This window comes from Silurus aristotelis (assembly GCF_946808225.1).
Source record: "Silurus aristotelis genome assembly, chromosome: 20".
Lineage (NCBI taxonomy): Eukaryota > Metazoa > Chordata > Actinopteri > Siluriformes > Siluridae > Silurus > Silurus aristotelis.
In genome coordinates this window covers 2,279,458-2,351,546 of record NC_139593.1, presented here as the reverse complement: position 1 = coordinate 2,351,546, position 72,089 = coordinate 2,279,458, and the positions used below count along the sequence as shown (strand labels likewise).

Here is a 72,089-nt window from a genome sequence, read left to right as displayed (position 1 = left end):
CTCCAGTACCCTGGCATAGACTTTCCCAGGTAGGCTGAGAAGTGTGATCCCCCTATAGTTGGAACACACCCTCCGGTCCCCCTTCTTAAAAAGAGGGACCACCACCCCGGTCTGCCATTCCAGAGGCACTGTCCCCGACCGCCACGCGATGCTGCAGAGGCGTGTCAGCCAAGACAGCCCCACAACATCCAGAGACTTGAGGTACTCAGGGCGGATCTCATCCACCCCCGGTGCCCTGCCACCGAGGAGTTTCTTTACTACCTCGGTGACTTCAGCTTGGGTGATGGACGAGTCCGCCTCTGAGCCCTCAGCCTCTGCTTCCTCAATGGAAGACGTGACGGCGGGATTGAGGAGATCCTCGAAGTATTCCTTCCACCGTCCAACGACATCCCCAGTTGAGGTCAACAGCTCCCCACCTCTACTGTAAACAGCATTGGTGGGGCACTGCTTTCCCCTCCTGAGGCGCCGGACGGTTTGCCAGAATCTCTTCGAGGCCAGCCGATAGTCCTTCTCCATGGCCTCACCGAGCTCCTCCCAGGCCCGAGTTTTTGCCTCGATAACCACCCGGGCTGCAGTTCGCTTGGCCTGCCGGTACCCGTCAGCTGCCTCAGGAGTCCCACAAGCCAACCAGGCCAGGTAGGACTCCTTCTTCAGCTTGACGGCATCCCTTACTTCCGGTTTCCACCACCGGGTTCGGGGATTGCCGCCTCGACAGGCACCGGAGACCTTACTGCCACAGCTCCGAGCGGCCGCTTCGACAATGGAGGTGGAGAACATGGTCCACTCGGACTCAATATCTCCGGCCTCCCTCGGGATCTGGTCAAAGCTCTGCCGGAGGTGGGAGTTGAAGATCTCTCTGACAGGAGGCTCGGCCAAACGTTCCCAGCAGACCCTCACAGTACGCTTGGGTCTGCCGAGTCTGTCCAGCTTCCTCCCCCGCCATCGGATCCAACTCACCACCAGGTGGTGATCAGTTGACAGCTCCGCCCCTCTCTTTACCCGAGTGTCCAAGACATACGGCCGCAGGTCAGATGAAACGACCACAAAGTCGATCATCGACCTGCGGCCTAGGGTGTCCTGGTGCCACGTGTACTGATGGACACCCTTATGCTTGAACATGGTGTTCGTTATGGACAAACTGTAACTAGCACAGAAGTCCAATAACTGAACACCGCTCGGGTTCAGATCAGGGGGCCGTTCCTCCCAATCACGCCCCTCCAGGTGTCACTGTCGCTGCCCACGTGTGCATTGAAGTCTCCTAGTAGAACGACGGAGTCCCCAGTCGGAGCACTGTCCAGCACCCCTCCCAGAGACCCCAAGAAGGCCGGGTACTCTATACTGCCGTTTGGCCCGTAGGCACACACGACAGTGAGAGACCTATCCCCGACCCGTAGGCGCAGGGAAACGACCCTCTCGTTCACCGGGGTAAACTCCAACACATGGCGGCTGAGCTGGGGGGCTATAAGCAAACCCACACCAGCCCGACGCCTTTCACCATGGGCAGCTCCAGAGTTGTAAAGAGTCCATCCTCTCTCGAGGAGTGTGGTTCCAGAGCCCAGGCCGTGCGTAGAGGTGATCCCGACTATCTCTAGTCGGAACCTCTCAACCTCACGCACAATCTCAGGCTCCTTCCCCGCCAGCGAGGTGACATTCCACGTCCCTAGAGCTAGCTTCCGTGTCCAGGGATCGGGTTGTCGAGGCCTCCACCTTCGACTGCTGCCCTCTCCTTGAACTGCCACCTTAACGTGGTGGAGGGGTTTGAGTACTCGAATGACCCTAGGAGCTATGTTGTCCGGGGCTATATGCCCCTGGTAGGGTCTCCCAAGGCAAACAGGTCCTGGGCGACGGGTCAGACTAAGAGCGGTTCAAAACCCCTTATGAGAGATACTACATCAGGGACCGTGACGTCGCCCGGTATGGCGCAGCCGGGGCCCCACCCTGGAGCCAGGCCCGGGGTTGGGGCTCGTATGCGAGCGCCTGGTGGCCGGGCCTTCCCCCACAGGGTCCGGCCGGGCTCAGCCCGAAGGAGCGACGTGGGGCCGCCTTCCAGTGGGCTCACCACCTGCAGGAGGGACCGTAAGGGGCCGGTGCTAAGAGGATCGGGCAGCAGTGAAAAAGCTTAACATGGCTTAATGTGATAATACAGAGATTTTAAAAGACTAAACTCAGTAAACACATTAATAATAAACCATATTGTGTACAATAGTTGAGTTTTGGTCTTTTTACTAAATGCTCTTATCTCATTAAGCTACGTTAAGCTTTGTCTTTAATGGTCTATAGTAGAAAAAAGATTAACGTGTAGTTAAACACATTATATTAGTATTTTGGACTCATGTGCTTGTCTGCTTTTTTATTAAGTCTATATATACAGTGAGGAAAATAAGTATTCAAACACCCTGCTATTTTGCAAGTTCTCCCACTTAGAAATCATGGAGGGGTCTGAAATTGTCATCGTAGGTGCATGTCCATTGTGAGAGACATAATCTAAAAAAAAATCCAGAAATCACAATATATGATTTTTAAACTATTTATTTGTATGATACAGCTGCAAATAAGTATTTAAACACCTGTCTATCAGCTAGAATTCTGACCCTCAAAGACCTGTTAGTCTGCCTTTAAAATGTCCACCTCCACTACATTTATTATCCTAAATTAGATGCACCTGTTTGAGGTCGTTAGCTGCATAAAGACACCTGTCCACCCCATACAATCAGTAAGAATCCAACTACTAACATGGCCAAGACCAAAGAGCTGTCCAAAGACACTAGAGACAAAATTGTACACCTTCACAAGGCTGGAAAGGGCTACGGGGAAATTGCCAAGCAGCTTGGTGAAAAAAGGTCCACTGTTGGAGCAATCATTAGAAAATGGAAGAAGCTAAACATGACTGTCAATCTCCCTCGGACTGGGGCTCCATGTAAGATCTCACCTCGTGGGGTCTCAATGATCCTAAGGAAGGTGAGAAATCAGTCCAGAACTACACGGGAGGAGCTGGTCAATGACCTGAAAAGGGCTGGGACCACCATTTCCAAGGTTACTGTTGGTAATACACTAAGACGTCATGGTTTGAAATCCTGCATGGCACGGAAGCTTCCCTTGCTTAAACCAGCACATGTCCAGGCACGTCTTAAGTTTGCCAATGACCATTTGGATGATCCAGAGGAGTCATGGGAGAAGGTCATGTGGTCAGATGAGACCAAAATAGAACTTTTAAGTCATAATTCCACTAAACGTGTTTGGAGGAAGAAGAATGATGAGTACCATCCCAAGAACACCATCCCTACTGTGAAGCATGGGGGTGGTAGCATCATGCTTAGGGGGTGTTTTTCTGCACATGGGACAGGGTGACTGCACTGTATTAAGGAGAGGATGACCGGGGCCATGTATTGCGAGATTTTGGGGAACAACCTCCTTCCCTCAGTTAGAGCATTGAAGATGGGTCGAGGCTGGGTCTTCCAACATGACAATGACCCGAAGCACACAGCCAGGATAACCAAGGAGTGGCTCTGTAAGAAGCATATCAAGGTTCTGGCATGGCCTAGCCAGTCTCCAGACCTAAACCCAATAGAGAACCTTTGGAGTTAGCTCAAACTCTGTGTTTCTCAGCGACAGGCCAGAAACCTGACTGATCTAGAGAAGATCTGTGTGAAGGAGTGGGCCAAAATCCCTCCTTTTTTAAATAGTTAAAAAATCATACATTGTGATTTTTGTTTTTTCTTTTTTAGATTATGTCTCTCACAGTGGACATGCAAATACGATGACAATTTCAGACTCCTCCATGATTTCTAAGTGGGAGAACTTGCAAAATAGCAGCGTGTTCAAATACTTATTTTCCTCACTTATATATATATATATATAGTCTGCTTTTTTATTAATGTCTTTTAAAAAAAGTGTTGTCTTAAAATTTCTGTCTTATTGCATTGTCACGTTGAGTGTTTTAAAAATGTCCCCACATGGAAGGAAGCACATGTTACACTTTGCTGTCTTGGGTTTGTTGTGGATTTTTAGTTTTGTTGTAAGTGTTTGATGTGGTATGATACAAAAACTTTATACTGAATCCCATTTTAACCAGTAAAAAAAAGTAAAACTCTGTTTTCAGACAAGGTGTAAATTATTTATCCTAATAAAAAAATCCTCAAAATAATTTTGAAGTTGATGAGTGGTTTGTGCTAAAATGGTTAAATGCCTTGATGAAAGAAAACAAAACCATTATTTATGACACTGAACTGCTTTCTTCACTCTTATCATGGAACTCTTTAGATCCTCCAAAGAACGTCTTTATCAGTCTCTCTGGTGAGATTGTGGAGGGAAGTTCAGTGACTCTGACCTGCAGCAGTGATGCAAACCCACCTGTGGAGACCTACACATGGTTTAATGGGAGGACATCAGTGGGAAAAAGAAAGAATTTCACCATCTCTAAGATCAGTGCTGAAAACAGTGGAGAGTACAAGTGCATGTGCAGTAATGAAGTCGGGCATCAGAACTCCACCAGTGTAACTCTAAATGTTCTGTGTAAGTTAAAGCTGAAGATCTTTTCACAGCTAATAGAAGATAAAACTATTATAGATTCCTTTTTCATTTACCAACCTAGGTATTTAGATCCTCCAAAGAACGTGTCCATCAGTTCCTCTGGTGCGAATGTGGAGGGAAGTTCAGTGACTCTGACCTGCAGCAGTGATGCAAACCCACCTGTGGAGACCTACACCTGGTTTAAGGAGGAAGAATCATCACCTGTAGGATCAGGACAGAGTTACAGAGCTCTACAGAGTGGACTGTACTACTGTGAGGTTCAGAATAAACTCGGCTCTGAGAGATCAGCTGCAGTGTCCATCACTATAACTGGTGAGAGATGTTTAGATGTTCCTGTTTGATAACTGCTCCATTATACATCCTGTACTTTTTGGATAAACATGAAAATATTTTTACTTATGCTTTTGGATATACTCTGTGTGTGTGTGTGTGTGTGTGTGTGTGTGTGTGTGTGTGTGTGTGTGTGTGTGTGTGTGTGTGTGTGTTTATTTATACTATAAGGTGGTTCTGTAATTGTGTATGTGGCTGCTGGACTTGGATTTGTTCATAATAAACTCTTACTGTAAAGATCTTCAGTAGAACCTGCTCATGTTCTCCACCCCTCCTCTCTGCAGAACGTTAGGCTGAGTGCTAAAGACGACACGTATGCAGCTCTCGACCCTGCAGACCGGAAATCTGATGATGTTTATCACACACTTGCAGTAAGTTTTACGTGAAAAATACTGTTAGTTGTAGAACATCTTATGAAGAATGTTTGGTTTAAGAGAATGATAACATTTCTTTCTTTAAATGTGTATTCTGCATATTTATTTCTTTTGTTTGTTTTTTATTTGTACTTTGAAGTTTTATACCCAATTAATCAGCAAGGTGACGACTCTCCCTTTATCCACAGATTTCTCATCCCAGCCCTGCTGATGTGGCCACGTCTTCTGATTAGATGCCAGAAATAGTGAGACGTATGTACATGACACACACACATTACAGTGTCCTCGGGGGCTTCATCAGCCAGGAGCCCCTTTACTCATGTTTTTCTCCTGTAATCCTGAAATAAAAGAGGCTGACCATAGGAACCTTACTTTTGCATTTGTTGATCTTTTTGGCTTTTCGCAAACATGTGTCTCACTTTGACCTGGTAATAGAAATCATTTAAGTTCAAGTTTATTTCTGTAGCACTTTTCACAATGGACAATGTCTAAAAGCAGCTTCACAGGATTTAAGAATTAAAGTGAATGATGTGTGTTTATCACTGATGATGAAGTCTGGGGCGAATGTGGCAAGAAAAAACTCCCTTAGATGTTATGAGGAGGAAACCTTGAGATGAACCAGACTCAAAAGGGGAACCCATCCTCATTTAGGTGAAATCAAGTGTGTGATTATAAATCTTTTAAATCACTAGGTGTCATTGTTCCTGCTTTTCTTCATGATTTCCACAGTAGGCATTGCTCCTTTACTACCTGGAACATATCTCGTGGCCGTCTCCCACACTGCTTGGGAATAATCCTGCACTGAGACCTACAGTATGTGGGTGATATAGACTCTGGTCAAATCTCTTCAGGTGACTTTAGTATTCCAGATTTGGGTTAGTGATCAGAAGGTCAGGAGCAGAGTTGGGAAGCAATGAAGTACAAATACTTTGTGTAACTGTTCTTCAGTAGAAGAAATTTTGGAATTAGTTCTTTACTTAAATTTTTACTTAAACTCGTTAAATTTTTGCACAAATATCTGAAAAAAGCAGTAAGAAGTCTTTGGTTAACATGGATGAGACCGAGGATATCAGTGATGAGAACATGACTGAGAACAGAGACATTCCTGATCACCTGATCATCATCATCTTTTCTCTGCTTGTGTTCTGTATGGTGGCTCTTCAGTCTGGATACATTCATTAGAGAACAACATGCAAAATTAATTTGTATTAATATATTAATATCATGTGAGGTTCAGTTACCAGTGTGACAATAAAAAGGTAGTAATAATGACTACGTTTCACTGAAGAACATGTCAGAGCCCAAACTTTTTTACTTTAAATTGAGTGAAAAAGTGTCGTCAGAACTTCAACTTCAACAGTCTTTTAAAACATGAGGATCAGCACATCTACTGAGTGAAGGATGTGTATACTTTTACCAAGTCTGGTCGGGGGTTCTTGGGGCCCCTGAGCAAGGCCCTTGAGCAGGGGTGCTGTATCATGGTTGACCCTGCACCATACATCCCAGATTCGTAACATCACTGGGATAGGTGAAGAAAGAGTTTCACTGTGCTTTAAATGTACACGCGACAAGTAAAAAAAGCAGCTATTGACTTGACTTTTCTGATGTTCCAGTTTGGCATTTCTTTTTAGGCTTCTCACCTTCACACTGTGATGTTATTGATCCTTTTGGGAAGTTTGGTCTTCTTCATGTTCACCAAACACAATTCTGGGATCAGTAGCTTTGTGGGATTTAACCTTTATGGGAGTGATTTTTTTGTTGTTCCACTGAAAACAATTGTTAGTTTAATATCTGGTTTTATGACTTCTTTTCATCTGAAGATGTGAGAGTTCTACTTCAACACACATTTCTGATGTTCCTGTCTTTTTTGTCTTACACACTTTCAGAAACATGATGAAGAAATTCATTAATTAATTCATTCATTCATTCATTTTCTCCCGCTTATCCGTAATTCGGGTCGCGGGGGCAGCAGTCTAAGCAGGCCCCCGCCTTCGACTGCTGCCCAATCCTCACAGCACCGTCCCTTACGGTCCCTCCTGCAGGTGGTGAGCCCACGGGAAGATGAGGAAGAAATTGATTCCTGAAACAGATGATGAACAGAGAGAACTCCTCACTGAGTGGAGAACCTGAATCACTTCTTAACACTAGAAACATCAGCAACTTGCAGCCAGTTAAAGCAGCTTTCATTATTTTATAGCCATGTTTGAAATACTTTTGTTCTGCAGCCAGAAGGTTGAAACTGTTTCAGTCAGCTGTTTAAATTTATCAATAATCACATTTTATTTTATTCAAATATTTATTAATATTTGAAATGAGGAAACTGATTAAAGCTTGACTGAAGTTCTGAATGTAAATTTTGCATATGCATTTAGTAAGGAAGAAAACAGGTGTGTGTGTGTGTGTGTGTGTGTGTGTGTGTGTGTGTGTGTGTGTGTGTGTGTGTGTGTGTGTAAAATAGTGAGTGACAGGGTGATAACATGTAGTGGAGTTAGTGTTACCAACCAAAATATTTAATTCCTATTGCAGGTAATGTTTCTGTGCTAATGGATCTAAATTAGTAGCTTCTATAAACAAAATTAAATCCTATGTTTTTTTTATGTTTTAGTATATTTTGATGATTTACAAGTTTATTGAAACAGATTCACACTCAGTGTTCCTGGAATTGACTCCTGACTCACTGTGTCTCTGCCCAGGATGAAGTGCTTTTAAATATATATATATATCACAGTACAGTTACTTTAAACAGCCAAAGCGTCATAAACATGTTGCTTAATTTTAACTTTAAATAAACGTATAAAACACGATACTTAGTGAGTGATTTCTGCTGAACCTCACAGAACAGAACAGAATCATTATTTTTAATTATGTGTTTGTATTAATTATCTACAGATTATCTAGAAAACATCAATACTATACAAAAACACAATATAACAATACGTGGCATTACAGAGAGAGTGGAATTTCACATATGGCGGGTGAAAACCATTTTACTAAAGCAAGCTCCAAACCACCAATATTTGTCTAAAAACATGACAAATTCCTTAAATAAATAAAATATAACTTACTTAAAAGAGATGCAGACTCATAATGTGCAGCGCCCCCCAGAGGCTGTAATCCAGTGGTACCGCTCGTATTCACTGGTCTGGAAGTGGTGAACAAACCCTTTCCTGGTCTGGGACAAGCTAGCTAGCTTCAGGGTTGGCCGACCTCCTCACGGTGTCTAGCTTTTCTGGAAAATGTATTTTAAAGTATGTCCGAGACCAAATCAATTTCTCTTCCTCTGTAAAAATAAAAAAAGTCTAATTCAAATGTATTAATGTTTGAAGAGCTACACACGTGTTTTGCCACTCAAACTTGTTTTCCCTCTAAACAACCAATCAGAGGACAGAAAAATGCTGATGCTATTCTGGGCCAGCGAGGAGAATTTGAAATCTGATTGGTTATAGAAACAGATCCAATTCTAATATTCTCTAAGGTGAAAAGGCCAGCAGTACTGATTTTGAAGGCCCTGGGCAGATTAGATTGATGGCAGCACATAGAGGATAAAATCTGATTGGACAAAAAAATCTAACATCCACATATACGTACTGGAAGCAGTGCAGCCAAGAGAAACACCACGAAATGAAGAGAATAAACTGTTGGAAAAAAAATGTATTACAATTTCATGGAACAAATATTAGAATTAAGGTTGTAAATGTAATACAGCTGGGCAATTGATTATTAAAGAGCCTTAAGCAAGAGCCCAGCAGTGGCAGTTTGGGGTGCTGGGTTTGAATTCATAACCTTCAATCTGAAGATCTTCAGACTGGGCCAAAAACAGCACAGCCAATACAACTTAGGGACAACTTTGAAAATGTCAGAGGGTTTGAGAATGTCTGAGGCTTCCTAAGGTTTTGCTCTAAGGAAATACTTTAAACTTTCTATATGAGGTGGTATAAAAAAGTTTTGAGACTCGCTCTGTTTACAAGAAATTATTTGTTTGTTATCTACGTTTACACACTATCACCTTCAAAATAGTTCGCTTGCACAGCAGTACAGCGCTTCCTGCATCCCTGCTACTCCTGGAAGTCTTCTTTCCAAAACATGTCGAGCAGCTTCTGTGATTCTCGCTTGATCTCCATAATGGTGGGCTGGATCTTTATCTTCAGGAAATCTGCTCTTGAAGCACCATGCCACTCATAACACCTTAAACAACTCATTGCAGCATCACTGTCTGTCAATCACTTTTTGCATTGTGAGCTGGGAGGCCTTCTATACACACACACACACACACACACACACACACAAGTACAATCACCTCATTTTGCCCATTAAAGGAATAGTAGGAACAGGAGGGATTAGACATGTGCAGAGGAGGGACATGGGGTATGTCAGAAGGAGAATGCTGAGGATGGAGCCACCAGGAAGGAGGAAAAGAGGAAAGCCAAGGACAAGGATTATGGATGTGGTGAGGGAAGACATGCAAAAAGTTGGTTTGAAAGAGGCAGATAAAGAAGAACGGAATAGTATGGAGACAGATGAAAAAAGAAGAAGATAAAGACGGATAAGAAGACAAAACAATTGCAAAATAATAAGGGAGAAAGGGACACTATGGCGACATCTGGTGAGAAATACAGGGGCGCACAAGGGAGAATGTCTCCACAAAAACATAAAATAAAATGTATATAAAAATGTAATAAAGCATGATCAGTGTTTAACAGTGGTTAGGGAATCTAATTAAAGCATGTCAAATAAAAATTAAATTACATCAAAATAACACACAAAAATTTATTTTAAAAGTGACTCCAGTGATTTTATTTTTGATCATTTTTGTAATTATTTGTTTATTTTGTGCAACTACACACTGAAAAATAATGTGTAGTGCTACTGCCTACAATTCTCTTTCCAGAAAAACATTTTCCACAAAAACATTTCCTCTAAATGTTAATATCACGGTCGGGGTTCTAGCAGTCTGTCAATGGGAGGTGTGAATCTAAAAACAGAGACAGACTCGGACAGTTAGGAGAATCCATTCTTTAATTAGAATGTTCAGAAAACACAGCAGTAGAAAATATCATGAAAGATTTCACAACATGAAAAGGAAAAAATTTAAAGAACGTGAAAAATCCATCCATCCATCCATCCATCCATCTTCTCCCGCTTATCCGATGCCGGGTCGCGGGGGCAGCAGTCTAAGCAAAGATGCCCAGACTTCCCTCTCCCTAGACACTTCTTCCAGCTCTTCCGGGGGGACACCAAGGCGTTCCCAGGCCAGCCGGGAGACATAGTCTCTCCAGCGTGTCCTAGGTCTTCCCCGGGGTCTCCTCCCAGTGGGACGCGCCCGGAACACCTTCCCAGGAAGGCGTCCAGGAGGCATCCGGAACAGATGCCCGAGCCACCTCAGCTGACCCCTCTCGATGTGGAGGAGCAGCGGATCTACTCCGAGCTTCTCCCGAGTGACTAAGCTTCTCACCCTATCTCTAAGGGATCGCCCAGCCACCCTGCGGAGGAAGCACATTTCGGCCGCCTGTATCCGGGATCTTGTCCTTTCGGTCATGACCCAGAGCTCATGACCATAGGTGAGAGTAGGAACGTAGATTGACCGGTAAATCGAAAGTTTCGCCTTGCGGCTCAGCTCCTTCTTCACCACGACAGACCGGTACATCGACCGCATTACTGCAGAAGCTGCACCGATCCGTCTGTCAATCTCCCGTTCCACCCTTCCCTCACTCGTGAACAAAACCCCAAGATACTTAAACTCCTCCACTTGCGGCAGGAACTCCCCACCAACCTGAAGTGGGCAAGCCACCCTTTTCCGACTGAGGACCATGGCCTCGGATTTGGAGGTGCTGATTCTCATCCCAGCCGCTTCACACTCGGCTGCAAACCGTCCCAGTGCATGCTGAAGGTCCTGGTCTGATGAAGCCAACACGACAACATCATCTGCAAAGAGCAAAGACGAAATCGTGTCGTCACCAAACCGGACACCCTCCGACCCCTGGCTGCGCCTAGAAATTCTGTCCATAAAAATTATGAACAGAACCGGTGACAAAGGGCAGCCCTGCCGGAGTCCAACATGCACCGGGAACAAGTCTGACTTACTGCCGGCAATGTGAACCAAGCTCCTGCTTCGGTCATACAGGGACCGGACAGCCCTTAGTAAAGGGCCCCCGACCCCATACTCCCGGAGCACCCTCCACAGGCCGCCGCGAGGGACACAGTCGAATGCCTTTTCCAAATCCACAAAGCACATGTGGACTGGTTGGGCAAACTCCCATGAACCCTCCAGCACCCTGTAGAGGGTATAGAGCTGGTCCAGTGTTCCACGGCCTGGACGAAAACCACATTGTTCCTCCTGAATCCGAGGTTCTACTATCGGCCGTATTCTCCTCTCCAGTACCCTGGCATAGACTTTCCCAGGTAGGCTGAGAAGTGTGATCCCCCTATAGTTGGAACACACCCTCCGGTCCCCCTTCTTAAAAAGAGGGACCACCACCCCGGTCTGCCATTCCAGAGGCACTGTCCCCGACCGCCACGCGATGCTGCAGAGGCGTGTCAGCCAAGACAGCCCCACAACATCCAGAGACTTGAGGTACTCAGGGCGGATCTCATCCACCCCCGGTGCCCTGCCACCGAGGAGTTTCTTTACTACCTCGGTGACTTCAGCTTGGGTGATGGACGAGTCCGCCTCTGAGCCCTTAGCCTCTGCTTCCTCAATGGAAGACGTGACGGCGGGATTGAGGAGATCCTCGAAGTATTCCTTCCACCGTCCAACGACATCCCCAGTTGAGGTCAACAGCTCCCCACCTCTACTGTAAACAGCATTGGTGGGGCACTGCTTTCCCCTCCTGAGGCGCCGGACGGTTTGCCAGAATCTCTTCGAGGCCAGCCGATAGTCCTTCTCCATGGCCTCACCGAGCTCCTCCCAGGCCCGAGTTTTTGCCTCGATAACCACCCGGGCTGCAGTTCGCTTGGCCTGCCGGTACCCGTCAGCTGCCTCAGGAGTCCCACAAGCCAACCAGGCCAGGTAGGACTCCTTCTTCAGCTTGACGGCATCCCTTACTTCCGGTTTCCACCACCGGGTTCGGGGATTGCCGCCTCGACAGGCACCGGAGACCTTACTGCCACAGCTCCGAGCGGCCGCTTCGACAATGGAGGTGGAGAACATGGTCCACTCGGACTCAATATCTCCGGCCTCCCTCGGGATCTGGTCAAAGCTCTGCCGGAGGTGGGAGTTGAAGATCTCTCTGACAGGAGGCTCGGCCAAACGTTCCCAGCAGACCCTCACAGTACGCTTGGGTCTGCCGAGTCTGTCCAGCTTCCTCCCCCGCCATCGGATCCAACTCACCACCAGGTGGTGATCAGTTGACAGCTCCGCCCCTCTCTTTACCCGAGTGTCCAAGACATACGGCCGCAGGTCAGATGAAACGACCACAAAGTCGATCATCGACCTGCGGCCTAGGGTGTCCTGGTGCCACGTGTACTGATGGACACCCTTATGCTTGAACATGGTGTTCGTTATGGACAAACTGTAACTAGCACAGAAGTCCAATAACTGAACACCGCTCGGGTTCAGATCAGGGGGCCGTTCCTCCCAATCACGCCCCTCCAGGTGTCACTGTCGCTGCCCACGTGTGCATTGAAGTCTCCTAGTAGAACGACGGAGTCCCCAGTCGGAGCACTGTCCAGCACCCCTCCCAGAGACCCCAAGAAGGCCGGGTACTCTATACTGCCGTTTGGCCCGTAGGCACACACGACAGTGAGAGACCTATCCCCGACCCGTAGGCGCAGGGAAACGACCCTCTCGTTCACCGGGGTAAACTCCAACACATGGCGGCTGAGCTGGGGGGCTATAAGCAAACCCACACCAGCCCGACGCCTTTCACCATGGGCAGCTCCAGAGTTGTAAAGAGTCCATCCTCTCTCGAGGAGTGTGGTTCCAGAGCCCAGGCCGTGCATAGAGGTGATCCCGACTATCTCTAGTCGGAACCTCTCAACCTCACGCACAATCTCAGGCTCCTTCCCCGCCAGCGAGGTGACATTCCACGTCCCTAGAGCTAGCTTCCGTGTCCAGGGATCGGGTTGTCGAGGCCTCCACCTTCGACTGCTGCCCGATCCTCTTAGCACCGGCCCCTTACGGTCCCTCCTGCAGGTGGTGAGCCCACTGGAAGGCGGCCCCACGTCGCTCCTTCGGGCTGAGCCCGGCCGGACCCTGTGGGGGAAGGCCCGGCCACCAGGCGCTCGCATACGAGCCCCAACCCCGGGCCTGGCTCCAGGGTGGGGCCCCGGCTGCGCCATACCGGGCGACGTCACGGTCCCTGATGTAGTATCTCTCATAAGGGGTTTTGAACCGCTCTTAGTCTGACCCGTCGCCCAGGACCTGTTTGCCTTGGGAGACCCTACCAGGGGCATATAGCCCCGGACAACATAGCTCCTAGGGTCACAAGAACGTGAAAAATCCTCTCAGGAAAAAGCAAAACAAAACAGAAATCAATAAGCAAAGACTCACACAGGACAACAAGGAAAAAAAAGCCGGAGACACGGAGAAAAACAGACATGAAAAACAGGCACCATAACGTCAACAAAATCACTAAAAACGACTGAAAATCTGAGACAAAGGTGAAGCTTCAATATACACGGGAGTGATTAGACACGTGGAAACAGCAGGAAAATAATGAGAGACAGAGGGACACAATGGCGACATCTAGTGGGCAATACAGGAAACAGCTTCAGTTCAGTAATGTACAGAAAACTATTAAACTTTAAATAAAACTGTCCTTTCACTTGGCTCCTTTGTGTTTTCTTTCCTCTTTTTGCTATGATAATCACTGTGTTCCATCCTGAGGAGCAACAATCTGCTGTTTCTGTCTTCAGAGGCCCACAGGCTCCTCAAATAATCAGCATTTTAACTTTCAACTTAAAACAAAGACAATACTGAAATCAATGATACAATGAAGTGTAGATAAACTTAATTATAAACTTATATATGGCAAACAAAGCAAATATAAACATTAAACTGATCATTTTTATAAAAGTCATGACTCTATGCTCAACACTTGTGTTTCTTCTTGAGTGTGTTTTGTGGTTTAATGCTGGGTCGCTTGCGCTCTGATTGAGCTAATATCAATCAATCATTGTTATCATTAAGTATGCCAAAGCCCCAGAGTCTCAGGGGGGCTAGAGCTGAATTCATAGACTTTGAGAAGGTGCAAGGTAAGAGTTCAAGGCAGAACGGGAGAACCCGATATTGGTAAGCTTCGATCCCGAAAGCAAACCTCAGGAACTTCCTGTGAGAAGGATAGAAATGTGGAAAAATAAGTGTCCTCCAGATCTATTGTGACAAACCAGTCTCTGAACCTGATTTGAGACACGACTTTGTTGACAGTGAGCAGCCTGAAACTGAGTCTCAAAAATAGGACGCAATCCCCCATCCTTCTTGGGAACTATGAAGTACTGGCTGTAGAACCCAGACTCTCTGTCTAGTGGAGGGACCACCTCTATGGCCTCCTTCCCTAAGAGAATGTGTACTTCCTGTTCCCGTAATCTCTTAAGGGAAGCAGTCTTTTAAAACTGATCTCTGGTACACCCAGAGCAGCTTAGGTGGTGCCCTGTGGCTGCTCTTGGAGCCTCCTGAGTGGTAGCAAGCCCCCTATCTGCTAAATTACCAGGCAGAAGCTAAGGGAAGCACTTGCTGGAGATCACTGATCCATGAAACACCACATGTGGCAGTTAATGAGCTGAACTCCTGGGGGCACAGAGGAATGACCGGCACAAAAGAAACACTTTCCCCCATTTTCTTTAAATAAATCCCCAAATAAAAGCACAAGTGAATCGCCGATTCTGGTGTGATTAAATACACGACTAAACAGTAATATTAACCCTCATAAGGTCTTCGTTTCCTGTTTAGAAATCTGTTCTTTGGGGTCTATATGACCCCAACAATTGATAGAGAGATTATACAAAAAATATACATTTTTAATTATACAAATAATATATATATTTTTTTGTTTACTTCTCATCTATTCATTAATGCTGTGTATTGGGAGATATGAAATACTTTTGTACCTATTTACCACACAATTCCTCAACTACACCATAAGCTTGCATATGAAATATAAATTTTTTATGAAAAAAATCACTTAAATGATGATCTAAATTTCCGATTTATGCTGGATTTATATAAATTTTTTTTGACAAATGAAGAAAAAATATTGAGTTTTTTTCACATTTCTCATTCATTTCAATGTGGGGTCATACTGACCCCGAAGACCAGAAGTGTAAAACATTTTTTTACATACCTTCAGAACAACCGAATCAAGCCCAGTTTTTTTGTGTGTGTATAGATAGATTATGTAGGAAAAGTCACAAAATATTATTCCACTCAGATGAAGGGAACCCTTTTTTTTTAATCAAGGAAAAGTCCATTGGGGTCATATAGACCCCAAGGACCGGTTAAAGGTTAAGCTAAGGAATGAATATTTTAAATATGCAGATCTGTAAACATAAATAAATAAATAAATAAATAAATAAATAAATAAATAAATAAATAAATAAATAAATAAATTAAAAAATAATAAATTAATTAATTAATTATTTAATTATTTAATTAATTAATTAATAAATATGTATATATATTTTTTTTATTTAACAAGCCTAAGCTTTGCATAGAGTGCATTAAAAAAGTTTTTTAGACCCCTTTACTTTTTTTAACTGTATGCCTGGTGACTGGTATCATAGTGCCATAAAACCAGAATATTTACCTTTAAATGTTTTAAAATATTTATAATTAAGTAAACAAGTAGAAAAATGCAGCAACTACTAATTAAAATTAAAAGCTTTTTAAAAGCTTTTAATTTTTAACTTTTAAACTGCTAAATAAAAGCTTTTAATTGCAGTGTGTGATAGTGACACCTGCTGGTCACATTCATGATGTGCATCTGTAATTGTACTTTGTCCTGCTGCAGGCTACTGTGGCTGTTTTTGAGGTGGAAACAGTGTGGAAATATCATACTGAAGTAAAACTACTGATACTTCCCAAAATAATCTACTCTGAGTAGAGTACACACACATGGACAGATATTACACTCAGCACAATATGGATGCAGTGCTCACAGTAATTCAGTGGTTAAGTGTTTGGTCAAGCTAAGTTTATGCCTGGTCATTTTTTGGGAAGAACAGTCTGACAGATGAGTCTGCTTGGCTTTTTACAATCTGACAGTTACTGACCAGAGCAGTTTAGGGTGAAACCGGCAAAAGGAGCAAAGAAGGTGATACAAACCACAGTCCAAAAAAATAAAAAATAAAAAAACATTCCGGAACAGGCAAACAGAGCAATCTGGATTGGCAAATTTGTAATCCAAAAAAAAATAAATAATAAATCCAAAAGCAGGCAACTACATAGTAGACCAAAAGAATTGTGGGATGGTCTATGGAACAGAAGATTCACCAGAAGAGCAGATTCCAAGATGTTGCCAAACCTGGAAGCGTATGTAGGACCTGGAAGTGACCTCGGAAGCGCCAACCACAAAAGTGCAACTCCTGAAGCATGCACCACTGGCTGACACTATGAGGAAAAGAAGACTTTTAATGAAGAGGAAACATCTCCAGTTGACCTGCAGCATAAGTCCTGCATGATGACTTCCCCTGCTGTGCTCCCTCTAGTGGTTGCTGTGACACTCCACCATGAACAGCTCCAGATCACTGTGGTGATTCCTTAATAAATTGTTCTTTACAGTACATTCAGTATTTCTGATGTTTTCATTTATTGTATTTTTTTTTTACATTTACAATCATTAGTATAAAAATATTTATTACATTTTAAAGGCAAGTAAGTAAAAAAACACAGAAATAGTCAAGAAATCCCCTCCCCCCTCCTCCTTCTAACTCCAGCCTGTTAATGTGACAACAGGGCAATTTACCACTGACACTTCCTGTTCTATACAAATCTTACCGAGTACATTAACATATTATATTTATATTGTAGAAAAAAAGTAAATCTCTTTAAAGAAAGTTTTAAAGATTGTGTGCTGCATGTGTTTGGTGGTTTGGGGTGATGAAGACCAGGATGTGAGTTTTACTCGCTCAGTTACAGAGACAGTGGATTCATCTGGACCCCCTCCATTTCTCTTCACACTTGTGGACTGAGATGGTAAAAATAATGTGCAGACAAAAGGCATTAATACTGTAGCAGTGCAACACTTTCTCAGTTTGCAGCAACTAATTCAGCAAAAGAGGAAACACAATTGTGCAGAACAAAACGCCTTAACCTCACACCTCTTCATCTCTCACGCTTTTCTTTACTCTCCGTTTGGCCATTGGACATGAGGGGTTGAAGAGGTACAGTGAAAAACTATTTATTTATTTACTATTTATTTGTTATTATTTTTATTAGTTATCAAATGTTATCAATTCTCTAATAAGTGGATGTGGCTGTGTGTGGACAGAGCCGTGTGTAGAATATGTGGGGTTGATGAGTGTATATATGTATATGTAGATATAACCAGTGTTGTGGTGTGTACTGGTTCTTCCACACAGAATTAGTAATTGTTTTATACACTTTAGTAAGTAAAGAGCTCTGGAATGAGAAATAATAAGTCGTATCTAGGGTTGCAAAATTATAGGAATTTTTAAGACAGGAAATTGGAAAAATAAAATATAAGCAATTTTATGTTTTGCATTTCTTCCCCCAAACTGTACGGAATTTAACTGAAGAGGTACGCACCGAATCTTGAATTTGTGTACCGTTACATGCCTACTGTATTGATTGGTGAACTGGTGTACAGGTTGGTCCTGGTTATGGAGTCTTCTCCTCCAACCAGAGGCCCTATGCAATTGTCTGCTATAGCTTATAGCTTAGTCACCTGGGGGGCATCCCCCCAACGCCCTCCAGGCTCTGACTACCACATCAAGTTCTTTACTTGATTGGATATAATGATATCATTTAGGTAATTATATGTTATCTATAGTATTAAAGTTTAACTAGCAATTGCCAAAATCTGTTTAAACAGTTGCTAACCAGCCAGTACATCAGATCTGCTAAATGCTAGCACTATTTCATTGACAATATATGAGCCTAGCTAGCTCAAGCTGTGATGCTCTTTCTTCTACCTTCTGCTAGCCAGTTTTCTATCATCATACAGAAGTACAGCACTGATTAAAAGTTTGGCACACTACTTTGTGATTAATTAAAATCTCAGTAACTGATTAAGAAAGGTCTTCTTCTTCTTCTTTTGGCTGCTCCTATTAGGGGTTGCCACAGCTAATCATCCTTCTCCATACCCCCCTGTCCTGTACATCTGCCTCTTTTACCCCAACAACCTGCATGTCTTCCCTCACCACATCCATAAACCTCCTCTTAGGCCTTCCTGTTTTCCTTCTTCCTGGTGGCTCCAACCTATGCATTCTACTATTGATATACCCCATATCCCTCCTCTGCACATGTCCAAACCATCTCAATCGAGCTTCCCTCACCTTGTCACAAAGTCCTACATGTGCTGTCCCTCTAATAAACTCATTTCTAATCTCTATGCCACTTTCTTTAAACAATACAACATCTCAGGTCTCACCACAGTCTTATAAACTTTCCCTTTCACTCTCGCAGATACTCTTCTATTACAAATCACTCCTGCTATCACTCTTCTCCACCCACTCCACCCTGCCTGCACTCTTTTCTTCACTTCTCTAACACACTCTCCATTACTTTGCACTGTTGACCCCAGGTACCTGAACTCCTCCACATTCTCCACCTCTTCTCCCTGTAACCGCACCCCTCCACTGCACTCCCTCTCATTCACACACATGTTCTCTGTCTTACTCCTACTGACTATGATTCCCCTTCTCTCCAGCGCATACCTCCACCTCTCCAGGCTCTTCTCCACCTGCTCCATACTCTCACCACAAATCACAATATAATCCGCAAACATCATAGTCCAGGGAGACTCCTGTCCAAACTCGTCCGTCAACCTGTCCATCACCACTGCAAACAAGAAAGGGCTCAGAGCCGATCCTTGATGCAGTCCAACATCCACCTTGAACCAGTCTGTCGTTCCTACTGCACACTTCACTTCTGTTACACTGTCCTCATACATGTCCTGCACCAACCTCACATACTTCTCTGACACACCAGACTTCCTTATACAATACCACAACTCCTCTTTTGGCACTCTGTGGTACACTTTCTCTAAATCCACAAACACACAATGCAAGTCCTTCTGACCTTCTCTATACTTCTCCATCAACATTCTCAAAGCAAATAAAGCATCTCTGGTGCTCTTCCTCGGCATACTGCTGCTCACAGATGGTCACCTCTTCTCTCAGCCTGGCTTCCACCACTCTTTCCTAAATCTTCATGGTGTGACTGACCAACTTAATTCCCCTGTAGTTACTGCAGGTCTGCACATCTCCCTTATTCTTAAAGATCACTATCAGCACACTCCTTCTCCATTCCTCAGGCATCTTCTCACCTTCCAAAATCCTGTTAAACAATCAGACCACCATCTGATGCTGTCTAGCTACACTGCCCCTTGCCAACACCTTACAGTCTCCATTCTCATTCACAACCCAAAAAAAAGAATTTGTAGCCAGCAGAGCTAACAAAAAGCAAAGGGCCAAATCCCTTAGATATTATTTACTCATCAAAAGAAAGCCATGGCTGTTGTGTTTTTTATTTTTTAGGGTGATTTTTTTTTTTTTTTTACTTACTCTGACTTTTAATTTACTCACGTTTATATAGAACCAATACCAATGATGTCCCTAAAAATGGAGATTCCACTTTGTATGATGTTTCTCCTCGTGATCTCAGGTAAGTCTCAATTTCATATCATCACACAGACACACACCAGAGACATGAAATATTTACCCAGACAAATATTTTCTAACTTTATGCATCCACCACTTTAAATCTTTGATAGTTTTCTAACTTATGTTTTATTACTATCTTAATAAGACAGGGGGTGGATATACGATATAAGATGGATTTATGAAGTAAATGGTGTCCTGATTGATATAAAAATATTGTAGAAGACATGGGATAAAATACATAGAAGTTATATATTGATATATTCAGTTATATATTGAAATATGTTCATGCAAACACCAGGGTGAATAGAAGTGATTATTTACATTCTGCCAATTAAATTCAGCACAAGAGAAAGAAAACAGGCATAAGTGGAAACCCGGACTTTAAGTTTTGAATAGAACCTGCACAAACAATACAATACAATACAATGGTCATTGATTTAGCCGGGATTCAACTCCTCCCACTGGCCGAGTGTTTTGATATATCACATGTTCAATTCTGAGCACCTTCTTTTTTTTTTATTTGGGCTAATTTTGGGGGCATGGCTTCATGTGACATCGCTATATTACTCATAGTGCAACTCCCTATGCTGGGCTGAGTCTATTGATATGTTTCATGTCTCCTTTCTGTATTTTTGTGACCCGACCCACTTTGTTGACCCTACCCTCCCTTCTGCCATGGAGCGTGGGGTTATAGCATCTCCCATAATGCAATATTCCCCACTGTTAATTTTTTATGTATGGCATACCTGGGGTCTGTGGGCTTTGCCCCGGCTCGTTCACTTTATCTATGTCAACGTATGTGAATTCTATTTGTTTCCCCATTAATTTCTATGGGGGAGATTAATTGTCCGTTATTTATTGTTCCTGGGGCTATAGATGAAAGCGTGGTGTATGGGTGAGATCTGCTGCCCATGTCATACAGGCGTGTGGGGCGAATGCCAGACGAACAGTGGAGTGTCAGAATCCCCATTCATATTTTATGGGGGCCGGAATGTTGCGGAATTTTCAGAACTCCGAGGGGGTCTGTGATTCGAGGGGCATATGGTGCGACCCACTCCATCCCCCCTAAAGAGTGAATATGCCATATGTGCATGTCGGACGCTTGAGGGCCGAGATATGACACACGAGTTTAATTCCACATTTATTTTCTATGGAAAAAAATTGCCCTTTTTGGTCATGTAATCGAAAAAGGCTGGGGCAAATCCTTAGAAAAGTAATAGTGCACCTCCCCCGACCAGACCACACTATTTGATGTATCATTCATGGTGCTGGGGCAAAAACTGCGGGACGAGATACAAAGTTTTGCTCAGAGGAATTTGCAAGATTATAATAGTGATGTTTTTTTAAGCACGGCTAATAACCATAATACATGATTGTTTTTTACTATTATTATTGTTGTTGATTTTGTTGTTTTGAACTACCACTGGTTATAATAATGTCTTAAATTAATAAACACATCTGTGTCTAAATCCTGCACAGTTTCCTTCCAGTAGTAAAGAATAGTTTGTATTTTTTTGCCCCGGAGTTCCAGAGGAGAGAAGAGAAGCTGTAAAATAACTCAGTGTTTTATGGGGCTCAGGATAATGATCTCTAATAACCTCTTTCATGTGTCATGTTTCAGGAACTCTTGAGTATCAATGGAGTGTGAAATACAGCAAACATCCCTGTGTTGTAAAAGGATCTACAGTGGTTATGGAGGCCACTTACAAACATCCAACAGATGTTACAGTGATAAACAGGTTTTGGGTAATAGACCCGGTTCCCGGTAAAGATCCGACTGATATGCGTAATGAACCAGGTTACTCAGGCAGAGTGGAGTATTTAGGAGATAAACAGAATCACTTCTCCCTCAGACTGAGTGATGTGAAGAAATCAGATGAACACTGGTACAGCTTCAGATTCATAACAACTGGAGAAGGATATCAGGGTTTTCCAGGAATTACACTCAGTGTTACAGGTATAAAATATAAAATCATCTTATTCTCTATATACATTAGTCTCAAAAGTATTTGGACACTATCAAACTTAATTGAAGGTATTTCTGGGTCTGGTTCCATTCACAGCTCCTTATTTAAACATCTTTACGCTGTTCCCAGACTCATTTATGGAGGATGTGTGGAGATAATTACCTTCAATTTCATACAGTGTCTCCAAAGCAGAGTAACACATGATGTAGTTCATCATATTAGCTGCAGATTGTTTGTAAAAACTGGGTTTAAGTTTAATCTGCTTTTCTAATGTATCTATTTATCTATTTATTATATTTTATGTTTGTGGAATCCCTTGTTAAATTGTAGATACATGACTTTTGTTTGAAATGTTTTTAAATGCAGATAAATTAATTAGATTTGTACCAGATAAATGAAAATCTTTAACATGTTCTTACTGAAAAAGAAAATTAAAAGGGTTTGGATCTGATTAATAAGAGCTTCAGAAGCATTCATACTGTTTAATACCAGTGATTTGATGTAAGTGTTTTCTCTGACTTACAGTAAAGAAAATAAGTCTTTGAACACCCTGCTATTTTGCAAGTTCTCCCACTTAGAAATCATGGAGGGGTCTAAAATTGTCATCGTAGGTGCATGTCCACTGTGAGAGACATAATCTAAAAAAAAAATCCAGAAATCACAATATATGATTTTTTAACTATTTATTTGTATGATACAGCTGCAAATAAGTATTTGAACACCTGAGAAAGTCAATGTTAATGTTTGGTACAGTAGCCTTTGTTTGCAATTACAGAGGTCAAACGTTTCCTGTAGTTTTTCACCAGGTTTGCACACACTGCAGGAGGGATTTTGGCCCACTCCTCCACACAGAGCTTCTCTAGATCAGTAGGGTTTATTGCCTGTCACTGAGAAACACGGAGTTTGAGCTTCCTCCAAAGATTCTCTATTGGGTTTAGCTCTGGAGACTGGCTAGGCCATGCCAGAACCTTGATATGCTTCTTACAGAGCCACTCCTTGGTTATCCTGGCTGTGTGCTTCGGGACGCTGGCATGTTGGAAGACCCAGCCTGGACCCATCTTCAATGCTCTAACTGAGGGAAGGAGGTTGTTCCCCAAAATCTCGCAATACATGGCCCCGGTCATCCTCTCCTTAATACAGTGCAGTCGCCCTGTCCCATGTGCAGAAAAACACCCCCAAAGCATGATGCTACCACCCCCATGCTTCACAGTAGGGATGGTGTTCTTGGGATGGTACTCATCATTCTTCTTCCTCCAATCACGTTTAGTGGAATTATTAGGTTCTATTTTGGTCTCATCTGACCACATGACTTTCTCCCATGACTCCTCTGGATCATCCAAATGGTCATTGGCAAACATAAGACGTGCCTGGACATGTGCTGGTTTAAGCAGGGGAACCTTCCGTGCCATGCATGATTTCAAACCATGACGTCTTAGTGTATTACCAACAGTAACCTTGTAAACGGTGGTCCCAGCTCTTTTCAGGTCATTGAGCAGCTCCTCCCATGTAGTTGTGGGCTGATTTCTTACCTTTCTTAGGATCATTGAGACCCCGCGAGGTGAGATCTTGCATGGAGCCCCAGTCCGAGGGAGATTGACAGTCATGTTTAGCTTCTTCCATTTTCTAATGATTGCTCCAACAGTGGACCTTTTTTCACCAAGCTGTTCGGCAATTTCCCCGTAGCCCTTTCCAGCCTTGTGGAGGTGTACAATTTTCTCTCTAGTGTCTTTGGACAGCTCTTTGGTCTTGGCCATGTTAGTAGTTGGATTCTTACTGATTGTATGGGGTGGACAGGTGTCTTTATGCAGCTAACGACCTCAAACAGGTGCATCTAATTTAGGATAATAAATGTAGTGGAGGTGGACATTTTAAAGGCAGACTAACAGGTCTTTGAGGGTCAGAATTCTAGCTGATAGACAGGTGTTCAAATACTTATTTGCAGCTGTATCCTACAAATAAATAGTTTTAAAATCATATATTGTGATTTCTGGATTTTTTTTTTTAGATTATGTCTCTCACAGTGGACATGCACCTACAATGACAATTTCAGACCCCTCCATGGTTTCTAATTGGGAAAACTTGTAAAATGTCAGGTTGTTCAAATACTTATTTCCCTCACTGTATTAAATAGAAAACACTTTAAGAGAGAAGTTTTACGAGCAAAATCTTTACTGACTTTTATTCACTGATGCAGTTTTAATATTTCTCTAATTGTATAAGATCTTCAGCTGATCGCTCCTGCAGAAGTGACAGAGGGACAAAGATCAGTGGTTCTGACCTGTAAAACCACCTGCAGTCTGATTGATCCAACATTCATCTGGTACAAAAACGGACATGATTTAACCACAAAGATCATCAAGAGCAACGAACTCCACCTGCAGAGGGTCAGCAGTGAGGATGCAGGCAGTTATAACTGTGCTGTAAGAGGATCTGAACATCTCCCATCTCCTGCTCAATACCTCAGTGTCAGATGTAAGTTTTATTTATTTTTTCATTTCTTAAGTCTTTTCTATTTAATAACATTTAATTTCAGTTTATTGTGTTTTACAGTTTTTACTCTTTGTAAAAAGTGATGAATGAGTGTAGTGCATCCTCAGATTAATCCCAGAGTTTGCAGAGTGCACACACACACACACACACACACACACACACACACACACACACACACATCATGCATGTCATTTTTTTGTTTATATCTGTATCTGATTATTCTACTTGTGAAAAAGCAAAAAAGAGATGGAGAGAGTGGTTTTGTTGACTATTTGTTGTCTCCAGCAGTGTCTGTGAGCGCATGTATGCAATAGTGGGTAGATATAATTTTTGCTGGAGTGTGTTATGCTGCCTGAAGTACACAAGCAGCAGCAGTTTGAAAAGATGCAGTCATCTTTCTTCCCACTGCTCAGATGAGACACATGATAGTCGTTGCCCACAATATGTACATAAATATTAGAATGGCTGTGGATGACTGTCAGGGAGCACCCTGCTTCTTCTTATGTGCGCGCTCCGCCTGTCCAGAGCTCCTCGCCATCATACTGATTCCACACACCTGTCCCTTGTTACACACACAGCACATAAGCACTTCACGCACCCCACTCCAGCATCCGTTATTGTCTCAGATGGACTCTGTGTGTTCGTTCTACGTCAGTGTTTTTCATTAAACTCTGTTTGCTGGTGACTCGGCTTCCACCTCGTTCACTCCCGCCTAACAGAATAACAGACCGAAAGAAAAGGAAAGAAAGACAATGACAAGTGAGAGGATCTAACCCGCGCTTACCTCACGATGGAGGAACAACCCCGCTGGCCCAGTTACACACTCCTATGCGCGATTTACTGCACACTTCCTGGAAGTTTTTCGCGCGGCCTCCGGAGTCCTTACCACGCCCAACCAGCTGCTCAGCTTACGTCAGGGGAATGACAGCATCACCGAGTCAGCGCTATTTATCGGCTTGGGTTAAATCCGAAAATAAAACAGGCAATGGCGGTGCATGAGGACTCAGTGGGGTTGGAGAGCTTCATACAAAAATCCATCAGGCTAGCCAAGCGCTTGGCAGCATGCCACCCAACTCCACCTCAACCTGAAGCTCTGCAAGGTGCAACCGCTGCCCCGGATGTTGAACCAATGCAGCTGGGCTCTCAAGGGCTATCCAGGAGAGAAAGGAACCCGCCGCCTGGCCGCTGGGAGGTGTCTGTACTGCGGTTCACAGGGGCACTCCATCTCTCGGTGCCCCACATGCCCTGCTCATGCTGCGGTGAGTACTGTGCAGCTACCGACAGAAATTTCACGACTGTCCAAGTTGACCGTATCTCTTTTAACCCCCGCTCACTCTATCTCTGTGTGTGCACTAGTCGACTCCGGATCGGCGGGGAACTTCATCTCCCAGGCCTGCCTCGACTGATTACACCTCCCCCAAAAGAGAGGGGCTCCCAGGACCTAGCAGTTCAGACCATCCAGGGACGCTTGCTGGGTGAGGGGTGAGTGAAGTACTGCATGCCGGTGGTAACGCTACAAGTGGAGCTGTTTCATCGAGAGAAGATCCGGTTCCTGGTCCTGGAGAGTTCCACAGTCAGTGTGATCCTGGGGAGACCCTGGTTACAGAAGCACGCACCGAGGTGTTCCTGGGACCCCTGTGACATCCTGGAGTGGAGTCCCCACTGTAAGGAGCACTGTCTCTCCCACCTTTCAACGGGTCCCAGGGGTGGTGATAGGCACCACCCGGGTGGAGGAGGCCACGACCAAGACGCAGGTGGAGATCCCAAAGGAGTACCGGTCGTTTGAGGACGTGTTCAGTGCGCAGGCCACCACCCGTCTCCCCCCTCATCGACCTTGGGACTGCTGCATTGACCTACTCCCCGGTGCGAAGCTACCCAAGGGCTGTGTATACCCGCTGTCGGCTCCTGAGCACCGAGCAATGGAAGAATACGTGCGGCAGGCTCTCCGTCAGGGGTTCATCGTGCACTCGTCCTCACCAGCAGCGTCAAGCTTCTTCTTCGTGGGAAAGAAGGACGGAGGTCTGCGCCCCTGTATCGACTACAGACAGCTAAACTCGCAGGTCGCTCCTCTTCCGTACCCCCTCATGCTCGTGCCCACTGCTCTGGAGGACCTGACCTTGGTCTTCACCAAGTTTGATCTCCAGAGCGCTTACAATCTGGTGCGCATCAGGAGGGGAAACGAGTGGAAAACGGCCTTCATCACACCCTCAGGGCACTATGAATACCGGGTCATGCCGTATGGCCTCTCTCTCTCTCCAGCGTTCTTTCAGGGGTTCATGAACGAAGTACTTGGGCCCTACCTCCAGAAATTTGTCATGGTCTACATAGACGACATCTTAATCTACTCACAAGATCTGGAGGAACACCAAAGACATGTGCGTGCCATCCTAAAAGTGCTTCGTTCTCAGCGGCTCTACCTGAACCTCTCGAAGTGCGAGTTCCACTGCACAATGATCCACTTTCTAGGTTACATCATCAGTGCGGCGGGGATCCAGATGGATGAGAAGAAGGTTAAGGCGGTGAGGGAATGGCCCGTCCCAGAGTCAATCAAGAAGCTACAGCGTTTCCTGGGGTTTGCAAACTTCTATCGCAGGTTCATCCAGGGTTACAGCAGGATCACCGCCCCCCTCACCTCGCTCCTCAGGGGTAAGGCCCGAACCCTGAGGTGGAACATGGAGGCTCAGGAGACCTTCCACGAGCTCCGGCGTCGTTTCTGTAGTGCCCCAGTTCTGCGTCACCCTGACCCCCGGAAGCCTTTCGTGGTGGAAGTCGACGCCTCCTCGACCGGGGTAGGGGCTACTCTCTTTTCCAGCGGTCGGGAACACCTCCCCAGCTCCACCCAAGTGCCTTCTTCACACACAAGCTCATGGCCACCGAACAGAACTATGACATCAGCAACCGCGAGCTCCCGGCCATCAAGCTGGCCTTGGATGAGTGGAGACACTGGCTGGAAGGAGCTAAGCACCCATTCACAGTGGTCACCGACCACAAGAACCTCCAGTACCTCTGGGAGGTTTGGAGGTTCAACCCCCGACAAGCACGCTGGGCCCTCTTCTTCACCAGGTTCCGGTTCCACATCACCTACCGAGCCAGTGCGCTGAACGGCAAAGACCGGATGAACCTAGCGACCCAGAGCCCATCCTGCCTCCTGCACTCATCCTGGGGCCTATCATCTGGGAGATAGACCGGGAAATATGCACCGCAGCACCACAAGAAACCGCTCCAGCGGGATGCCCAGAGGGGCACACCTTCATCCCTCCTGCCGGCACAGGCTCATCAGGTCAGTCCACGAGGGACCGGGCACAGGCCACCCGGGGGAGAAACGGACGGTCCAGCTCATCAAGGCACGATACTGGTGGCCAGGAATGACAGGGGAGATCACGCATTTTGTGCAGGAGTGTCCCACCTGTGCGTTGTCCAAGGTTCTGCGCCAGTGGGCAAGCTGATGCCGCTCCCCGTCCCTCAGCGTCCCTGGTCGCACCTGGGAATCGACTTCGTGACAGATCTGCCCAGGTCGGAGGGCCACACCTGCATCCTGGTGGTGGTGGATCGCTTTTCCAAGGCCTGGCGCTTTGTCCCCATGAAGAGCCTGCCCACCGCCCTCGAGACTGCGGAAGCCCTGTTCCATTACGTCTTCCGGAACTTTGGACTCCCGGAGGAGATTGTCTCTGACCGGGGCCCTCAGTTCACGTCTCGAGTCTGGAAGGCCTTCTTCAAACTCCTGGGGGTGTCAGTGAATCTGATGTCTGGTTACCACCCGCAGTCCAACGGCCAGGCAGAGTGGAAGATCCAGGAGTTGAGCCGCTACCTGAGGACTTATTGTGGCCAGGATCAGGGGGAGTGGTGTCGTTTTTTACCGTGGGCCGAGTATGCACAGAACTCGCTTCGCCAGGACTCTACGGGGCTCACCCCGTTTCAGTGCGTGCTGGAGTTTTAGCCACCCCTGTTCCCCTGGTCGGATGAACCTAGCAATGTGCCCTCAGTGGACGTTTGGTTCCGGGAGAGCAATCGGACCTGGGAATCAGCACACACCCAGCTGCGTCGAGCCCTCCGCAATACCCGCCGACATGCTGACGCATGACGGCTGGACTCTCCACGTTTCCGTCCAGGGGACCTAGTATGGCTGTTCACGAAAGACCTGAAGCTAAAGCTGCCCTGCCGCAAGTTGAGACCCCGGTTCTTCGGGCCATTCAGGATTGCCGACCGGGTCAACGACGTGTCCTACCGGCTCGAACTGCCCCAGAGGTACCGCATTCACCCTACCTTCCATGTGTCCCTGCTCAAACCTTGTGCCTCTCCTGTCTCTCACCCTCCAGGTGGCCCCGCTGCGCCTGCCCAGCCAGAGGTCGTGGACCAGCCCGGTGTCTATGTAGTGAGAGGAGTTCTGGATTCCAGACGGCGCAGGGGTCGCCTCGAATACCTGGTGGACTTGAAGGGGTATGGACCGAAGGAGCGGTCATGGGTAGTCCGGCGGAGCGTGCTGGACCCTGCGCTGCTGGCGGAGTTCCATGTCTCAAAAACAATGAATGTATTTAAAAACAAGGTGTGAATGATTTATCCCAATAAGAAAGATTATCAGAATTATCATTATATTTCATAGCCGCAAAGTTTATTTGTGTTCAACATGAGCCACTGTTATGACGCAGTATAGTGTTGAGCTGCACAGTATGATTTAAGGCACAGGGTGGGAGATGTAAGATAGGTATGTGTAAATGGTATCCTGATATATAATAAAAGCGCACATACACTGTACACTGAAATCTTTAAAACTGGAGTTATAGTAAAATATGTGCAGGGCAGCCCCAGGTCAGTGTAGACCAGACATGGGCGAACTACAGCCCGCGGGCCACACACGGCCCGTTGGGTTTATTAATCCGGCCCGTCAAACGTGACCAAATTCTATTAAAATAGTTACGGGTAAACATTGTTCAATTTACCTTTCCCCTGTAATGCCCACGTTTCCCCTAAAAATGTCGCACTTCAGCTCCAAGACGTTGTTCGCAATACTCTCTTCTTCTCTGAAGAGAGTTAATCTGATACTCTTTAAAAATCTGTGACAGTTTCTGACTTGGCTCTATCCTGAGAATTTCCACAACAGACTGTGATGAACTGGCAAAATAAGGAGTTCAACAACACTGTTCCTACTGAAACTGAACTTGAGTTTTTCTGCTGTGTTTATTGATGCACTGGCAAAAAAAAAAGATCAACAAGTTGTTGATCTTTTGGCACTTGATAAAACTTAATTTGCCAAATATCTAATGTAATATATATATATATATATATATATATATATATATATATATATATATATATATATATATATATATATATATATACACAGTATATACACACACACACACACACACACACATATATGTGTATATATATATACACATATATATATATATATATATATATATATATATATATATATATATATATATATATATATATATATATATATATATATATATATATATATATATTTATAAACTTAAATATATGTGCTTATTTGGGGAAACATAGATCAGGTGTGAATGATTAGTGTCGCAAGCAAGGACTTTTTATTTTTATGTAACACATCTTTCATGAGGGAGAGGCCGAGCAAAAGTGTGGTGTGACGGAGGGAGGCGTGGCTGGTGGTTCTCTGACATTACCCCCTCCTCCAGGGGTAGCTCCTGACGTGCTAACTAGTTGCCGGGAACGCCTGCAACCTCAGGGTTCGGGATGATTAGGGTGACTGGTGTGAATCTCCTCAAGGACTGCTGGGTCCCAGACATCCTGTCAGGCGACCCAAGAGCGTTCCTCTGGTCCCCTTCCAGTCAACAAGGTATTTTAGGGTAGAGCCCTTACGTTGCATGTTTAGAATCTCTCGGTCAGAGAACACGGAAGGTTAGTCCAACATGTCCGGGGGAGGTGGATTGACGGTGGCTCCAGGGTTCTCTATGGTAGGGGGAGAGAAGGGTTTTGGAAGCGACACATTGAAGGTAGGATAGATGCGGTACCGGGGAGAGAGGTCGAGCCGGTAGGCCACTTAGTTGATCTGCCGCAGGATCTTAAATAGCCCAATGTAACACGGGCTGAGCTTCCTACAGGGCAGTCGTAGGCACAGATCTCAGGTAGATAACCACACCAGATCTCCTGGTTGGTAACGAAGTGCCTCCGATCTTCGAGGATCAACCTCCTTGTGGTTCTAAGGGCTCTTTGGAGCTGGGTATGTGTCGACTTCCATACCCGCACGCTTTCCTGGAATCAGTGGTCTTCCACAGGGATGTTTGATGGTCCATCTGTCCAGGAAAATAGTGGGGGTTGGAAGCCTAGCATGCATTGGAATGGTGTGAGGCAGGTAGATTCTTGGCACAGGGAATTCTGTGCATACTCGGCCCACGGGAGGAACCGGTCCAGCTCGTTTTATCCTGGGTTCAGGGACCTGAGTGACATGACTGTGATGTTCTGTTATGTCTCAGGAGAAGATGATGTCATCTTAAGGATGTAGATGATGACGAACCAGTGGAGGAATGGCCAGAACACCTCATTCATGAACGTCTAGAACACCGTGGGAGAAATGGACAGTCCATATGGCATGACTAAGTACTTATAGTGCCCTGAGGGGGTGATGAAGGCCGTCTTTCACTCATTGCCCTTGCGTATGCGTACCAAGTTGTAGGCACTTCGGAGGTACAACTTGGTGAAGATTTGTGCTCCACAGAGATCTTCTAGGTCGGCAGGGACCAGAGGGAGCGGGTACATGAGTGGTGTGATTTGTGAATTGAGATTGCAATAGTTGATACATGGCCAAAGGCCTCTGCCCTTCTTCTCATTGAAGAAGAAGCTGGAGGCCATTGGGTAAGAGGATGGCACGATAAAGCCTTTTCTTAGGTTTTCTGATGTAGTCCTCCATAGCTGTGCCCTCTGGGACAGACAACAATTATACTCAACATTTGGGCAGCTTGGCACCTGGCATCATGTCGATGACGCAATCCCAGAGGCGATGACAGGGTAGCCGAGTCACAGAATGCTTGCTTGCTTCCCAGAATGAGCGGTACTCAGGAGGAACCTCCACTTCCTTGTGGTTGTTTGGGCTTTCCACTAGTGTGGATGCTAGGAAGATTTAGGCAGGGCATGGTTGGGGCTGGTGGTGCAGGCAGTAGGTCTGGCACTGGAGCCACCAGGGATCGACAGGCAGCCACGTGCTGGGAGATGCAGATGGATCATTGGCTAACAGTGGTTAGGGTGCGCAAGCGGAGGCTGTACTCAGCAAATGAGGAGGAGCCTTGGCTCAGACTGAATAGTTGGTCTGCTGTGGTGAGAGCCCCGGTGGCGGTGCAGAACACCTGCGCAAAATGTTTGGTGAAGAGCGTATATGAGGTGGTAATGGCACTATTGGCCCTCCACTTTGCTCTCGCCTATCACAAAGCCTTCTCGGTTAGCAGTGTTATGAGAAACGCTATCTTGGACCGGTCGGTGGGAAACTTGTGAGGCTGCATCTCCATGTATAAGTTGACTTGTAGGACAAAGCCATCGCACTCGGCTGCTTTGCTGGAATATGAAGCTGGAAGAGCCAGCGGGATACTGGAGGTGGGTGGTGTAATTGTATTCATCTGGGGAGTGGTTTTTTGTTAAGCTTTCAAGTTTTTTTGTAAACATTGCAAAAGATACACACACGTCTGGGATCCTTAACACTCAATGATCCTTATTCTGCACTCAATTGAAAAATCAACACTCAACCACACCCCTTCTTCTACACACATCTTCGTGGCAACACAGAAGATGCCACAATGTCTGCCACAATTAAACTTTTAGCCTTTGCCACAGGTTTTGGGACTCACAAAAATCAATACTTTACACAATAACAAATTAATATTTTATCTAGAGACGTACCAGCGCCATTTGGATTTCACTTCATGTGGATTTTGGACACTGAACCTATTTGAGGTTGATAAGTTGGTGTTGGATCTTTGATGATCCCAGATGTTGAGCTATTTTATGAGTTGATCAGAAGCTTCTGGCTTCACAATCTCAACTGACTATATAAGACTGTAGAAAGGACTTTACTCATAATCACACACTCCAGTGCTCATGTTAGTTCTCACTCTCCAGTGTTCTGTAATGTTTTAAGATTCATAGTTTCACTCTTGTAATCACCCAAATGATTATGAGGTTCGGCTTTTGAGTCTGATTCCTCACAAGGTTTTTATAACATCTAAGGGAGTTTTTCCTTCACCATAGTCGCCCCAGGCTTCATCATCAGTGATAAATACACATCATTTACTTTCATTGTAAAGTTCTGTAAAGATGATTTGAGACAATTTCCATTTTTTAAAAGTGCTACAAAAATAAACTTGAACTTTTATAGATCCAAGGTAATGTGATACCTTCATGTATATGACAGATTTTCCAAAGAAAGTCGCAGTGTCCATCAGTCCCTCTGGTGAGATTGTGGAGGGCAGTTCAGTGACTCTGACCTGCAGTAGTGATGCAAACCCACCTGTGAAGACCTACACCTGGTTGATGGGGACAACATCAGTGGGAAAAATAAAGACCTTCACCATCTCTAAGATCAGCACTAAGGACAGTGGAGAGTACAAGTGCATGTGCAGTAATGAAGTCGGGTATCAGAACTCCACCAGTGTAACTCTGAATGTTCTGTGTAAGTTGAAGCTGAACACTGTGAAGTTCTTACATTAATGCAACACTAAATGGTACTCAAGTTTCCTGATTATTTAAATGTGAAGTAAAGGAGAGAAGGAGAGAAGAAGCTCTGCATGTTATGATGTTTGTTTAGACAGTTTTTAAAGTTTCCTACAATGAGTATGTTTATGTTTGTACATTAAGACAAAACCAGTATCTCCTCACAGCCAATTAGACAAAATAATCATTGGTGTATGTTTATTTTATACTTTTCTATACATTCAGATCCTCCAAAGAGAGTCTTAGTGTCCATCAGCATCTCTTCTAACCAAGTGAAGGGAAGTTCTGTGAATCTGACTTGCAGCAGTGACGGTAACCCACCTGTGGAGACCTACACCTGGTTTAAGGAGAATGAAACATCACCTGTAGGATCAGGACAGAGTTACAGAGCTCTACAGAGTGGACTGTACTACTGTGAGGCTCAGAATAAACTCGGCTCTGAGAGATCAGCTGCAGTGTCCATCACTATAAGTGGTGAGAGATGTTTAGATGTTCCTGTTTGATAACTGCTCCATTATACATCCTGTACTTTGTGGATGAACATGAAAATATTTTTACTTCTCCTTTATATATGATCTGTATATTCTCTTCGTGTGTGTGTGTGTGTGTGTGTGTGTGTGTGTGTGTGTGTGTGTGTGTGTGTTTGTGTATACTTATACTATAAGGTGGCTCGTTGATTGTGTATGTGGCTGCTGGTTTTTTTGCACTTGGAGCTCTTCTCTCTGCCCTCTTCTGGCTGAGGTGAGAAAAACTGTGCTGATAAATGCATGATTATCTTCTCTAAAGATACTTTTGATGGGGAAATATTTGACTTTTTATGAACAGATGCAGGAGACAGAAGAAAAAGGAAGATGAAGGTGACCATCAGGTGAGTTAATACAGAAAGTGGCTGCTTTGTTCATAATAAACTCTTTCTGTAAAGATCTTCAGCAGAACCTGCTCATGTTCTCCACCCCTCCTCTCTGCAGAACATTGGGCTGAGTGCTAAAGACGACACGTATGCAGCTCTCGACCCTGCAGACCGGAAATCTGATGATGTTTATCACACACTTACAGTAAGTGTTACGTAAAAAATATTGTTAGTTGTAGAACATCTTATGAAGAATGTTTGGTTTAAGAGAAGGATAACTTTTTACTTTTTTCATTAAATCTGTATTCTGCTAGATTAGGTTTTGTTTTATTTGTTTTATTGAGTTTTATACCCAATTATTCACCAAGGTCATGACTTTCTCTTTATTCACAGTTTTCTCATCCCAGTCCTGCTGATGTGGCCACGTCTTCTGATTAGATGCCAGCAAAAGTGAGATGTTTGTACTTGACACACACATTACAGTGTCCTCGGGGGCTTCATCAGCCAGGAACCCCTTTACTCATGTTTTTCTTCTCCTTTAATCCTGAAATATCTTGCAGAAGAGACTGACCATTTGGACCTTATTTTTGCATTTGTTTATCTTTTTGGCTCGACTGTTGAAGAAGTCTGGGGCAACTGTGGCAAGGAATAACTCCCTTTTGTATGTTATGAGGAAGAAACCCTGAGAGGAACCAGACTCAAAAGGGGAACCCATCCTCATTTGGGTGAAATCAAGTGTGTGATTAGAAATTTTATAAAGCACTAGGTGTCATTGTTCCTGCTTTTCTTCATGATTTCTACAGCAGGCATTGCTCCTTTACTACCTGAAACATATCTCTTGGCCGTCTCCCACACTGCTTGGGAATAATCCTGCACTGAGACGTACAGTATGTGGGTGATATAGACTCTGGTCAAATCTCTTCACGTGACATTAGATTTCCAGATTTGTGTTAGTGATCAGAAGGTCAGGAGCAGATGTGGAAAGCAAAGAAGTACAAATACTTTGTAACTGTTCTTTAGTAGAAGAAATTTTGGAATCAGTTCTTTACTTCAACTTTTTACTTTCACTCATTAAATTTTTACAAAATATCTGTACTTCTACTTCTAAAATTTTCAAATCAGACTCGTTACTTTAGTTTTAATGTATTTGGTGATATGTTTAATTTTTCTTTTTCTCACTGCACTGTTTACTGTCATTGTGCTGCTTTTTCAATCCACTGGTGTATCATTTCCTGTCTCTCTCACACCACAGACGTAGACTAGTTTATGAAGGTCACACTGAGCAGGCAGAAGGCAGTAAGAAGTCTGGGGTTAACGTGGATGAGACAGAGGGAGTCAGTGATGAGAGCATGACTGAGAACAGAGACATTCCTGATCACCTGATCATCATCATCTTTTCTCTGCTTGTGTTCTATATGGTGGATCTTCAGTCTGGATACATTTATTAAAGAACAACATTCAAAATTCATTGGTATTAATATATTAATATCATTTGTGCTTTGTTGTACTTAATCTTTATGGCTGGGATTTTTTGTTTCATTGAAAACCATTAGCCACGTTTACATGTACACCTTTTTTTCAAAATCCTTGTTGTGCCAAATTAATTTGTTCTTAAGAGCACAGTTAAAACGTTCATCTACAAATTCTGCAAGGGAATGAGCTGATACGAGATCTGATTTAGATGCCAGGTGAACAGGAGGCTTCCAAAATCGCATGGAGATTTAAGGAAGTGCATTTTGTGTCTCAAGCAATGGGTCTTATCGATGGCACTAATTGGTTTAATGTGTTTACATGGCAGAATTTCTATTTTGTTTGGTTTATAAACAGGTTTATCCCACCCCTCTCAAACCCATTACAATTACATTCGGTTTGGGCTTTTTTATTCTGATTCAGGTGTTTACATGGAGCATTTTCATTCGGATTGGACTTTTAAATCAATTCCAATGCTACATGTAAATGCACCTATTCTTAGGTCTGGTCTTATGACTTCCTTTCATCTGAAAATGTGAGTGAGTTCTATTTCAACACAAATTTATGATGTTCCTGTTTTTTGTCTCACAGACTTTCAGGAACATAATGAAGAAAATGGGTCCTGAAACAGCTGATGAAGAGAGAAAACTCCTCACTGAAGTGAAGAACCTGAATCGTCCCTTTACACCAGAAACATCAGCAACTTACAGCCAGTTAAACCAGATTTCATTATTTTATAGCTGTTTTTATTTATCAATTATCAATTTTTGTTGGACATATTTAAAGTGAGAAAAATTATTGAAACTCAACTAAAGATCTGAATGTAAAGATTGCATTTAGTAATGAAGAAAACAATATGTGTGTGTGTGTGTGTGTGTGTGTGTGTGTGTGTGTGTGTGTGTGTGTGTGTGTGTGTGTGTGTGTGTTATAATAAAATATTGAGTGACAGGGTAATAAGATGTAGTGGAGTTAACGTTACCACCCAAAATATTTCATTCTTCTTACTTATTGGTTGTGTGTGTTTTGTTAGCAACAAGCTAGCCAGCTAATATTACTAAAGAACTTTATGATGTATTAACATTATTTAAATTGTAGGCAGCTTATATGTGTGTGTGTGTGTGTGTGTGTGTGTGTGTGTGTGTGTGTGTGTGTGTGCCTGCTAATTGCTATAAACACAATTATAACCCCATGTTTTTTTTATGTTTAGTATATTTTGATTTACAAGCTTTAGTGAATATATATTTATATATCACAGTACAGTTACTTAAACTAGCCGAAGCTTCATGAACATGCTGGTTAAAATTGAACTTCTAATAAATATACAGTTCATCTGGAAAGTATTCACAGCATTTCACTTTTTCCACATTATGTTACAGCCTTATTTCAAAATGAATTACACTCTTTATTTTCCTCAAAATTCTACAAACAAAACCTCATGATGATAACGTGAAATACTTTTGTTTGAAATCTTTGCAAACTTGAATGGAGTCCACCTGTAGTAAATTCAGATGATTGGAGATGATTTGGAGATGCACACACCTGTCTTTATGAGGTCCCACAGTTAACAGTGCATGTCAGAGCACAAACCATATGCTAATGTGCTTCAGATCACATATAACATTGCTTATATTAGTTTAAATCCGCATATTACACATAAACATTATTCAGCAATAATATAATATAATAATCAGCTTCGCTAAGAACTCGGGGTATTAACAGAGTTAACAGAGACAAATGAAATAACAGAGACAAAATCAATAGTAATGCGTTAAAGTAAAGTTTATCATATATAAAGTTTAGAATACAGCATATAATCAAAATGCTTGTAAATGTAACACATCTTAGAAAGGCCAGTAAACAGATAAGGATGATGGATTAGGTTAAGGATTAGAAAAACCGGCAGGTTAAAAAAAAAAAAAATAGTAAAATAAGCAAGCAGCATGCAGGCAACATGCATTAACTATACTCAAACAGTATACACTCAACCGCCACTTTATTAGGTACACATGTCCAACTGCTCGTTAACGCAAATTTCTAATCAGCCAATCACATGGCAGCAACTCAATGCAGTTAGGCATGTAGACATGATCAAGCCGATCTGCTGCAGTTCAAACCGAGCATCAGAATGGGGAAGAAAGGTGATTTAAGTGACTTTGAACGTGGCATGGTTGTTGGTGCCAGATGAGTAATTCAGAAACTGCTGATCTACTGGGATTTTCACGTACAACCAGAGAGATGTTGAGAAAGACATACAAGAGACATACAAGAGAATGTTCCGAAAAAGTGAAAATATCCAGTGAGCGGCAGTTCTGTATGCGCAAATGCCTTGTTGATGCCAGAGGTCAGAGGAGAATGGCCAGACTGGTTTGAGCTGATAGAAAGGCAAAAGCAACTCAAATAACCACTCGTTAATACCTAAGTATGCAGAAGAGCATCTCTGAACACACAACACATCGAACCTTGAGGAGGATGGGCTACAGCAGCAGAAGACCACACCGGGTGCCACTCCTGACAGCTAAGAACAGGAAACAACATGAAAGCAAGGATCCATCCTGCCTTGTATCAATGGTTCAGGTTGGTGGTGGTGGTGTAATTGTGTGGGGGATATTTTCTTGGCACACTTTGGGCCCATTAGGACCAGTTGAGCACCGTGTCAATGCCACAGCCTACCTGAGTATTGTTGCTGACCATGTCCATCCCTTTATGACCACAGTGTACCCATCTTCTGATGGCTACTTCCAGCAGTATAACGCACCATGTCATAAAGCGCAAATCATCTCAGACTGGTTTCTTGAACATGACAATGAGTTCATTGTACTCAAATGGCCTCCACAGTAACCAGATCTCAATACAATAGAACACCTTTGGGATGTGGTGGAATGGGAGATTCGCATCATGGATGTGCAGCCGACAAATCTGCAGCAACTGCTTGATGCTATCATGTCAATATGGACCAAAATCTCTGAGGAATGTTTCCAGTACCTTGTTGAATCTATGCCACGAAGGATTAAGGCAGTTCTGACTGGTCCAACCCAGTACTAGTAAGGTGTATAATAAAGTGGCCGGTGAGTGTATATGCATATATATTTAAAGCACAAGTATAAACTTAAGTGGAAAAATCATATAAAATTCTATAAAAATAAAAAAAACAAAAATTGAGAAGAATAATAGGGTAATAGGCACAACACACTGTTAGATAATACAGTGCGGGCGGGCGGTGAAATGTATGGCTTGAGGAGCAACACATGGAAGGTTGGGTGAATCAGATACTGGGGGGGAGCTCCAACTGATAGGCCAACTCATTTATCCGCCTTATAATCCTGAAGGGCCCTATGCACCTGGGGCTCGACTTACAGCAGGGGAGCCAGAGTCTTAGGTCCCTGGTGGATAGCCATACCAAATCCCCGGGCTGGTAGGCCGGGGTTTCGAGCCGCTGTGCGTCGGCATGACTCAGTGTCTCCCTTTGGGCCCTCCATAGCTGGGTATATGCTGACTCCCACACCCTTACACTCTCCCTGAACCAGTAGTCAACCGCGGGTACTTGGGATAGTTCGTTCCGACCATGGAAACAGGGGAGGTTAGAACCCTAGCACACACTGGAATGGTGTGAGGCCGGTTGTGTCCTGACGCATCGAGTTCTGCGCATACTCTGCTCTGGGAAGGAAACGACTCCACTCTGCCTGGTCTTCATAACAATAAGACCACAAGTGCCATCCCAACTCCTGGATCTTCCGTTCCGTTTGTCTATTTGATTGGGGATGGTAACCGGAAGACAGGATGATGGACACCCCCAGAAGCCGAAAGAATACGTAGGATATGTAGGAGGTGAACTGGGAGCCGTGGTCTCCTCAGGGATACCAAAGTTCTGAAATACATGGTGGAAGAGGACTTCGGTGGTCTCCAGGGCCGTAGGGAGGCTTCGGAGGGGAATGAAGCGACATGCTTTCGAGAATTGTTCTTCCACCACGAGGATGCAGGTATACCCCCCGACCATGGTAAATCCGTCACAAAATCAATCCCTAACTGTAACCATGGTTGTTGCAGGACAGGCAGAGGGACCAATTTGCCTACAGTCAGGTGCCGGCGGGTTTTTGATCTGGTGCAGACGGAGCGTCCAAAGAAATAGTTTCCCTACAAGAGATGCTCTGCTGTGTGTCACTCAATATCAGAAAATCATACCGTGAGTTGCCAGTTGTAAAAATCACACCCCAGTTCCCTTTTAGAATACTGTTCAGCTTTTATTTTTCTACTTGACTCTACAAAAACATAAAATAAAATGTAATAAAGCATGATCAGTGTTTAACAGTGGTCAGCGAATCAAATTAAAGCATGTCAGATAAAAACTACATTACATTAAAATAACACATACAAAAATGTATTTTAAAAGTGACTCCAGTGAGTTATTTTCTATCATTTTTGTAATTATTTGTTTATTTTTGAGCAACTACACAATGAGAAATATTGTGCAGTGCTACTGCCTACAATTCTCTTTCCACAAAAACATTTCCTCTAAATGTTAATATCAGGGTCGGGGTTCTAGCAGTCTGTCAATGGGAGGTTTGAATCTAAAAACAGAGACAGACTCGGACAGTTTGGAGAATCCATTCTTTAATTAGAATGTTCAGAAAACACAGCAATAGAAAATAGCATGAAAGATTTCACAACATGAAAAGGAAAAAATGTCAAGAACGTGAAAAATCCTCTCAGGAAAAAGCAAAACAAAACAGAAATCAATAAACAAAGACTACACGGGAGTGAATAGACACGTGGAAACAATAGGAAAATAATGAGGGACAGAGGGACACAATGGCGACATCTGGTGGGGAATACAGAGAACACAAGGGGGAAAAAAAACAGGAAGTCAGGACTGAAAAGCTTTAGTTCAGTAATAAGCTACAGAAAACTATTAAACTTTAAATAAAACTGTCCTTTCACTTGGCTCCTTTGATTTTTCTTTCCTCTTTTTGCTATGATAATCACTGTGTTCCATCCTGAGGAGCAAAAATCTGCTGTTTCTGTCTTCAGAGGCCCACAGGCTCCTCCAATAATCAGCATTTTAACTTTCAACTTAAAACAAAGACAATACTGAAAACAATGATACAATGAAGTGTAGATAAACCTAATGATAAACTTATATATGGCAATCAAACCTAATATAAACATTAAACTGATAGTTTTTATAAAAGTCATGACTCTATGCTCAACACTTGTGTTTGTTGCTTGTGTGTGTTTAGTGGTTTAGGGTGATGATGACCACACTGTGTGTTTTACTTCCGCAGTTGAAGATGCAGTGGCCTCATTTCAACACCTCTCCATTTCTTTTCACATTTCTGGACTTAGACAATTAAAAAAAGTAATGAGCACAATTCGACGTTTTACTGTAGAAAACAAACCTTCCTCATTTGCAGCAACAAATTCAGAGAAAGAGGAAAAAGCAACAACTCGTCTGAAACAACCTTCAACTCTCACACTTTTCTTTACTCTCTGTTTGGTCGTCGTACATGAAGGTCGAGGAACACGGTGAGAAACTATTTATTATATTTGTAGTCATTAAATTTACTCATTAGTTTAATCTCTACTTTTCCTGAACATAAAAAGGATCAGTGTTGTTTATTTAGTGTAAATGATTATTACTGAATGAATTAATAAATTACTGAATTACTGAAATTATTTTTTCTTTATTCACTTTGTAAACATTTTACTGATCGACTCTCAGTGCTGAGAAAAATGGAGTTATAAAATCAACATTCTAATAAATTATGATTATGATATTGTGACTGTGTCTGGTTTTAAAACAATTTAGAAACTCTGAATGTGACTACATGATTAGATATTGTAGCGACTGAGGGGTTAGGGGGAAAAACTTATAATACAGATAAATTGAGTATGTAGTTGGAAGCACAGTCTGCCCGCATTCTCCACCATTATATGTAGCGAATTTAGCAAAGAAAGGTAAATATTTATAAGTAATTATAACGGGTTAGTTACTCCTAAATATTTAAATTAAGTTGAATTGACGGTAATGGAATTATCATTACACTTATTTGTCTGTTCGTCCGGCAAACAGACAGTATAATTTTATATTAATTTTATAAAAGAGGTATCTCCCTGGCCAAGAAAGACGTAACCCCCTTTTACTTTATACCGTAAATTAAATTAAATGAAATAGAGCATGTAGTTCAGACCTGATGTTGCAGGAACTTCATTTATGAAACGTACTCAGAGATCATCACTTATGAAAAATACGGCGTTTAATGAATGAGACAAACACAACATAAAACTAACTACACAAACAAACAAACAAAAAGAAATAAAGAAAATTAAAATAAAATAAAAAGAAAGTTGAAATTAGGGAAGGAGGAAGAGAAAGGAAAGGAAGAAGGAGATAGAGAAAGGAAAGGAAGAAGGAGATAAAGAAAGGAAAGGCCGCTTACTTTCAATTAAATTAATCACATCCTAACTGAGAAACGTCACGGAAATTTAAATTTGCCTTAATATTAAGGGTTCAAACTTAACACGCATCTAAATTAGTTAGTGAACCGGTTACTTGCATTGACTTTTTGCACAAGAGTCCGGATGCGGTAGACAAAAGAATCTTGGACTAGTCGGTTAGGATGGAGTCAGATGTTCTCCCAGCTTCTCCTGAAGGTCAGAGCAGTTGGTGTTTTAAAGATAAAGCTTGCTGAAAGATCTCAAAAGAGATTTGAGATCTCGTCCCGAAGAGTCGCTGCTGAGCTGTTCGAAGCGTCCGACTCTCCGGGCCTTTCCGGTCGAGCCGAGTGAGCGAGTTGCTCTCTTGACTGAACTCTGACTGGACCTGGCTGCACTCTGACTGGACAATGATTAGTTGGGTTCAAGATGTTTTAAAGGTCCTGAACCCCACCCATCCTTGGGGGACTGGCCAATGCTATGGCCTGAAATTTTGGAGGGAAAAACTTCCTTTGTTCATGCATCTGTGGGCATGGTTTCCGGGCTATACTTGCTTTAGGAGGACTTTAAAGTTTTATTCAAAGTGAATTAAGACGGTATGGTACATTTCATGATCAAATAAAATGCACCATTGTTTGAAAAATAAAGAAACAGATAATGTTGCGGTCATTTGGATACTAAACATGAAAAGGAATGACAGTATAAGGCAGAGGTACATTAACTTACAGAGATCAGTAATTAACTGATGTTAATACAATGTTGTATTCTGATAAATAAAATGCACCCTTGTCAGGAAAGTAAAGAACAGATACTTCTAAGTCAATCAAGCCTTAAGAAGAGAAGAGACAACATTTAACACAGAGTTATATTGCTAAACATTTTAAGGTTTAAATATTATTGATGTAGAGTTAAACACTTGCTTTATTTATAGTAGAAAATACAAACAAGATGTATGTTTGTATCCTGTGAAGTGGGACATTCTATTTATTATTTAATTAATAAAAGAATGCTCCCTTTTGGTGTGTGTTTGTGTCGGCATATGTGTGTGTGTCACAAACAGACGTACTGGGGCCGAGTTCCGAGAGTGAATTGTTTTATGGTCTGAGGGTCGCTGTGAATTCAACCAGAGAGACCAGGGGGGTTATCTGGCTTTCGGGGTGGTGTGTGTGTGTATGTGTGTGTGTGAGACTGTGTGTGTGTGACTGTGTGATTGTGTGTGTGTGTGTGTGTGTGTGTGTGTGTGTGTGTGTGTGTGTGTGTGTGTGTGTGTGTGAAACAGAATATCTGCAAAAGGGGGTTATCTGTCTTGTGGTAAAATCCAAACGTTCTGGAGCCGGTTGTGTGTGTTTGTCACAAGCAGCCATGTTGGATTAGGTTTCGAGTTTGGATTGTTTCATGAGTTTTATGACTTTATTGTTTAATGGGTCCCGGTAAACTAAACAAGAGTTTAGGATTTGGGCCGTGTTTAGTGTCTTCGGAGGGGGAGTGTGACCCTTAACGGATATATCACCCCCAATAAATGTTTCACCTTTTGATTAAGATGTAGATGTCATAGGTTAAAAGGAATGCCTGGGACATGAAGTCTAAATGGCCTGTGCCAGACACTACAATATTAATATATTTACAACAAATTATAACCATTGTAAAACAAAATATGTGGGATATATGTCAGTTATAAAAATAGGTGTAAACTCCTCTGTCCTGAATATTTTACAGCTTTACCTCTGACTGTTACAAAGCTCTGATACTGGAGTCTCCTTCCATAAATCTGAAATATATTTAAGAGTAACTTCTATTTTTGTCAAATTAAAAAAAAGCTATTTTTGACTTTTTCAAGTCATTTTTTAATTTTAAACATTTTTCTATAGATTCCTTAGTGAAGATGTCCCTCAAAATGGTGCCCCATTTTTTTCTGATCTTCCTCCTGATGATCTCAGGTGAGTGCTACATTTTCGAGAGAATTCACCCTCATCCTCCATTTGCAGCAGTGTTTAGTGCATGCATAAGCATATTAGCGCTAATCACCACAAAGCGAATGCAGTCAGAGCATGAGTATGTATTTCTGTGTTCTGGTTCCACATGGTTCTGTTTTCATTTATGTAACGTCTCCGCCCAGTCTCATTATTGATCCTTATTTGCTCATGCCTTTAATCCCAGGTGTCTTTGTTTTCCTTTTGATTATGTTCAATCTCACTAAGCTTTTACGTTTTTGTTTTGTTAATGATCTTTGCTAATAATCAGGTTTTTTCCTGTTAATGTTATTGTCTCTGCCTGCTGATTTGGAGTATCTGCATGTTTATTATAATTAACATTCGTACCCAGCACTTGCATCTGCTTTTGTTCATCAGTGCACATCTACATAAAAATCACAGCTACACACACCAGAGACATGAAATGTTCAACCAGCTAAATATTATATAGTCATAATCACAAGGTTGAATCTAATGTACCCTGCAGATATTAAATGTAGATTATTCATGCAAAAATGACAGAAAGTGTAAAAATAGAAAAATTATTAATATTTGTATTCTGTACATTATTCAGTGGTAAATGTTTTATTAAAGTGTGAGTCAGTTGTGGCTCATGCTGATTTTAGATCAGAGACTGAAATGTAATATTAAATCATTGGGGTTTATCAATACATTATATACACAATCTCATTAATAATAATAATAATAATAATAATAATAATAATAATAATAATAATAATAATAATAATAATAATAATAATTTGGACACCCCTGTGTCTAAATCCTGCACAGTTTCCTTCCAGTAGTAAAGAATAGTTTGTATTTTTCTGCCCCGGAGTTCCAGAGGAGAGAAGAGAAGCTGTAAAATAACTCAGTGTTTTATGGGGCTCAGGATAATGATCTCTAATCACCTCTTTCATGTGTCATGTTTCAGGAGCTCTTGGGAATCAATGGAGTGTGAAATACAGTAAACTACATCTCTGTGCTGTAAAAGGATCTACAGTGGTTATGGAGGCCACTTACACACATCCAACAGATGTTACAGTGATAAACAGGTTTTGGTTTATAAACCCAGTTAAGGGTGTAGAAGCGACTGATCTGCGTAATGAATCAGGTTACTCAGGCAGAGTGGAGTATTTAGGAGATAAACAGAATCACTTCTCCCTCAGACTGAGTGATGTGAAGAAATCAGATGAACACAAGTTCACCTTCAGATTCATAACAACTAAAGATAAATTTCAGGGTGAACCTGGAATTACACTCAGAGTTACAGGTAAATAAAATCATCTTATTCTCTACATGTGTCACTCAGACCATAATCTCCTTTTAGCTACAGGAGTTTTGTAACAGATGAATTAAAACTCGAACATGTTTTTACTGAATTACTGTTTTCATGAAACACCACAAAACTCTGATTCACTCAAATTACAAACACAGACACAAATTTACTTGTGGATCTGATAAATGTTCTGCTTGTAGTTCAGGTGATTTACAGAAGATTGTCTGCTCAATGTTCTAATTAGCGAAACATTTTAAAGGTTAAAATAAAACAAATAAATAAAAGTAATAAATAAACAGTAAAACAGAATCTGCAAATCAGAGATTAAAAATAATTATAATAACAGCTTCATGATGTCAGAAATTTTGTTTAAAAGTAAGAAAGATTCACAGAATTTTGACTTGTGATTCTGTAGATTTATTTTGATGTTGAGCCTCATGTACATGAGTGTGTGTTTGTGTCAAAAACCTACATGAAAAAATGAAATATAAATGTTAACATATTTGTGTAATAAAATAGATCTGGTTTAATTCATGGTAAATGTAAGAAAACTTTAAAACTGCTACTAATTTATATTTATATATTTATTTACTTGATTTTGTTGTCATTTAATTCTGGTTAAATAATTCAATTATCAGTACATAGAAGACACAAAAACACAAAACAGACAGTTTACCACTGTTCACACACACACACACACACACACACACACACACACACACACACACACACACACACACACACACACACACACACATGCACACACACACACAGGTGGGGTAATTGAGGTAAATGAGCAGGTGATTATTCACTGATGCAGATTTAATGTTTCTCTCATTGTATAAGATCTTCGGCTGATCGCTCCTGCAGAAGTGACAGAGGGAGAATCAGTCATTCTGACCTGTAAAACCACCTGCAGTCTGACTGATCCAACATTCATCTGGTACAAAAACACACATGATTTAACCACAAACACCTTCAAGAGCAACGAACTCCACCTGCAGAGGGTCAGCAGTGAGGATGCAGGCAGTTATAACTGTGCTGTAAGAGGATCTGAACATCTCCCATCTCCTGCTCAATACCTCAGTGTCAGATGTGAGTTTTATTTAGATTTTTATTACTTATAACTCAGTATTTAATAAAGTAAAACAATACACAATTAAAATAATGAAACGGAGCTTAAAGCAAACTGGAATCTTAATGTTCATTCTCGTGATTTCACTTTTCATGAACTAAAACATACACGTACTGGTGTGGGATCCTCATCACTCACTTCTCCTGACTCCACCCTCCATTTACACTCTGTTACCACACGTACTTTCCTCCTAAACACACCGTGTTCTGCATACAGATTCATATTGATGCACAGCTGAAGTTTTATCTATTAAACAAAACACTATGGAAAGACTGAACATCTTCACCTGAACCCTTGATGTAACTTTACATTTAGTAATTACAGTAACTTTGAGTGTGTGATTAATGATTTTGTAAAAACAAGTTCAGTGAGAAGGTAAATGTATTTTGTGCTGCTTGATGGTGTAGACTTGAAGATGCCACACAAATTCCTGACCAAGTGTCCAGGAGTTCACATGGAAGGAACGTTCTAAAACGTCTAACGTGAAAAAGCTTAACATGGCTTAATGTGATAATACAGAGATTTTAAAAGACTAAACTCAGTAAACACATTAATAATAAATCATATTGTGTACAAACAGTTTGGTTGAGTTTTGGTCTTTTAAAAATGCTCTTATTTCATTAAACCACGTTAAGATTTTTCTTTAATTGTCTGTAGTAGAAAAAAGGCTTAACTTGTAATTAAACTAATTATATTTATATTCTGTATATTCTGTAATTTTTTTCGTAGATATTTATATTCTTTAATTATATTCGTATTCTGGACTCATGTGCTTGTCTGTACATAATCTGCTTTTTTATTAATGTGTTTACTGAGTTTGGTCTTTTAAAATGCTGTCTTATTGCATTAAGCCACGTTGAGTGTTTTAGAAATGTCCCTATATGGAAGGAAGCACATGTTACGCTTTGCCTAAAAAAAATGTAAATGAGATTATTATGGGATTATAATCTTACACCTGTGTGATTTGTTATGACTTGGGTTAGTTGTGGATGTTTAGTTTTTTGTACGCATTTCGGAAATATTGATATGATAAAAAACTTTAGACTGAATCCGATTTTCACCAGTAAAAGAAAAGGTAGAACAGTTTTTAGAGAAGGTGTGGATTATTTATCCTAATTAAAAAAAGATCCTCAAAATAATTTTGAAGTTGATGAGTGGTTTGTGCTAAAATGGTTAAATGCCTTGATGAAAGATAACAAAACCAATAATTATGACACTGAACTGCTTTCTTCACTCTTATCATGGAACTCTTTAGATCCTCCAAAGAACGTCTTTATCAGTTCCTCTGGTGAGATTGTGGAGGGCAGTTCAGTGACTCTGACCTGCAGCAGTGATGCAAACCCACCTGTGGAGAACTACACCTGGTTTAATGGAACAACATCAGTGGGGAAAGGAAAGACCTTCACCATCTCTAAAGTCAGTTCTGAACACAGTGGAGACTACAAGTGCATGTGCAGTAATAAAGTCGGGCATCACAACTCCACCAGTGTAACTCTAAATGTTCTGTGTAAGTTAAAGCTGAAGATTTTCTTACAGCCAATGCAAGATAAAACTATTATAGATGTACTTCTGATTTACCAAACCATTTTAGATCCTCCAAAGAACATCTCAGTGTCCATCAGTCCCTCTGAAAAAGCTTAACATGGCTTAATGTGATAATACAGAGATTTTAAAAGACTAAACTCAGTAAACACATTAATAATAAATCATATTGTGTACAAACAGTTTGGTTGAGTTTTGGTCTTTTAAAAATGCTCTTATTTCATTAAACCACGTTAAGATTTTTCTTTAATTGTCTATTGTAAAAAACAAACAAAAAAATAAATAAATAAATAAATAATTATCAACGTGTAATTAAACATGTTCTTTTCAGATATTTTCATATTCCGGACTCATGTGCTTCTCTGTACATCGTCTGCTTTTTTATTAATGTGTTTACTGAGTTTGTTTTTTTTTTTTCCACATTGAGCATTTTTCATGTTAAATTTAGGAAACATTGATATGATAAATAACTTTATACTGAATCCCATTTTGACCAGTTAAAAGAAAAAGTTCAAACAGTGTTTACAGACACGATTATTTATCCTAATAAACAAGATCCTCAAAATAATTTTGAAGTTGATGAGTGGTGTGAAGTGCTAAAATGGTTAAATGCCTTGATAAAAGAAACAAAAAACATTAATTACAGTATGACACTCTTATCATGAAACTCTTTAGATCCTCCGAAGAACGTGTCCATCAGTCCCTCTGGTGAGATTGTGGAGGGAAGTTCAGTAACTCTGACCTGCAGCAGTGACAGTAACCCACCTGTGGAGAACTACACCTGGTTTAAGAAGGAAGAATCATCACCTGTAGGATCAGGACAGAGTTACAGAGCTCTACAGAGTGGACTGTACTACTGTGAGGTTCAGAATAAACTCGGCTCTGAGAGATCAGCTGCAGTGTCCATCACTATAACTGGTGAGAGATGTTTAGATGTTCCTGTTTGATAACTGCTCCATCATACATCCTGTACTTTGTGGATAAACATGAAAATATTTTTACTTATGCTTTGTATATATTCTGTGTGTGTGTGTGTGTGTGTGTGTGTGTGTGTGTGTGTGTGTGTGTGTGTGTGTGTGTGTGTGTGTATATACTATAAGGTGGTTCTGTAATTGTGTATGTGGCTGCTGGACTTGGTATTTTTGCACTTGGAGCTCTTCTCTCTGCCCCCTTCTGGCTGAGGTGAGAAAAACTGTGCTGATTATTTCATGATTATTTTCTCTGAAGACGCTGTTGATGGTGAAATATTTGACTTTTTCTGAACAGATGCAGGAGACAGAAGAAAAAGGCAGATGAAGGTGATCATCAGGTGAGTTAATACACACCTGTCCATCAGGTGGCTGCTTTGTTCATAATAAACTCTTACTGTAAAGATCTTCAGTAGAACCTGCTCATGTTCTCCACCCCTCCTCTCTGCAGAACATTGGGCTGAGTGCTAAAGACGACACGTATGCAGCTCTCGACCCTGCAGGCCGGAAATCTGATGATGTTTATCACACACTTGCAGTAAGTTTTACGTGAAGAATACTGTTAGTTGTAAAACATCTTATGAAGAATGTTTGGTTTAAGAGAATGATAACTTATTTTTCTTTAAATCTGTATTCTGATAGATTAGGTTTTGTTTTATTTGTTTTTTAATTGTACTTTGGAGTTTTATACCCAATTATTCACCAAGGTGACGACCCTCCTTTTATTCACAGTTTTCTCATCCCAGTCCTGCTGATGTGGCCACGTCTTCTGATTAGATGCCAGCAAAAGTGAGATGTTTGTACTTGACACACACATTACAGTGTCCTCGGGGGCTTCATCAGCCAGGAGCCCCTTTACTCATGTTTTTCTCCTGTAATCCTGAAATAAAAGAGGCTGACCATTGGGAGCTTACTTTTGCATTTGTTTATCTTTTTGGCTCGACTGTTGGTGAAACCTGGGGCGACTGTGGCAAGAAAAAACTCCCTTTTGTATGGTATGAGGAAGAAACCTTGAGAGGAACTAGACTCAAAAGGGGAACCTCATCCTCATTTGGGTGATATCAAGTGTGTGATTATAAATCTTTTAAATCACTAGGTGTCATTGTTCCTGCTTTTCTTCATGATTTCTACAGTAGGCATTGCTCCTTTACTACCTGGAACATATCTCTTGGCCGTCTCCCACACTGCTTGGGAATAATCCTGCACTGAGACCTACAGTATGTGGGTGATATAGACTCTGGTCAAATCTCTTCAGGTGACTTTAGATTTCCAGATTTGTGTTAGTGATCAGAAGGTCAGGAGCAGATGTGGAAAGCAAAGAAGTACAAATACTTTTTAACTCTTCTTCAGTAGAAGAAATTTTGGAATTAGTTCTTTACTTCAACTTTTTACTTTCACTCATTACATTTTTACACAAATATCTGTACTTCTACTTCTAACATTTTTAAATCAGACTCGTTACTTTAGTTTTAATGTATTTGGTGATATGTTTATTGTTTCTTTTTCTCACTGCACTGTTTTCTGTCATTGTGCTGCTTTTTTAATCCACTGGTGTATCATTTCCTGTCTCTCTCACACCACAGATGTAGACTAGTTTATGAAGGTCACACTGAGCAGGCAGAAGTCAGTAAGAAGTCTGGGGTTAACGTGGATGAGACAGAGGGAGTCAGTGATGAGAGCATTACTGAGAACAGAGACATTCCTGATCACCTGATCATCATCATCTTTTCTCTGCTTGTGTTCTATATGGTGGATCTTTAGACTGGATACATTCATTAGAGAACAACATTTAAAATTAATTGGTATTAATATATTAATATCATTTGTGCTTTGTTGTACTTAATCTTTATGGCTGGGATTTTTTGTTTCATTGAAAACCATTAGCCACGTTTACATGTACACCTTTTTGTCAAAATCCTTGTTGTGTCAAATTAATTTGTTCTCAAGAGCACAGTTAAAACGTTCATCTACAAATTCTGCAAGGGAATGAGCTGATACGAGATCTGATTTAGATGCCAGGTGAACAGGAGGCTTCCAAAATCGCATGGAGATTTAAGGAAGCGCATTTTGTGTCTCAAGCAATTGGTCTTATCGATGGCACTAATCGGTTTAATGTGTTTACATGGCAGAATTTGTATTTTGTTTGGTTTATAGACAGGTTTATCCCACCCCTCTCAAACCCATTACAATTACATTCGGTTTGGGCTTTTTTATTCTGATTCAGGTGTTTACATGGAGCATTTTCATTCGGACTGGACTTTTAAATCAATTCCAATGCTACATGTAAATGCACCTATTCTTAGGTCTGGTCTTATGACTTCCTTTCATCTGAAAATGTGAGTGAGTTCTATTTCAACACAAATTTATGATGTTCCTGTGTCTTTTTTGTCCCACAGACTTTCAGGAACATAATGAAGAAAATGGGTCCTGAAACAGCTGATGAACAGAGAAAACTCCTCACTGAAGTGAAGAACCTGAATCGTCCCTTTACACCAGAAACATCAGCAACTTACAGCCAGTTAAAGCAGCTTTCATCATTTTATAGCTGTTTTTATTTATCAATGATCAATTTTTGTTGGAAATATTTGAAGTGAGGAAAATTATTGAAACTCAACTAAAAATCTGACTGTAAATATTGCATTATAATATTGAGTGACAGGGTAATAAGATGTAGTGGAGTTAGTGTTACCACCCAAAATATTTAATTCTTCTTACTTATTGGTTGTCTGTGTTTTGTTAGCAACAAGCTAGCCAGCTAATATTACTAAAGAACTTTATGATGTATTAACATTATTTAAATTGTAGGCAGCGTATGTGTGTGTGTGTGTGTGTGTGTGTGTGTGTGTGTGTGTGTGTGTGTGTGTGTGTGTGTGTGTGTGTGTGTGTGTGTGTGCCTGTTAATTGCTATAAACACAATTATAACCCCGTGTTTTTTTTTTTATGTTTTAGTATATTTTGATTTACAAGCTTTAGTGAATATATATATTTATAAATCACAGTACAGTTACCTAAACTAGCCAAAGCTTCATGAACATGCTGGTTGAAAATGAACTCCAAATAAATATACAGTTCATCTGGAAAGTTCATTCATTCATTCATTTTCTCCCGCTTATCCGTAATTCGGGTCGCGGGGGCAGCAGTCCAAGCAGGCCCCCGCCTTCGACTGCTGCCCAATCCTCACAGCACCGTCCCTTACGGTCCCTCCTGCAGGTGGTGAGCCCACGGGAAGGCGGCCCCACGTCACTCCGACGTCACTGACCTTGATATTTCCCTCGTAAGGGACCCCCGGAGCATAGAGGGTTAAGGGCCTTGCTCAAGGGCCCAAGAGTGGCAGCCTGGTGATACCTGGGCTTGAACCCCAGACCTTCCGATCGGCAACCCAGCGCCTTAACCGCTGGAGCCACATCTGGAAAGTATTCACAGCATTTCACTTTTTCCACATTATGTTACAGCCTTATTTCAAAATGAATTACACTCTTTATTTTCCTTAAAATTCTACAAACAAAACCTCATAATGACAACGTAAAATACTTTTGTTTGAAATCTTTGCAAACTTGAATGGAGGCCACCTGTAGTAAATTCAGATGACTGGAGATGATTTGGAGATGCACACACCTGTCTTTATGAGGTCCCACAGTTAACAGTGCATGTCAGAGCACAAACCATATGCTAATGTGCTTCAGATCACATATAACATTGCTTATATTAGTTTAAATCCGCATAATACACATAAACATTATTCAGCTTTTTAGGTACACCTGTCCAACTGCTCTTTAACGCAAATTTCTAATCAGCCAATCACATGGCAGCAACTCAATGCAGTTAGGCATGTATACATGGTCAAGACGATCTGCTGCAGTTCAAACCGAGCGTCAGAATGGGGAAGAAAGGTGATTTAAGTGACTTTGAACATTGCATGGTTGTTGGTGCCAGACGAGTATTTCAGAAACTGCTGATCTACTGGGATTTTCACGTACAACCATCTCTAGGGTTTACAGAGAATGATCCGCAAAAGAGAAAGTATCCAGTGAGCGGCAGTTCTGTGGGCGCAAATGCCTTGTTGATGCCAGAGGTCAGAGGAGAATGGCCAGACTGGTTCGAGCTGATAAAAAGGCAACAGTAACTCAAATAACCACTCGTTACAACCTAGGTATGCAGAAGAGCATCTCTGAACACGTCAAACCTTGAGGCGGATGGGCTACAGCAGCAGAAGACCACACCGGGTGCCACTCCTGACAGCTAAGAACAGGAAACTGAGGCTACAATTTGCACAGGCTCACAAAAAATTGGACAATAGAAGATTGGAAAACCATTGCCTGGTCTGATGAGTCTCGATTTCTGCTGCCACATTCGGATAGTAGGGCCGGAATTTGGCGTCAACAACATGAAAGCATGGATCCATCCTGCCTTGTATCAATGGTTCAGGCTGGTGGTGGTGGGGTAATGGTGTGGTTGATATTTTCTTGGCACACTTTGGGCCCATTAGTACCAGTTGGGCACCGTGTCAATGCCACAGCCTACCTGAGTATTGTTGCTGACCATGTCCATCCCTTTATGACCACAGTGTAGCCATCTTCTGATGACTACTTCCGGCAGGATAACGCGCCATGTCATAAAGCGCAAATCATCTCAGACTGGTTTCTTGAACATGACAATGAGTTCACTGTACTCAAATGGCCTCCACAGTCAACAGATGTCAATCCAATAGAGCACCTTTAGGATGTGGTGGAACGGGAGATTCGCATCATGGATGTGCAGCCGACAAATCTGCAGCAACTGCGAGACGCTATCATGTTAATATGGACCAAAATCTCTGAGGAATGTTTCCAGTACCTTGTTGAATCTATGCCACGAAGGATTAACCTCTTAGGCTTTGTGGTTGCGTGAATGCAACTAATAGCCAATTGTTCTCAGGTGTTAATGTTTAGCAATAGATTCAATAAATAGGGAGAACAGAAACCATGACTAACGATACATCATTCTAAAGCTCTAAGTCTCAATCAGCGATTTCAGATCACTGTTTTTCAATGGAAAACGTATAACGAATGTATTTGCTGAATTTGTGTGAGCAGTACACAACAACAACATGCATAAAAAAAACCCACATCCACTGCTGCTAATCCTGGTTTATTAGGAAATATAAGGGTCCAGTGAACAACATGCGGTAAAGCATTTCTGCTACAAACAAACAATAGTGTTGAAATTTAGATGTTTATTCCTTTGTTTACGTCACAGAACTTCGGCTGGTGTTTGTGTTTATATATTTCCGAATAACTTTCACATAAAAAATGTCATCTTGGTGACAAAAAAACAAATATGGCTGGTAGAATATAGTGTTACAAAACGGTTGAGACCACAAAAAAGTAAAAAAAAAATTATAATAAAAAAGTAAAAGAGTATAAATCTTGGGTGGAGTCTCCTCTCTCTGCAGGTGTCGCCATGTTTTTTTATGCACCGCCTCTCATTTCAAACCTTTTATTTCCAGCCAGTAGCATTATGGAAACAAAATGACTGATGGACAATGTAGCCAAAAGGTGCAGGATTCTAACGATATATGGGAGGATTTTATTTTATCCACGTGTGTGAAACTTAGTTTAATTACTCTTTACAAACTATTACTGGCTGAAGCAGCGAAGAAGCAGTGACGAACCAGGAAGTGATGCAGTTTTAAGGTCAACATAAACAGCTGTTTATAGCTCGTGCTAACTGGACTTTGTTTACAAAAAAGAAAAAGAAAACAATGAAAAAAATGGACAATCAAATAAGTTGTTTTATCTGAGATTTGCACAAAAACAGCGATGTGGAAAATATTTTGGGGGGCGAAGTAACAACAGAGACCTGGAGATCTACATCTGTAAGTTACAATAAATCTCCCCTTATAGCTTTATATGTTACGCGGCGGATATGGAGATGGAAGCCGGAATAGAAGTAAGCGTGTTTATTAAACCAAAGGCAGAGCCAACACAAAACACCCGCGGAAAACGTGATAATTCGGCAAAAGGCAGTCCGTAAATAATATCCACGGTGCGTGATGGAGGAAGCGCGGCGCGGAGGCAGCGACGGAGAAGCATCAGTAGTCCGTGGTGCTCTGGGGAAGGTAAACGCTACCGTGGAGAGAGCGAGGAGTCCGGGATGAGAAGGTACGTAGCGCGAGAAGCATATGCGAAGAAGCACACCACCATTAACCTGCACAGACACACACGAACATACAATAACGGACAAACAGTCTAGGTGAATGTGGGGTTTTTATAGGCGGTGTGATGAGACTTGGAATGAGTCACAGGTGTTCGGAATGAAGCCCGATTGCAATGAGCTCCGTGTGGGCAGGGTACGCCTGAGCGAAGGAGCAGGGCTTTCCCTGACACACCGAGGTATGACAGCCACTGAAGGGGGCGTGGCAGGGGGATTCCTGACCATATATGATTTCATTGGTTTTATTGCCTGTTTGTTTTTATAAGAGAAATGCTTGAAAAGTAAGTTTGTGTGTGTGTGTGTGTGTGTGTGTGTGTGTGTGTGTGTGTGTGTGTGTGTGTGTGTGTGTGTGTGTGTGTGTGTGTTTGTGTGTGTATTGTTGAGAATGGAATGGCCAGACATCAATATGAATGGCCATGACTGTAGAACAATAGCTTGTCTGGCTACCTGGCCATCAATATGAATGCTAAATCAATATAAATCGCCCCAAACATGTAGAACAAAAGCCTTTAATGGTCAATCATTCATTAATATGCAGACTGTATGAATAGAGTATGAATGATCACCTGAGATTAGCAGGTGTCTCTCAAACAGGGGGAGGAAGAAAACAATCAGACATAGTCTCAGATAAATGTTTGTAGGAATCTCATTTGTTATGAAAATCTTCATAGAATTTGAAATATAAACTCATGAGATATGTGGCTTTCAACCCAGTACTTTTCTGTATTGCTCCAGGTGACTGATTTCATGTATTTATATATTAAATACAAATAATGTTCTATGCAGGAAATGTATATCTATGGCACTTCATCATCTATAACTTAAAATCTTTTTGAGCAATATCAACTTTGATGATTAACAGTAAAGCTCAAAGTGTCTTGTTTCCAAAGATATTTAAATTGTGTATGTAGCACATTTTTATCAGGAATTGTTAACATTTAAATTTAGGTAAGTTTTTTCAGCTGTGAGTCCTAAAATTTGGGTGGGGAGCGAAACAGACATAGTCTCAGATAAATGTTTGTAGGAATCTCATTTTTTATGATATCTTCATTCAATTTAAAATATAAACTCATGAGACATGTGGCTTTTCAGGATTTTCAGGATTGCCATAGGATAGATTTCATGTATTTATATATGAAGGGAAAGGGAAAGCAATTATTTTTCTACAGTACTTAATCATCTATAACTTGTTCTTTTTTTGAACAATATCAACACTGAATAATGGACAGTAAAGCTCAAAGTGTCTTCTTTTTAGAGATATTTCAATTGTGTATGAAGCCCACTGTCAGGAATCCACCTGCCACACCTCCGTCAGAGACTGTCATTGCCGCTGCGTGCTCCCAAGCTCGCAGCGCAAATCATGCACAGCTGAAGCGCATCACGCAATCACTCCCGGCTTCCATATAAACCGCTCACTCACACACACTCGCTGTCCGTTATTGCATGTTCATGCCCGTCCGCGTGTGTGCCGGTGTGTTCGCGGCTGCTCAACCCCGCTACGTGCCGTTTGACTCGGACTCTGATTTTCTGGATTATCCCTGCTCACGCAGGTATTTTGTGTTGGCACTGCCTGTTTGTGTTATTAAACACTGTTTTGCTTTCACTTCGGCTTCTGCCTCCGTTCTCGCCTGACACCCACTTTTATCAGGAACTGTTAACATTTAAAATAAGGTAGGGCATTTCAGCTGTGTGTCCCAAGATCTGTGTCAAAGGCAACAGGTTAAGGCAGTTCTGAAGGCAAAAGGGGGTCCAACCCGTTACTAGTAATGTGTACCTAATAAAGTGGCTGGTGAGTGTATATGCATATATATTTAAAGCAGAAGTATAAACTTAAGTAGAAAAATCAAATAAAATTATATGAAAATAAAAAAAACAAAAATTGAGAAGAATAATAGGGTAATAGGCACAACACACTGTTAGATAATAAAGAACGTGGGAGAATAGTTGCAAGAAATTGTATAAGATGTACAATGTCCCAAACACACAGGAAGTAAGATGTTTTTATTAGAGCATGAGCTTAAGCAGGCAGAGTAAGACAGGGTATTCCATATAAAGAAGTATTTTGGCATAAGAAAAATATGAAAAATATTTGGAGAAAAGAGCTGGTGTGTTAAAACTAAATCCCTGGTTTATAAAACTAGAAAAAAAACTACATGTTTCTATACAAAGTGTACTCAAAACAAACAAAACAAAACAAAGGATGATATGCAGACATAGGAAAAACCCAGAAAGAGATTTTAAGAAAAGGTGTGAATATTGTGGGGGATGATCTGGTGCATAGATGTGTACAAAAGTGCACGATCAGAGCACTCAAGTAAGCAAAGGGTGAGATAAGCAGAATGTTAGGGAAGAGATATTAGACCAAACATGTACATTTTACTAGGTGAGTGATGTTGTTAGGCACGAGTAACAAAGCGGGAAACCAAAGTTTTAATGAGTGAAACCAGTAGCAAAAGAAAGTCCCAACAAACATATAACGTAACCCGTAATGCCAGTAATCCTTGGGAACGTAGAGTCCACGGAGCAAGAGTAATCCATTGGAAAGGTTAGAAATCCGAGTGTAGATTAGTCCTAGAATGTTCGCCAGCATAACCTGTAGAATGGACATTGATTCAGGTATTGAGCGGAGCTTAAATAGCCTGGCACGGGAATGAGCGCTAGGTGCAGGTATTTAGTACGACAGGGAATTACTAAGTGTGTGCGGTGTGTCGGGGAATGTCGCCCAGACTCGCGGCTTGGGTTGGCCACGGCATCAGGGTGCGGGACGAAGCGGGTGCGCGGCATGGAACTCCTCCAGGAGCGCCGGGTCCAGGATATCCTGCCGGGCCACCCAAGAGCGTTCATCCGGACCATAACCCTCCAAGTCCACCAGGTATTCCACAATCTTTCCCGACGGCGGGAGTCCAGCACTTCCCGAATCACATTGGTTGGTCCAAGATCTCCAGCGGAGGAGGATCCACAGTCTCACCCGGGCGACGGGCGGTCAGCGGCATGTATGGCTTGGGGAGCAACACATGGAAGGTTGGGTGAATCAGATACTGGGGGGGAGCTCCAACTGATAGGCCGACTCATTTATGCGCCTTATAATCCTAAAGGGTCCTATGCACCTGGGGCTCAATTTACGGCAGGGAAGCCAGAGTCTTAGGTCCCTGGTGGATAGCCATGCCAAATCCCTGGGCTGGTTGGCCGGGGTTACCAGCCGCCGTGCATCGGCATGTCTCAGTGTCTCCCTTAGGGCCCTCCGTAGCTGGGTATATGCTGACTTCCACACCCTTACACTCTCCCTGAACCAGTAGTCAACCGCGGGTACTTGGGACGGTTCGTCCGACCATGGGAACAGGGGAGGTTGGAACCCTAGCACACACTGGAAGGGTGTGAGGCCGGTTGTGTCCTGATGCAGCGAGTTCTGCGCATACTCCGCTCTGGGAAGGAATCGACTCCACTCTGTCTGGTCTTCATAACAATAAGACCGCAAGTGCCATCCCAACTCCTGGATCTTCCGTTCCGTTTTTCTATTGGATTGTGGATGGAAACCGGAAGACAGGTTTATGGACACCGCAAGAAGCCGAAAGAACGCTCCCGATATGTAGGAGGTGAACTGGGAACCGTGGTCTCCTCGTGGATACCGAAGTTCTGAAATACATGGTGGAAGAGGACTTGGAGGGGAATGAAGCGACAGGCTTTGGAGAATTGTTCTTCCACCACGAGGATGCAGGTATATCCCTCCGACTATGGTAAGTCCATCACAAAATCAATCCCCAAGTGTGACCATGGTCGTTGCAGGACAGGCAGAGGGACCAATTTGCCCACGGTCAGGTGCCGGCAGGTTTTTGATCTGGCGCAGACGGAGCGTTCGATTTCTCCCTGGATGACCTGAGCCGAGGTTCTCGTGTACCATCTTCTTTTTGGCAGGTTGACCGGAATCGGCGAAGAAGGTTCGGCCTAGACACCCTTGTGGGGATTTGTCCTCCCCGTGTGGTAGAATAGGTTCCAGTTCGAGCGACTCATACATATGTGAGAGGGCATCTGCCTTCCCTTTCTTCGAGCCCGGCCGGTATGTAATGGTGAAATGGAACCGGGTGAGGAACAGGGCACACCATGACTTTCAAGTGTTTAGTCTCTTGGCTTAATGGAGGTACTGGAGGTTCTTGTGGTCAGTAATAACCATGAATGGATGAGCTGCCCCCTTGAGCCAGTTTTTCCATTCCTCAAGCACCAGATTGATGGCTAGGAGTTCTCAATTCCTGATGTTGATGAGATGAAGGCTACACACGCCTGGGAGATGAAGATCCCCACGGAGCCGGAGTCAACTAGTGCAGATACTGAGATGGACAGAGCGGAGGTAATTAATGTGACAGGAAGCATGGACAAGTGAGAGATATCGGTGGGTGTATTCACCGAATGTCCCTGCAGCTAGGGGGCGTTCTTGATCTTGTTTGGATAGTCGCTGATATCCTACTCGCATTGGAGATGAGGAATGCAACCCTCGGAAGGGAACCATGACACTCGGCCGCATCCCCGGAGAAGGTGCCTGGAAAAGCCACTGGGCTGCCGGATGGCGGTGGAGAAGCCCAGGTAAGCTCCCTGATGGGATCTGAAGCGCCACCCGGCTGTGGATCTATCGCAAGGTAGAGCGTTTCCTCTTTTCAGTTCAGGTCCATTCTTCTGAGGAACGAAGCGGGAAACCGAAGTGCAAATGACTGAGGTTTTAATGAGTGAAACTCATTTTGCCCCCTAAACAAATAGTTGTCCTACAAGAGATGCTCTGCTGTGTGTCACTCAATATCAGAAAATTATACCATGGGTTGCCAGGTGTGAAAATCACAACCCAGTTCCCTTTTAGAGTACTGTTCAGCTTTTATTTTTCTTATTGTCTCTACAAAAACATAAAATAAAATGTAATAAAGCATGATCAGTGTTTAACAGTGGTCAGCAAATCTAATTAAAGCATGTCAGATAAAAATTACATAACATTAAAATAACACATACAAAATTTAATTTTAAAAGTGACTTCAATGATTTGTTATTATCTATCATTTTGTAATTATTTGTTTATTTTGTGGAGAAATATTGTGTAGTACTACTGCCTACAATTCTCTTTCCACAAAAACATTTTCCACAAAAACATTTCCTGTAAATGTTAATATCAGGGTCGGGGTTCTAGCAGTCTGTCAAAGGGAGGTGTGAATCTAAAAACAGAGACAGACTCGGACAGTTAGGAGAATCCATTCTTTAATTAGAATGTTCAGAAAACACAGCAAGAGAAAATAGCATTAACGATTTCAAAACATGAAAAGGAAAAAATGTAAAGAACATGAAAAATCCTCTCAGGAAAAAAACAAAACAAAACAGAAATCAATAAGCAAAGACTCACACAGGACAACAAGGAAAAAAAGCTGGAGACAGAGAAAAAGAGACATGAAAAACAGGCACCAGAACATCAACAAAATCACTAAAAACGACTGAAAATCAGAGACAAAGGTGAAGCTTCAATATACACGGGAGTGATTAGACACGTGGAAACAGTAGGAAAATAATGAGAGACAGAGGGACACAATGGCGACATCTAGTGGGGAATACAGGGGAACACAAGGGGAAAAACTCAGGAAGTCAGGACTGATAAGCTTCAGTTCAGTAATAAGCTACAGAAAACTATTAAACTTTAAATAAAACTGTCCTTTTACTTGACTCCTTTGTGTTTTCTTTCCTCTTTTTGCTTTGATAATCACTGTGTTCCATCCTGAGGAGCAAAAATCTGCGGTTTCTCTCTTCAGAGGCCCACAGGCTCCTCAAATAATCAGCATTTTAACTTTCAACTTAAAACAAAGACAATACTGAAAACAATGATACAATGAAGTGTAGATAAACTTAATGATAAACTTATAAATGGCAATTAAACCAAATATAAACATTACACTGTTCGTTTTTATAAAAGTCATGACTCTATGCTCAACACTTGTGTTTGTTTCTTGAGTGTGTTTAGTGGTTTAGGGTGATGATGACCACGCTGTGTGTTTTACTTCCGCAGTTGAAGATGCAGTGGCCTCATTTCAACACCTCTCCATTTCTTTTCACATTTCTGGACTGAGAGAATAAAATAATTATATGCACAATGCAGACACGACGTGTTTACTGTAGAAAACAACACTTCCTTAGTTGCAGCAACAAATTCAGAGAAAGAGGAAAAAGCAACAACTCGTCTGCAACAACCTTCAACTCTCACACTTTTCTTTACTCTCTGTTTGGTCATCGTACATGAAGGTCGAGGAACACGGTGAGAAACTATTTATTATATTTGTAGTCATTAAATTTACTCATTAGTTTAATCTCTACTTTTCCTGAACATAAAAAGGTTCAATGTTGTTTTTTCAGTGTAAATGATTTATTTTTGCAAATCTTTACTTCCTTTGTAAACATTTTACTGATCGACTCTCAGTGCTGAGAAAAATAGTTATAACATCAACATTCTAATAAATTATGATTATGATAATTTTTTTTTATAATAAATTACAAACATTGAATGTGACTACATGATTAGATATTAACATATTTACAACAAATAATAAACATTACAAAACATAAAATATATCCATGAAATGAAGTTATTTAGTGTATATGGTGATTTTATGGATGTTTTATGTAAATGAATGTGTTTGTGCATGAACAGAGTCATGTAGAGAATCTGTAGGATTGATGACTGTATATAGTTACATCTGTGTGTACACACGTGTGATAAACACCAGTGTTGGGGTGTGTACTGGTGTTTCTTCCACACACAATTATAAATTGTTCTACACACTTTGATAAATGAGAGTTCTGGAGTAAGAAACTTTAACATCTAGCGGTGTAGCTGAGGCTATGGAAGGCCACTGGTGTCATTAATTATCTCTGTGGTGATGTATTGTGGAAAGCCAATTTGGCAAGTTGAGAGTTCTATAGTAATGTAGTGTGGAAGGCCAATGAGTATAAACTAACACTACTGGACTTGTTTTGTTTTTATCTATGAAACGATATAAATAAATAAAAAATAGAAAAAATATTAGAAAATTGAGATATTTCTGATTATTATTCTGTTTTTAATCCAATAGCTTTGATTGTCTAAAGCTTCTGTACATTAATGACAATTCTAAGATGATGGAAATTAGAACATGATGGTAAATTTGTTAACAGTGAATTCATGAACAGCTTTTTATTTGTGGTTTGTGAGTATTGGATTGTTGTGATGTGTTCAAAGTAACATGGTTAATAAAAGTGTGATTTAAAAAAGTAATAAAAAACACAAACTGTGCACTTGATAAAATGTAATTAAATTAAAAATAAATAAATAAATAAATAAATAAATAAACCAGCTATTAATGACAGAAGAGTTTACACTTTTTTGTGTAATTGACAGAGAGAGAGAGAGAGAGAGAGAGAGAGAGAGAGAGGGGGGGGGGGTGTTTCCCTCTCTGTCAGTTATAAAAATAGGTGTAAACTCCTCTGTCCTGAATATTTTACAGCTTTACCTCTGACTGTTACAAAGCTATGATACTGGAGACTCCTTCCATAAACCTGAAATATATGTAAGAAAAAACTTCTATTTTTCTCAAATTAAAAAAAGCTATTTTTGACTTTTTCAAGTAATTTTTTAATTTAAAACATTTTTCTTTAGAACCTTTAGTAATGATGTCCCTCAAAATGGTGCTCCAATTTTTTCTGATCTTCCTCCTGATGATCTCAGGTGAGTGCTACATTTTCGTCCTTGTCAGAATTCACCCTCTTCCTCCAGTTGCAGCAGTGTTTAGTGCATACATAAGCATATTAGCGCCAGTCACCACAAAGCGAATGCAGTCAGAGCATGAGTTTCTTGCATCTGCTATCGTGCATCAGTGCACATCTACATAAAAATCACAGCAAACACACACCAGAGACATGAAATATTCAACCACCTTAATATTATATAGTCAGAATCACAATTTACCTTTTAAAAATAACATTTTGATTATTCATGCAAAAAAGACAAAGTGTAGAAATAGAAATATAATAAATATTTGTATTCTGTACATTATTCAGTGGTAAATGTTTTATTAAAGTGTCAGTGAGTTGTTGCTCGTGCTGATTTTAGATCAGAGACTGAAATTCAATATTAACAAATCATATATACAAAATAATAATAATAATAATAATATCAATAATAATAATAATAATATTAATAATAATTTGGACACCCCTGTGTCTAAATCCTGCACAGTTTCCTTCCAGTAGTAAAGAATAGTTTGTATTTTTCTGCCCCGGAGTTCCAGAGGAGAGAAGAGAAGCTGTAAAATAACTCAGTGTTTTATGGGGCTCAGGATAATGATCTCTAATCACCTCTTTCATGTGTCATGTTTCAGGAGCTCTTGGGAATCAATGGAGTGTGAAATACAGCAAACTACATCTCTGTGCTGTAAAAGGATCTACAGTGGTTATGGAGGCCACTTACACACATCCAACAGATTGTACAGTGATAAAGAATTTTTGGTTAATAAACCGAGTTAAGGGTGTAGAACCGACTGATCTGCGTAATGAATCAGGTTACTCAGGCAGAGTGGAGTATTTAGGAGATAAACAGAATCACTTCTCCCTCAGACTGAGTGATGTGAAGAAATCAGATGAACACAAGTACTATTTCAGATTCATAACAACTAAAGATAAATTTCAGGGTGAACCTGGAATTACACTCAGAGTTACAGGTAAATAAAATCATCTTATTCTCTACATGTGTCACTCAGACCATAATCTCCTTTTAGCTACAGGAGTTTTGTAACAGATGAATTAAAACTCGAACATGTTTTTACTGAATTACTGTTTTCATGAAACACCACAAAACTCTGATTCACTCAAATTACAAACACAGACACAAATTTACTTGTGGATCTGATAAATGTTCTGCTTGTAGTTCAAGTGATTTACAGAAGATTGTCTGCTCAATGTTCTGATTAGCATCAAATAAAATTTCAAACGTTAAAATAAAACAAATAAATAAAAGTAATAAATAAACAGTAAAGCGACGGGCAGAACACAGACACCAGACTCGGGGATTTTCTCGTGTGTTTATTTGGGGGGGAGGTTCTCTGGTCGGACTCCGTACTTTTGGTCGTGATTTCTGAGACGGCTCTGTCACAGTCTCCTTCGGTGAGGGTCTGGCAGGAATCCTCTCAGCTGCTGCCGTCTTTGTTTAGAGTGAGAGAATAAGGGAGAGAACCAGCAGTAATTGGGGCCAAAAGTTCTCCATCTCACTGTCTTTTCAGGGTCCCTTTATACGTCCCCCAGCTCGAGAACAGTGAGGATTCACTACTTTCATCACACACACACACACACACACACACAGGTGGGGTGATTGAGGTAAATGAGCAGGTGATTATTCACTGATGCAGATTTAATGTTTCTCTCATTGTATAAGATCTTCAGCTGATCGCTCCTGCAGAAGTGACAGAGGGAGAATCAGTCATTCTGACCTGTAAAACCACCTGCAGTCTGACTGATCCAACATTCATCTGGTACAAAAACACACATGATTTAACCACAAACACCTTCAAGAGCAACGAACTCCACCTGCAGAGGGTCAGCAGTGAGGATGCAGGCAGTTATAACTGTGCTGTAAGAGGATCTGAACATCTCCCATCTCCTGCTCAATACCTCAGTGTCAGATGTGAGTTTTATTTAGTTTTTTATTACTTATAACTCAGTATTTAATAAAGTAAAACAATACAAAATAAAAATAATGAAACGGAGCTTAAGGCAAACTGGAATCTTAATGTTCATTCTCGTGATTTCACTTTTCATGAACTAAAACATACACGTACTGGTGTGGGATCCTCATCACTCACTTCTCCTGACTCCACCCTCCATTTACACTCTGTTACCACACGTACTTTCCTCCTAAACACACCGTGTTCTGCATACAGATTCATATTGATGCACAGCTGAAGTTTTATCTATTAAACAAAACACTATGGAGAGACTGAACATCTTCACCTGAACCCTTGATGTAACTTTACATTTAGTAATTACAGTAACTTTGAGTGTGTGATTAATGATTTTGTAAAAACAAGTTCAGTGAGAAGGTAAATGTATTTTGTGCTGCTTGATGGTGTAGACTTGAAGATGCCACACAAATTCCTGACCAAGTGTCCAGGAGTTCACATGGAAGGAACGTTCTAAAACGACTAACGTGAAAAAGCTTAACATGGCTTAATGTGATAATACAGAGATTTTAAAAGACTAAACTCAGTAAACACATTAATAATAAATCATATTGTGTACAAACAGTTTGGTTGAGTTTTGGTCTTTTAAAAATGCTCTTATTTCATTAAACCACGTTAAGATTTTTATTTAATTGTCTGTAGTAGAAAAAAGGCTTAACTTGTAATTAAACTAATTATATTTATATTCTGTATATTCTGTAATTTTTTTCGTTGATATTTATATTCTTTAATTATATTCGTATTCTGGACTCATGTGCTTGTCTGTACATAATCTGCTTTTTTATTAATGTGTTTACTGAGTTTGGTCTTTTAAAATGCTGTCTTATTGCATTAAGCCACGTTGAGTGTTTTAGAAATGTCCCTATATGGAAGGAAGCACATGTTACGCTTTGCCTAAAAAAAATGTAAATGAGATTATAATGAGATTATAATCTTACACCTGTGTGATTTGTTATGACTTGGGTTAGTTGTGGATGTTTAGTTTTTTGTACGCATTTCGGAAATATTGATATGATAAAAAACTTTAGACTGAATCCCATTTTCACCAGTAAAAGAAAAGGTAGAACAGTTTTTAGAGAAGGTGTGGATTATTTATCCTAATTAAAAAAAGATCCTCAAAATAATTTTTGAAGTTGATGAGTGGTTTGTGCTAAAATGGTTAAATGCCTTGATGAAAGATAACAAAACCATTCATTATGACACTAAACTGCTTTCTTCACTCTTATCATGGAACTCTTTAGATCCTCCAAAGAACGTCTTTATCAGTCTCTCTGGTGAGACTGTGGAGGGCAGTTCAGTGAATCTGACCTGCAGCAGTGATGCAAACCCACCTGTGGAGAACTACACCTGGTTTAATGGAACAACATCAGTGGGGAAAGGAAAGACCTTCACCATCTCTAAAATCAGTTCTGAAGACAGTGAAAAGTACAAGTGCATGTGCAGTAATAAAGTCGGGCATCAGAACTCCACCAGTGTAACTCTGAATGTTCTGTGTAAGTTAAAGCTGAAGATTTTCTTACAGCCAATGCAAGATAAAACTATTATAGATGTACTTCTGATTTACCAAACCATTTTAGATCCTCCAAAGAACATCTCAGTGTCCATCAGTTCCTCTGGTGAGAAAGTGGAGGGAATTTCAGTGACTCTGACCTGCAGCAGTGACAGTAACCCACCTGTGGAGAACTACACCTGGTTTAAGCAGAATGAAGCATCACGTGTAGGATCAGGACAGAGTTACAGAGCTCTACAGAGTGGACTGTACTACTGTGAGGTTCAGAATAAACTCGGCTCTGAGAGATCAGCTGCAGTGTCCATCACTATAACCAGTAAGAGAGATGATATAAATCTATAAATCAGAATTACACTGTATAATATTTAACACTGATTCATTATAACATTATATTTCCACACAGTAGATCAGAGTGTAGGTGTGTATGCAGGTGTTGGGGTTGTTGGGGTTGTGTGTGTTTGTGTTATTGGTGTCATCATCTTGTGTAAAAGGTGAGAAAATACAGGATCATTTATCATTTATTACATGATTAAAACTGCAGTTATAAAAATGTGAACAGATTTTGTTCAATGCTGATATTTTGTTCAATATTGTTTTTGTTTTTGTTTATCAGCAGGAAAAATAAAAGAATTGACCAAAGTGTAAAAGAGGTAAAAAAGTGTACAGATAATTGTTGACTTGTGTTTGTATGTCATGTGCTGCTTTCACAGTATATTAAACAACAGTATAATGTAATAAGGCAGAGGAACTGTTACCTGCTTGAAGTTGATTCTTTTCCAATAACAGCACATTCCCACGTGTTTTATTTCTCTTTCACCAATAATTTTTATTAAACATCATGTTAAATATTTTTGTCCATTTGCAGTTACATACATGTTGTGGAAAGTCATTCAAAATCTCTTGAAATTTGTAGGACAAAATTCAGCCTTGACATTAGAACAAGTGAAAGATCTGCTGTTATTATTAATAAATCAACACCTTCTGACCAATCACAATCCAGAATTTAACAGTGCTGTGATATAAAGTTAGATGTTTGCCACCTCTCTGTCTCTCGTACTCATACTGTCTATATTGTCTCACATCGTCTGTTTTGTCTTGTAAAGTCCAAGCTGAATGTATAGTGTTATTTATGTCTGTAATTTGTGAGTCACTAACAGCTGGAACCAAATTCCTCGTGTGTGTGTGTGTGTGTGTGTGTGTCAACACACTTATCCAATAAACCTGATTCTGATTCTGATCTGTGATCTCATGCTCTCCACCTCAGGATTTTTATGAAAATGTAGCGGTGAATAGAGTCAACGCTGCATCTGATTCAGCCTCGGCCAATCAGGATGAAGACCTGTATGCTAAAGTTGTACGCCAGCGTGCTGTTGATCTCGGGGATGCTGGAAGTTCTGCTGCAATCACTTCTGCCTCTGGGGAGGACGAGGTTCAGTACGCTAGTGTTAAATTTACATGCACCGGTGCTGACGACAGGTGAGAAGAGCTGGTCTGTTTCCTTCAATCTAACAGATCTGGAAAAGATCTTCTGCTGGATAATCATTTATTGATCATTTACTCTCCTTCTGTAGGTCTTCCAATGCTGAGGATCTCAGTGTGATCTACAGCAGCATGAAATGAACAGAATGTATCTGTTTATCCAACATCAGCATCACCAACTTCCACCTGGTTTTAGTTTAAAGCTTCTAGAAACTTCAGTGACTCATTTATAAATGCAGCCGTAGCGTCTGGCACAGGTCATTTAGACTTCATGTCCCAGGCATTCCTTTTAACCTATGACATCTACATCTCAATCAAAAGGTGAAACATTCATAGGGGGTGGTATATCCGTAAAGTGTCACACTCCCCCTCCGAAAAGACACTAAACAGAACCAAATCCTAAACTCTTGTTTAGTTTACCGGGACCCATTAAACAATAAAGTCATAAAACTCATGAAACAATCCAAACTCGAAACTTAATCCAGCATGGCTGCTTGTGACAAACACACACAACCGGCTCCAGAACGTTTGGATTTTACCACAAGACAGATAACCCCCTTTGCAGATATTCTGTTTGACCCTCACACACACACACACACACACACACACACACACACACACACACACACACACACACACACACACACTCACACACACACACACACCACCCCGAAAGCCAGATAACCCCCCTGGTCTCTCTGGTTGAATTCACAGCGACCCTCAGACCATAAAACAATTCACTCTCGGAACTCGGCCCCAGTACGTCTGTTTGTGACACACACACATATGCAGACACAAACACACACCAAAAGGGAGCATTCTTTTATTAATTAAATAATAAATAGAATGTCCCACTTCACATGATACAAACATACATCTTGTTTGTATCTTCTACTATGTTTAGATTTATGTTTACTAAATGTTTAGCAATATAACTCTGCGTTAAATGTTGTCTCTTCTCTTCTTAAGGCTTGATTGACTTAGAAGTATCTGTTCTTTACTTTCCTGACAAGGGTGCATTTTATTTATCAGAATACAACATTGTATTAACATCAAGTAATTACTGATCTCTGTAAGTTTACTTCCTTATACTGTCATTCCTTTTCATGTTTAGTATCCAAATGACCGCAACATTATCTGTTTCCTTATTTTTCAAACAATGGTGCATTTTATTTGATCATGAAATGTACCATACCGTCTTAATTCACTTTGAATAAAACTTTAAAGTCCTCCAAAAGCAAGTATAGCCCGGAAACCATGCCCACAGATGCATGAACAAAGGAAGTTTTTCCCTCCAAAAATTTCAGGCCATAGCATTGGCCATTCCCCCAAGGATGGGTGGGGTTCAGGACCTTTAAAACACTTTGAACCCAACGGACGCTTCGAACAGCTCAGCAGCGACTCTTCGGAACTAGATCTCAAATCTCTTTGAGATCTTCCAGCAAGCTTTATCTTCAAAACACCATCTGCTCTGATCTTCAGGAGAAGCTGGGAGAACATCTGACTCCATCCTAACTGACTAGTCCAAGATTCTTTTGTCTACCGCATCCGGACTCTTGTGCAACAAGTCAATGCAAGTAACCGGTTTACCAACTCATTTAGATGCGTGTTAAGTTTGAACCCCTTAATATTAAGGCAAATTTAAATTTCCGTGACGTTTCTCAGTTAGGATGTGATTCATTTGAAGTAAGCGGCCTTTCCTTTCTTTATCTCCTTCTTCCTTTCCTTTCTCTATCTCCTTCTTCCTTTCCTTTCTCTTCCTCCTTTCCTAATTTCAACTTTCTTTTTATTTTATTTTAATTTTAATTTTCTTTATTTCTTTTGTTTGTTTGTTTGTGTAGTTAGTTTTATGTTGTGTTTGTCTCATTCATTAAACGCCGTATTTTTCATAAGTGATGATCTCTGAGTACGTTCCATAAATGAAGTTCCTGCAACATCAGGTCTGAACTACATGCTCTATTTCATTTAATTTAATTTACGGTATAAAGTAAAAGGGGGTTACGTCTTTCTTGGCCAGGGAGATACCTCTTTTATAGAATTAATATAAAATTATACTGTCTGTTTGCCGGACAAACAGACAAATAAGTGTAATGTTAATTCCATTACCGTCAATTCAACTTAATTTAAATATTTAGGAGTAACTAACCCGTTATAATTACTTACAGTATAAATATTCCCTTTTCTTTGCGAGCTAAATTCGCTACATATAATGCTGGAGAATGCGGGCAGACTGTGCTTCCAACTATATACTCAATTTATCTGTATTATAAGTTTGTCCCTCTTATCCCCCAGTCGCTGCACAACTCATAACAGAACAGTGGCACTTCATTATCTGCTGGTCAGCGTGTTGCATTATGGGCTGTAGGACTTCAGATTTCACCTCAGCAAACAATCAGTTTGTTTCTGATGTGTAAAGTTTGTGTGTCACAAAATCAGCCTGAAAACTATTACAGTATAAATCCAGCTTTAGATCTTCTGATGTCTTCTGGACCCTCGCTGTATAAAAACCAACAGATCTCAAGTAATGTAATGTAAAAAAGTGAATGAGAGGATTTTGTATAAGTGTAAATATTACCAGGATTCAGCTGTAAGCTGTCAGTCACAGATATTTAGATAGAGATAACAATCTCCACCCACTAACTCAGAACCCAGTTGAAAGACCAGTCAAATTTAAGATAGGATTTTTAAACCAATTAGCTTCCTTCAAAATAAAACAAACTTGTTTCCTAAAATTCCTTCTTCACAAAGGAGTCAAAAATCAGCCAACAGTCCGGAATAGCATCAGTTACCTGAAATATTCTCTCGGATAATTGCTTTTGCTCATTTGTATGACACAATATATATATAATATTTAATCACAAGCCTAAATATATTTACATTTCAATATTACATGTGCTTCTTTTTTTCTTATTTTTGTTTGTAGTGTTTATCATGTGTACTCTGGAGTGTTAATTTGCAGTGTGTATTTAAATTGGGTCATTTAATTGTGTGTGTATATATATATATATATATACACTCACCGGCCACCTTTTTAGGTACACCTGTCCAACTGCTCATTAACACAAATTTCTAATCAGCCAATCACATGGCAGCAACTCAATGCATTTAGGCATGTAGACATGGTCAAGACGATCTGCTGCAGTTCAAACCGAGCATCAGAATGGGGAAGAAAGGTGATTTAAGTGACTTTGAACATGGCATGGTTGTTGGTGGCAGACGGGCTGGTCTGGGTATTTCAGAAACTGCTGATCTACTGGGATTTTCACGCACAACCATCTCTAGGAAGAAGATAAAATATCCAGTGAGTGGCAGTTCTGTGGGCGCAAATGCCTTGTTGATGCCAGAGGTCAGAGGAGAATGGCCAGACTGGTTTGAGCTAATAGAAAGGCAACAGTAACTCAAATAACCCCTCGTTACAACCGAGGTATGCAGAAGAGCATCTCTGAACACGTCAAACCTTGAGGCGGATGGGCTACAGCAGCAGAAGACCACACCGGGTGCCACTCCTGACAGCTAAGAACAGGAAACTGAGGCTACAATTCGCACAGGCTCACCAAAACAAGGTTCAGGCTGGTGGTGGTGGTGTAATGGAGTGGGGGATATTTTCTTGGCACACTTTGGGCCCATTAGTACCAATTGAGCATTGTGTCAACGCCACAGCCTACATGAGTATTGTTGCTGACCATGTCCATCCCTTTATGACCACTGTGTACCCATCTTCTGATGACTACTTCCAGCAGGATAACACGCCATGTCATAAACCGCAAATCATCTCAGACTGGTTTCTTGAACATGACAATGAGTTCACTGTACTCAAATGGCCTCAACAGTCACCAGATCTCAATCCAATAGGGCACCTTTGGGATGTGGTGGAACGGGAGATTTGCAGCCGACAAATGTGTAGCCGTCAAATCTGCAGCAACTGCTTGATGCCGTCATGTTAATATGGACCAAAATCTCTGAGGAATGTTTCCAGTACCTTGTTGAATCTATGCCACGAAGGATTAAGGCAGTTCTGAAGGCAAAAGGGGGTCCAACCTGGTACTAGTAAGGTGTACCTAATAAAGTGGCCAGTGAGTGTATATATTTTTTTTCTTAATTTTTTTTTTCTTTCCTAAATTCTTAATAGAGCAATAAATAAATAAATATCTAAAATTGTGGACTCTTTCTTTCTTTTATTTGTCACACCATCCCTACTACACATCAGCCATAATTTAGCTGCTCAAAAATCAGAAATATAACCACATTTCAAAAAAAGTAAATAAATAAATAAATAAACAGAATGCAATGATTAGCAAATTTCAGACCCATATTTTATTTACAACAGAACATAGAAAAGTGTTAATACAATTAAACAGTTAGAGAAACATTTTGAAACTA

General features: G+C 41.4%; 3 protein-coding genes and 3 long non-coding RNA genes across 6 annotated transcripts in view; all 6 read left to right on the top strand.

Annotated features, from left to right (window-relative positions):
* Positions 1 to 4,871, top strand: part of LOC310715623 (B-cell receptor CD22-like) — a gene marked incomplete at its 3' end in the record, with an annotated part of 75,168 nt that extends 70,297 nt beyond the window's left edge. Inside the window, exon 5 of the mRNA XM_083522143.1 lies at positions 4,261 to 4,871. Within this exon, the coding sequence (XP_083378269.1) occupies positions 4,261 to 4,871 (611 nt within the window). The remainder of the gene's footprint in view (positions 1 to 4,260) is intronic.
* A 9,491-nt stretch (positions 4,872 to 14,362) lies between these two features.
* LOC310715621 (uncharacterized protein) lies at positions 14,363 to 25,434 on the top strand (the record flags this gene model as incomplete). The annotated part of the gene is made up of 4 exons (XM_083522134.1): positions 14,363 to 14,426; positions 21,634 to 21,969; positions 24,200 to 24,451; positions 25,328 to 25,434. The coding sequence occupies 4 exons, from the start codon at positions 14,363 to 14,365 to the stop codon at positions 25,432 to 25,434; spliced, it is 759 nt and encodes a 252-aa protein (XP_083378260.1).
* A 7,414-nt stretch (positions 25,435 to 32,848) lies between these two features.
* On the top strand, positions 32,849 to 67,943 carry LOC310715620 (sialoadhesin-like; the record flags this gene model as incomplete). The annotated part of the gene is made up of 21 exons (XM_083522133.1): positions 32,849 to 33,119; positions 33,386 to 33,634; positions 46,005 to 46,253; positions 47,549 to 47,800; positions 48,511 to 48,753; positions 48,936 to 49,017; positions 49,102 to 49,144; positions 49,255 to 49,341; positions 49,487 to 49,510; positions 51,200 to 51,321; positions 55,056 to 55,174; positions 56,274 to 56,466; positions 57,722 to 58,016; positions 58,091 to 58,211; positions 64,417 to 64,665; positions 65,962 to 66,213; positions 66,298 to 66,546; positions 66,634 to 66,721; positions 66,844 to 66,880; positions 67,495 to 67,706; positions 67,802 to 67,943. The coding sequence occupies 21 exons, from the start codon at positions 32,849 to 32,851 to the stop codon at positions 67,848 to 67,850; spliced, it is 3,486 nt and encodes a 1,161-aa protein (XP_083378259.1). The 3' UTR covers positions 67,851 to 67,943.
* Positions 34,132 to 36,770, top strand: LOC310715926. Its single transcript, XR_014530444.1, has 3 exons — positions 34,132 to 34,215; positions 34,404 to 34,460; positions 36,072 to 36,770. It is a non-coding gene; the product is annotated as an uncharacterized lncRNA (long non-coding RNA).
* On the top strand, positions 40,889 to 45,115 carry LOC310715933. Its single transcript, XR_014530451.1, has 3 exons — positions 40,889 to 41,000; positions 43,787 to 43,846; positions 44,814 to 45,115. It is a non-coding gene; the product is annotated as an uncharacterized lncRNA (long non-coding RNA).
* LOC310715929 lies at positions 60,968 to 63,797 on the top strand. The gene is made up of 3 exons (XR_014530447.1): positions 60,968 to 61,269; positions 62,647 to 62,715; positions 63,368 to 63,797. It is a non-coding gene; the product is annotated as an uncharacterized lncRNA (long non-coding RNA).
* Positions 67,944 to 72,089: the final 4,146 nt, after the last annotated feature.